This window comes from Ruditapes philippinarum, unplaced genomic scaffold, assembly GCF_026571515.1.
Source record: "Ruditapes philippinarum isolate M1 unplaced genomic scaffold, ASM2657151v2 ctg6226_1_1_1_1, whole genome shotgun sequence".
NCBI classification, from domain to species: domain Eukaryota; kingdom Metazoa; phylum Mollusca; class Bivalvia; order Venerida; family Veneridae; genus Ruditapes; species Ruditapes philippinarum.
Genome location: NW_026866934.1, coordinates 5,980 through 78,068, shown reverse-complemented (window position 1 = coordinate 78,068; position 72,089 = coordinate 5,980). Strand labels below are relative to the sequence as shown.

At 31.7% G+C, this 72,089-nt stretch overlaps 6 protein-coding genes across 7 annotated transcripts; 2 read left to right on the top strand and 4 right to left on the bottom strand.

The window, feature by feature from the left end:
* Window positions 1–1,259: 1,259 nt before the first annotated feature.
* LOC132734270 (matrilin-4-like) lies at window positions 1,260–8,760 on the bottom strand. Of its 2 annotated transcripts, none has more exons than XM_060720975.1 (4): window positions 8,573–8,760; window positions 3,668–3,737; window positions 2,656–3,297; window positions 1,260–1,980 (listed from the first exon to the last, which is right to left on the bottom strand). In XM_060720975.1, exons 2-4 carry the CDS (start codon window positions 3,717–3,719, stop codon window positions 1,613–1,615), a joined length of 1,062 nt encoding a protein of 353 aa, XP_060576958.1. In that variant the 5' UTR covers window positions 3,720–3,737; window positions 8,573–8,760; the 3' UTR covers window positions 1,260–1,612. The 2 variants fall into 2 exon arrangements, with proteins under 2 accessions (XP_060576958.1, XP_060576957.1); XM_060720974.1 differs by lacking the exon at window positions 8,573–8,760 and adding an exon at window positions 6,545–6,845.
* An 11,588-nt stretch (window positions 8,761–20,348) lies between these two features.
* Window positions 20,349–34,631, top strand: LOC132734275 (uncharacterized). The gene is made up of 6 exons (XM_060720981.1): window positions 20,349–20,567; window positions 25,701–25,960; window positions 28,384–28,549; window positions 31,277–31,453; window positions 32,046–32,090; window positions 32,621–34,631. The coding sequence occupies exons 1-6, from the start codon at window positions 20,513–20,515 to the stop codon at window positions 33,490–33,492; spliced, it is 1,575 nt and encodes a 524-aa protein (XP_060576964.1). The 5' UTR covers window positions 20,349–20,512; the 3' UTR covers window positions 33,493–34,631.
* A 1,390-nt stretch (window positions 34,632–36,021) lies between these two features.
* Window positions 36,022–38,386, bottom strand: LOC132734271 (uncharacterized). The gene is made up of 5 exons (XM_060720976.1): window positions 38,254–38,386; window positions 37,830–38,022; window positions 37,357–37,576; window positions 36,965–37,114; window positions 36,022–36,661 (listed from the first exon to the last, which is right to left on the bottom strand). The coding sequence occupies exons 2-5, from the start codon at window positions 38,007–38,009 to the stop codon at window positions 36,273–36,275; spliced, it is 939 nt and encodes a 312-aa protein (XP_060576959.1). The 5' UTR covers window positions 38,010–38,022; window positions 38,254–38,386; the 3' UTR covers window positions 36,022–36,272.
* Window positions 38,387–39,441: 1,055 nt separating this feature from the next.
* Window positions 39,442–42,186, bottom strand: LOC132734269 (uncharacterized). The gene is made up of 3 exons (XM_060720973.1): window positions 42,046–42,186; window positions 41,079–41,153; window positions 39,442–40,087 (listed from the first exon to the last, which is right to left on the bottom strand). Exons 1-3 carry the CDS (start codon window positions 42,155–42,157, stop codon window positions 39,531–39,533), a joined length of 744 nt encoding a protein of 247 aa, XP_060576956.1. The 5' UTR covers window positions 42,158–42,186; the 3' UTR covers window positions 39,442–39,530.
* A 193-nt stretch (window positions 42,187–42,379) lies between these two features.
* On the bottom strand, window positions 42,380–45,751 carry LOC132734273 (cartilage matrix protein-like). The gene is made up of 5 exons (XM_060720979.1): window positions 45,432–45,751; window positions 45,171–45,198; window positions 44,292–44,451; window positions 42,997–43,129; window positions 42,380–42,499 (listed from the first exon to the last, which is right to left on the bottom strand). The coding sequence occupies exons 1-5, from the start codon at window positions 45,474–45,476 to the stop codon at window positions 42,380–42,382; spliced, it is 486 nt and encodes a 161-aa protein (XP_060576962.1). The 5' UTR covers window positions 45,477–45,751.
* A 5,331-nt stretch (window positions 45,752–51,082) lies between these two features.
* LOC132734272 (uncharacterized) lies at window positions 51,083–54,421 on the top strand. Its single transcript, XM_060720978.1, has 5 exons — window positions 51,083–51,202; window positions 51,672–51,861; window positions 52,403–52,622; window positions 53,224–53,373; window positions 53,663–54,421. Exons 2-5 carry the CDS (start codon window positions 51,682–51,684, stop codon window positions 54,037–54,039), a joined length of 927 nt encoding a protein of 308 aa, XP_060576961.1. The 5' UTR covers window positions 51,083–51,202; window positions 51,672–51,681; the 3' UTR covers window positions 54,040–54,421.
* The last annotated feature ends 17,668 nt before the right edge of the window (window positions 54,422–72,089 follow it).

Sequence of the window (72,089 nt, the reverse complement as noted above, 5' to 3'; positions counted from 1 at the left end):
CATATTGCTTGGATTTGTTGCATGTAAATGATGTGCCGCTGAAGTCATTTGAAGAGCAAATACACTAATTCCAACTTATCAGAATTTAATTGATTAGACCTACCTAAATCAAAATGGCGAACGAAAGTGTCGGCGACTTTTTACAATCGCCACGTACCGATACAACTTTGTCACACTGTATCCGATTATATTCAATTTTGAGCGATAAATAACTATTACAAACTTAATTTTTAATTTAAATTTTATCAAGTTATCATTATTATATGCAAAAAGAAGATAATACTTAAATAAAAGTTTATTGACCATTCATTCGACAGTTCTGTGAATGTGAACGAGAAAGTGAATAAAAATGTGCGTAATTGGTGACATTCAATAACTTAACGGACCCTATTGAACATGTTTGGGAGCCGCCATTTTGGCATTTTCTTAAATGATGACGTCGCATTGGAAAACACCCTACCTCAAACAAACTTGTATTTAAAATAGGTATTATGAAAACAGTAGGAAAATGGCAAAAGCGGCTTCGTCTGTATAATTTTACGATATTACTCGGAATTTGCCGATGTTTACCGATCCACTGGGGTTCATAATCGGCAACCGTTATACAATACAGCAATAGTAACACACTACCGGTGTAAATTTTAAAAACAAAAAAAAATATAAAAAAACAACAAAAAGACAACCTAGTTTATTCATAAAACGTCATCTTCAGTGACACGTTTTATCTCGTAATTAATTATAAATAAGCACGACTAGATTTTTGAATGGCAGCCAAGCTAATCTGAAGCGACTTAAATGGTCGCGTTTAGCATCATCTGTCCATTAAAAACATCCCCAATCATGCTTTCCATACTTTAAGGCCAAGACAAGCTAATTTTGTGTTTATTGGACATGAGCATTTATCATCAACAATTAGTTTATTTTATTGACCGTAACAATTAAAGACCCTGAATTCAAACGTTTAGGCATGAGATATACTACATGTATTATGAATAAAAATGCAAAGGTATTCTCAATGTCATGTCAATTGATAGCTTCTGGTGAATTTATATAGTTCTCAAATTTATTTATTGTTAGTTTCGCTTAAACCCCGACAGAATGAAGGTGAACAACATTCATTAAATTGCATGTGAACTTAACAGATACATTTTTACTCATCTGAAAGTAGTGTTATTTATCAATGCGCATGGTGACACTGAAAAATTAAAAAAGTCATAAATAAGAATGAATAATTACAAACAAATAATCTCATTTATTTTTACATAATATATTATTTTGTACAAGTTCATGTCGCATTTTTGTTCCGTCATCATATCATGTTTGGCATTAACTCGTAGCCAATCTCTTCTAAGAAGCACCAACTGCCTTTGTTGCAGATGACTTTAGTATCCATCAACATTTGTTTCGGGCTTTTGTGTAGAAATATTTTAAAAAACATTAAGCACATTGTCGATAATGTCTTGTTTACAAATAGCCACCACCAACTGCCTTCAGAAAGGATCCCTCTCTGAATATAAAGATATATTTTAAGACAATTGGCAAAATCTGTCAAAAAGTGAGATCTAACGCAATCTCCATCGTCAAATGTTTATGCGCCACGTCAGTAAATACGTTAAAATTTTCTACAAGCAACTTTGTCTGCTGATTCGCAGCCTCCTGTTTTCTCGTCAAACCATAAACCGTATGGACAGGACTGAATATATGGGCGGAAGTCAAAACAGTTTACGTATTTGCTGCAGTCTGTCGGATGCGGAAAGAGACCGTCTTTTTTGGGACAGTTTATATCCGAGTAGCAAGAAACGAATTCTTTGTAGTTGCACGACTGAGCGATAGGGTCGAATAACATTCCAATTGGACATGGCTCCTGAACTGGTCTTCTGAACAGACAATGATAGAAATATGCGCAGTTTTCAGGGTCTTGGAACAAGATTGATTTTGAAGAGCATTGGATTGGCTCTGGCTCTTTCCTTTGGTACAGCTCTGGAAAATAGATTAAATGACATAGCGTTTTACGTTAGGAATTAAATGTATGAAATTGACTGAAAGTCGTAAGACCATTATTTAAGTACTATATTAATAAGTTTTATATATATGCATGTTTGAAGTAAAGCTTTAGGTCACTGGGAGGAAACAGGGTTCAAAACTGATCGAACATGACTGGTTGAAGGATGAGTATTTTACGGAAAATTTGACAATTTAGACAAAAGTATACAAAATTAGGCTGCTACTTCATCTACCGCATTATTAACAATAAGAAGAATTTTGTATAATATAAAATTATCATTTTTTAGTAACGAAGAATGTTTTTAATGTTAAAATGAAAACATATATTAACAATGTATTGTATGGAATAGAAGTGAGTATTATATGATTGTAAAGTTATATTATTAGTTTCAAAGTTTAAATACATTTGACAGGTTATATGGCCATATATAAACGGTTATTTTGCAAACAACTATTTATAGACGGTCATATAGCCTGTCAAAACATTTATAACGAATTTATAATACAGCAAGCATCTTCTTTTAAGAGACAAAAGAGAGATTTCTTGATAAATTGACAGTAGCCGTGTATATAAAACTACATAAACGTCACGATTATTCAATGAAAAGCGACATTACAAACGTGCAGTTTTACGATTATGTGATAACTCACGTGGAAAACAGTTCAGTGCTGATACGTTGACGTTAGGGTCCATCTCCGAGCAAATGCTGCTTCCTAAGAAAGCCAAGACGCTTGGCAGGCCGTCAATAAAGCGTCCCATTGAGAAAGATTTACAGTAATCGGAACCAATTGCGGCAAATTCTGGTCCAGCTCTTCCTTTGCCGACAGCATAGACGACAACGCCGTCAGATTTAAGTTCTTCTGCTGCCGTTATTACAGATGGGCGCTCATTTTCCTGAACTCTGTTGTATGTGAAAAATACCCCAATCTTTTTAACACCATCTCTAGGCTTTGTCTGAGGCTGACCGGTTGGATTTTGAAACATGTAACGCATCATCCCCAAAGCGGAAGATACGTCATTTCCGCCGTTCAACTGATCAACGAAATTCAAACGCTGAGACATCAGTGTGATTCGCGTGTTCGTCTGCTTCGCTGACTTGAAAGGTTGTGGCCAGCTTATTGGTATGGGTGTCTTTCCATAAAGGATAAGGCCAATATTGACATTGTCATTGTCGAGGCGGAAGTAACTGACTAGATTTATAAGAAATCTCTCGAAAGGGAAGAACTCTTGCCCTGGTATAAGCTCTGAGGCAGGCACGGCTAAAATTATATCAGCTTTGCCCGGGCATTGACCTGCAAAACAAAAAAAATCACATGTTTTTAATGTAAGCAAATTTGTAATGTATGTTAGTCTAATCGTCTACATTTAATAAAATTAGGGTATATTTTGTATATCATAGTTTTCTTTTTTTTTTCGCGAATCCACTGATTATAATTTCAAGCTTATTAACAGGACCAGCTATGCAGCTTGTATTTTATTTTCATTCTTCGAACTATTGCTGCAAATGAATTATTAAATCAAATCTTGTCATGTAAATCGGCAATATGTTCAAATAAAAGTGATAGCTTATATATATAATAAGAATGTATCTTACATAATGCCGATATACAATAAATTTGATAAACAATTTGTCTATACATTTTATCAAACAATTACACATACCTGATACAAACGACAACATCCCCAACAAGGTGCACATTACCGTAAACAACATTGTTTTGTGATAGTTCTCCTGTAATTTATAATTTTATAATAAAATCAATTTGATGATGACGATAATGATAATGTTGTTGTAAATTATAAATATCATTTTTAATGAAAGTGATAATAATGATGATGTGGTTATTCTCTTTTTTTATGATAAGAATGTAGCAGTTGCAAAAGAAGAAGAAGAAGAAGACGAAATAGAAGGAGATAAAGAAAAAAGAAGGAGCAGAAGAAGAAGAAGACAAAAGAATTAGAAGAAAAAAAGAATACAAAAGGAAGAAGAGAAAAAGAAGAATGAGAAGAATAGAAGAAAAAAATATGATGACGTTTATTGAGATTGTAGAAGAAGATTATTACAGTAATCGTGAATGTAATAAAAATGTTCCTGATGTTTTTGTGATTTTCATTGATAACACATATACTTATAATGATGATGATGATAATGATAATGTTGTTGTCATTATTTTTGAGGATGGTGCTGATGACAATGGGTGTTGGTGAAATCGGAGGAGGTGATAATGATAATATTTATAATGAATTTGTTGCTGCTGATGATAATTACGATAATGATGAATGTAAAATAATTATATTTTGCGAATTGAACTTATGAGAATTAGTGAAATGAAATTAAGACGAAATAAATTAACTCTCAATCGTAAAGAACATATTTTTTTACGATCTGCAAGACAACGTTCTTAAATAAAAAGTTGCTCTTATCTTTATTACGTTAAAGGTCCATTTAGTTACAAGTGATATTATCTTAAAGGCACAGTATGCCTCAAATCGAATACATCTATGCTTCTTTATAAAGGGCAAACACGAACGTAATGACCTCTAAATAATGGTCTAAGAGTATGTTCGATGCATTAACGTATATAAATTTTGCTTTTTGCTAAAATTTCAAAAGTGGGAAACACAGAATGTCTTTTAAAGTTCTTTGACAAAAGGTTTACCATTCAAGGTAATTAAATTTTGATCTTTTTAGAACTAAAATAAAATTTTCCAGTTTTGATATGTATAAATTTAGATAAAGAACATTCATAAGAGAAATACTAGCAGTGTAAATTCTGCATTGCCTGTATTGATAAAAATAATGTTACAAAAGTTATACGTATTTTTTTTGAAGATAATCTTAAAAATATCGTCTTTAAAATATCTCTGTTTATCATGAACACATTAAAGTTTATACTATCAAAAACGAAATGAAACATATCATTAAAAAAACATTTCAATTTTCACACCGTGCATTAAAAATGTATAATTTGGCATTTATTTTTAATAAAAGTTTAGATTTAAATTCGAAACTAAAGGTTAAGTAATAAAAGGATCATCTAGGTACAAAATAGATCTGATTTATAGCCGGAAAAACTTCATCAAAACGTGTATAACAAACTTCTAATAACCTTTTACTTCCGCGCCATGCAAAATCAACATGGTGCGTTTGCGACCAGCATGGATCCAGACCAGCCTGCACATCCGCGCAGTCTGATCAGGATCCATGATGTTTGCTATCAGATTTTCTACTTGTAATAGGGTTTGTAAGCGCACAGCTTGGATCCTGATCACACTGCGCGGATGCGCAGGCTGGTCTGGATTCATGCTGGTCGCAAACGCACTGTGTTGGTTTTGTCATGGCGCCGCTCATTAATATGTTTTATAGAAGAAGGGGTCGGTTGATCAGAAATTTTGTAATTGGGTAATCTAATAATGAAACCAAGGAGCCAATTACAACACACTAATTTCGGTCGATTTTAGGTCTTTCGAACTAGAGAAGTATCAGAAAAAAGCGTCAAGCATTGTTTTATAAAAAATGTCACAACTAGGCACTTTTGAAGCTTCTAATGTTTATGCAATTAATAACTAGATGCAGTTTATTTGAGCTTCTATTTTTCTCTGATGCTAAACCAATTTCAAAATAAAACACTGCAAAATATCAAATATTTACGTATTGAAATTGAAAAAAACAACAGTAAAAAATAAGCACAAGGAAACAATATACTCAAATGCGGATTAATACATTAATGTTATTATTCAAAATATAATTTTACTTATTGTGTTTTTAATGCAACATCTAAACTGCTAGTAAACTCGTTTTGATTTACGTTGTACGAACTGTTATATTTGGTGGTTTAAGAGCACATTAATATGATATTTTGCCGATCTAACATTTAAACAATACACATCAAAAATACGAAATATTATAATTGTATAAACTTTAATAAAGTTTTTATATAAGAGTAATATAAATATTTTGAACATATATCGTACAGCATTTTTTATTTGTTTTATTCGGTTATATCTTTGTAACATTTATATATTTCTGATCCTTTGGTTCAAATATTTTCAGTGTCGATGGTTCAATTCCACACAAGCCGGTGCTAGTGGGCACAGAAGAAAAAGTTGCCCTTTTCAATACCACTTTTAACAAACCTAATTTTACAAAGTTTTTTTCATTTAGTTGGTTTTGGTTTCCATTGCTTTCAAGGGATATCGAGGGATATCATTTTTGCCCAAAGCTTTATTTCACAGCTTACAATATTATGTACAGTGACTATGTTTGTCGACATTTCACTTTCCCAAATTAATATCGCTGCCTTGCCAAATCTTTTAACGTAAACATAGCAAACATATCCCTATGCTTTATATTTTCGTTTGCTCGGTTAGAAACCAGTTTTTAAAACTATTTCAATTAGAATTAGTTTTGGACCACTGCAATATATTGGTAACATCCTACAAATATATGCTGTAAAAAGTCAAAGTCCTTCTAATTTAAGCAAGATATGTATCTCTAAATCCTTTATACGTTTAGAGATATAAAGATATTAAACCTACCTCTAAAGTTTAGTGATCTAATTCACAGAATTTAAAATTCCTTTCACAACATTATTTTTTTCTCCCTAGCTTCCATAAAGTTATATTCTTCACATATGAATAGCAGTTTTCTAAAATGAATTGCACTATTTCTGAAAGACTTTTATCAGTCGACAAGAATGCATGCACCAGTTTTTTATTGCCAAAAGATAAAAATAAATCTTCAAAAACGAATCCGGACAAAAAAATGCCGGAACCTTTATCTGAGTAAATGGCGCGTGTTGGAACGACAAGTGACGGGTTTTATCAAATTTACTGCATAAGATGTGCCATACACGTTTGTCAACTACTTAAAATGGCTGTCTTATGTGACGTTTTGACAGGTCCTCTATTGAAGATTTTTAGCGCGCAATATAATTTATTCTTTAAGTATGTAACATATATAAAAACGGCTATATGGAGCACGCAGCTTTTGTTTGAAATGCCAAAACATCATAAAGGATAAAATGTGGCTGACGCCAACATTGTTATCAAAACAAAACTACTATATCTGAAAAAGAGTTCTCTTGAATTCTAATGTCAATAATTTTTACATATGGAAATGTAAACCTTATTAAACTAAAACGTGTTTAAATACTATATACGGTGGTACAGGGCTGACACTTCTTTATTAATCTATTGACCATGGCATAATATCGCGTCCCCATGACATACTCATATAACAAATTTCAAACGAGATTTTAACGCATTCATAAAAAATGATAATCTTGTTCAAACCAGATATTATCCCGTTTCAACGAGCTAGATAATGTAATGCTCATGGCATCTCGGTGCCATCTTTACTATTGCCCTTTTTTGACCTCGTTTTGGAAGGTAGCTGAATTCACTTTTATTTCAAAAGGTGAAATTAACACCTTTTACTGCATTCTAAAATATCAAGTTGTTAAATGCTTTGAGAAAAACGCGATAAATCATTATGTATAAATCTTTAAAGCAGCAACCCATCAAATTTATGCTAATATTTCATGAAGTGTTATAAAAATTCATTACTGTCAAATGTAAAAAAGTAGTTTTAACACACCGAAGACACTAACTCCTTAAATGTGTAAAATTTAAAATAATTATAAATGTTGTCATATTTGTTTTCAATTTCATGATAAACGCTACCTGAATAATTTATATCCACCGTGACCCACATGAATATCTTTGGAAGCTGGCGATTATGTTCAATTTATAAAAAAGAGTGGGATAGTCTTTTTATATGTTTTTATACTTTTATCCTAAACATTTGTCAATATCAAGTATTGTTCAATCGCCATTGTTATAGTCAACCTTATGGGATATACAACTAATGCATCTCAGCATAATAATGAAAATACGAGCATAATGTCACTTTAAACTGTCCGGTCATTATCTCAAAATTTTAACTTTTTAAATTAAAATTTGTTGCCACGAATTAGAAAATGAGTTGTATGAGTTACAATAGTTGTAAAAGAATAAATTCATCAAAATTTGTACTGTTTGGTTTCGATATACATGTATTTTTAAAAACATTAGCAAGCGTTAATCGGCTCTTTGAAACATTAGTTATGAAAATACATCAGTAAATCTTCATTAAAAGTTTAACTATCAAATTCATGTACACAAAACACATAAAAGTTTTAATTTGCTATATGTTACTGTAAAAATAATCAATAAGAAATTGAATAATTTCTAAAGCTTACAATAGTTTAAACTACATTTTATTGATAGTTTAAGAAATAATTGAAACTTTTCACTTGCTAAATATTTATATTCTTATTTTAAAAAAAAAACAACAAAACATTTTAATTTCTAACTTATATATCTGAATAAAACAATAGGTAAATGTTACCATTTAAGAAAATACAATCCAGCAATTAAAACACTATATAATGCTAGTCATTATGCTTTTAATGCGACGTGAATTTGTAATTAAAATTCCCCAGTTATTAATATACGTTCGTATTCTAGTATAAGCTTAACTGTTTAATCTATAAGTATGTACATAAGTATTATAATACCACATACCGTTTGTCGGCTTCCAAGAAAGAAAAAAACGTTAGTCCGCGACGACTGTTTCACACGAAATGAGAGACTTCTTTATGCTTCTCTTAGTCAGTTATATATTATGTCACCTTTGGTCAACTGTTAATGTCCGATGACAATTGCTTTATCACCTTTTCTGTCCAATTAAGACTAATAATTACATATCATAGGGCAATAAAATATCATAACAAGACTGCCCATGCGCGCCGACTTGTCACATGTGTCAGAATATTGTACGACAGATCCAAATTATTTTTTAGGATTATGTTTTATTTTACTTATATATGTTTTACACACACAAAAAATAAAAAAAACCCATCAAACACCTAAGTGATATCAAAATTGTGTGATACTAAGTAAAATATTGTGTAATATTATATCGACAGTATTCCAATAATTACCGAATGACAAATACACAAAATAGCTGTAACATTCGGTTAATGAATTGTAGAGTACAAACAGTTTTCCAACTATTCAGCTGCATATTTGCATATTGTCTTTCCTTTTCTTTTAATTTCTATAAAATTCAAATATTAATTGGTTTCACTGCATCTTAAAAGAATAAATTTATAAATTTTAACGCAAAATCCGCAAGAACAAATTTATTTACTGTAAAGTTTATGCATAAAGCACACACAGGAGCAAAGTACATTGTAAAATAAAAGGAGCACATACAATTCAAAGTTATGAAATAGTTAATTCAGGCCCAAACCTTAAATACTTACACAGTCGTGAGACACGCCGTTAATAAAGACAACAAATTATTACCTGGGAGAGGACATTTTTAAGCTTTATAGCTTTCTGCCCAATCCCAAAATGTACTTTGTAAATATTGTTCACTTGTTAAATGTTTTGTTGAATAAATATGTTTAAACCAAATTATTACATAATCATATAAGGATATTAGAAATTTAGAGGATAAAGAGCTTCGAATGAATTTAATGTAATTGTGATGTGATTTTGACCACTTTCCTGTGAACAACTGTATATTTATTCACAACAAACAAAGTTTATGAAGCGTTATTTATGCAAATACCATTAAACGCTGTCCAAAATCTAAACAATTAAATTTGCGCAAATATCAAATTTATATATGCTTAACACTCGGTCATTAAACCAAAATACATTTTTTTTTACAATTTATTGCATGCATCATCTGTAACTGAGTTCAGTGAACACTAAGGGGAGCGATAGATGATAACGATAATCTTTTATAACTCATACTACACTATGAAATACAAAATATGCACAATTTCAATGCACATCTGTAATAATAATATCAATGCAATCTATGTAATTATTGAGTGAGAAGATGTGGTATCCACTGGCGAAAATCTTTGTTGCTATAAAACGTCAGTATTTAAAACCCTAATTAATGCTTTATAAACAATTTAACTTCTCAACTAGCAATAATCTTCCTCTACAGCTGTATTTCCTGTAGCAACATCACTGTCGTGTGTTGCTGTTATTGGACGAGAATTCCGGGACTCATCTTTCATATCCGTTCCAACAATTTAAATAACCAGGCCATCATATAAAGATGAGGAGAAGTCAGGCGCAACAAAGTCAAGCAATGCACTAACTTTACAAAACACTTATAACACTTCTTGAAAATTATTTTTCTCGTATACCATTCCGAATCGCAATGTACATAACCGTCCTTATGGAGCTCTGTTCTCAGTTAGTATTAGTTTGTTTTTTGCTGTCAAGGGATCTCTTCTGTTCAGATTTTATCGTTATTAATTTATTTACTAAAAGTGTATCAAAATAATTTAGTACTACGACTTCATGTAGTACGTATGAATACAGTTCAGTTTATTTTGGCTAAATCGGCTTGAGAAAATGCCTTTGGATATGACTTGAGCCAGTAACATTTAAATGATTAGTTCTAATTGTAAAATATGTCATTATAAACGTTTGAGTCCTCGTTTATAAATAAGAGACGACTCTTTGAGTAAACGATATAAAATACTAACCTTAAACGTCCATAGTCGTTTATAATAGGCATTGGATGTGCACGGATAAAAAACCATTATGCCTTTTTAGAAAACATAAAAAATAAAATAAAAAATAAACCAAATAAACAGTTTGAGACAGAGCGATGTTTTGCTGCCGATAGACTCACGTTTTGCAGATAAAAATGTTAAAACTGAATATGTTTTCAGCCTTTTTTGTTTACGAAATTATAATGAATTTCAAGTTTTGGCATTTTTTTGTGTATGATTTAATTTGACTATTTTCCTATCATCATAATTATATGCTAACGAAGCACTATAGTATGTAAGTATTGTCGTTGTAAAATATAGGTAAAATTGTCAATTATGAGTTATCATTTCACATACTTCACTATGACATTTATTAGTACTTATCAGTATAATATGCAAATGAGATGACATAGTTTATAATATTATATTTATTAATAATTAAGCAACCTTACTTGACACGGTTATTCCCGAATTAGCTCAGCCTCTCTCGCATGTTTATAATATTAGCCAATTGCTTCAAAGAAGATGATGGCACAATCATGTAACTACCTATTGTCAAGGATAAAGATACATTAGTAATGTGCTAACAATAAATCGAAACACATTTCAAGGAAGTTAGTACAGCAAATGAAATGAAAAAATGACAGATTAGTTGTTGCCCGTCAGAATATATTACCATTATTTTTACTTGATATGTATTACACTTTCTCAAGACATGATTACTTCATTTTCAAATTACTGCATTCCTTTGCATTTATTCTTTTGATAAATGTATAGCTTTTGTCATCTCCTACAATGACGGTAAACTGTTTTTCATAATTAAACTGATGTTTTTCTAGGTCACTGATGGGGTTAGCTTTATATTTAATTAAAATGTATATATCCTCTTTTTAAACACATTCTGGTCATTTCAGTAAAGATGATTGATAAAATATCTTAAATTTAAGAAAATAGGCTTAAAATATTCAACTCATCCACTATTATCACCCTAATGGTATGTTGCCTGTTTTTAAAACATGTCTTATGAGGTCTGTATAAGTAGGTAGGATTCCTAACTTCTGATTACCTTTAAAAATCCATTTGATATGATTGCGCACATTGTTTTCTTGATTAGGTCATGCGTTCTTTCAATTTGGGACTATATGCTGCTTTTCATGAAATAGCATGAAAGAGTCATACTTAAGGTTCAATAATCAGCTCCTTATGACCACATCTTCGAAATACCAAATTACATAATTGTCATGTATACATATTGAATATTGCTTAAGCCGGTGCTATAGAGCATCGGCAGAAGCCTTCGGAATATCACGGATGTATGCACATTCTACAACTCATGACTGATGCAAAGTGTTGAAGAGATATTTGACATATCAAATATGACATGCTCAGCTTAAACTTATCGGTATGGATTGTAAATTTACATATCCTGTATGAAATACTTGAACATTTCAATTTTATGTTGTGTTTTTTTTCACTATTATACCAAGATGTACAGTGACAAAATGTCAATCAGAGTTCAAAGGTGCAATATAAATGTGTCAATCAGCTTATAATCATGAGTAAGCATGTTACAGTCGCATTGCCTTGATGTCCGACCAGATGTTCATCAAAGATAAAAGAAGATCAATACATTGATCACGCTTGTCTCAGTCCAGACCCAATTATATCATCCCTATGTACGGAATCATAGATCTGTACATCCCGGAAAACCACTAAATAGTACACGGTTCGTCTAATACAATTTCTTTAGCTGTATACATGTTCGGATACATTCAAGTATTGAAAATGATAAGTATCCTTCACATAATATCTTCTCTTCTTGTACTAATTATATAATGTTTTCAAATATCAAGTTCATATGAATATCCAGGGTATCAACTGTCTGTTTTTTACAATTTTTGTTTTATTTTCGAAAAAAAGAATGATATGAGAGAAATGTGTTTAATTTTTTTCTGAAGAGAAAACGGCAGATACTTGAAATCATAGCTTAATGGTACAAAATCTACTAAAGTAGCAGCATAATTTTCCCGGAATATTCCATTCTGTTATATATAACATTCATGTGTATTATAATGGACACTCTACACTTGTTTTGCTCGCAACTCCGGCTGTCTATCCGGCTTCCCTGGATCACTTTCAAATAATTACAAATTTGTTGCAAGTGAAGGACAACTGATCATACATTATCTCTGATTTCATGATTTAGCCGAGAGACGAATGCTCAATAGACTTAATGTCCGAGAACAATTTTAACCCGAGGACCATATCAGCGAGCTGCGGACTACTATTTCAAGGACTTTAAATTTTTAAAATTAAGAATCTCTTTAACACGTTCCCGAAGATTTAGAGACACAAAATACAGTCAGATCTACACAAACCATATTCATTTCCCCCATTTTCTCTGGCAACATCAATCTTCATCAACTCATTTAGCCACCATGTACTATAGTTAGTGATGTTGATTGAAACCAACGTCATTTTGCAAAATGATTTATTTTCACGTGACTATTTATAACGACAGTAATGCATGCCAGATATGCGTCAAGCATATGAACGTTTAACAGTTGTATAGAATATCGTTTCTGTCTGTTTCCTCGCATCGGTTATTACTAAACGGTACAGGTGTCCCTTGTATTTAATAAAATTTACTTAGTCGGAAATAAATACTTTGTAAAACTTAACATTTTGCAAAAAAAATAAAAATAAAAACATATTAATTTGTTGTAAAACTATTTTGTATAGATAATTTCAAATTATCACTACACTTTTTGCATGATTAACATTAGCTTATGATGACCAAATCACTTCTATATAAGGTATGAATGCTTAAAGTGTTATTGTGGTCCCCTTTTTAAACCTGCTAAATACAAGGGAGACAGTTAATTATTACCAATGAAAACTTTCCCTTACATCCTTATTTACAAGTTTGTAATTTTCTGAATAAAGGTCAATCAACAAGATAGTATGGAATCATTTATATACATGTGGAAGTGTAGAATACAAAACCTATCTATGTGCATATATCATCTGGAATAGCCTAGGCAATTGATTTATACTTAAAAGATCCTGTAACTCATTTTTTTGGTTTTATATCAAATGCTAAAATGAAGATTTATCAATATTGTAAGTTCAAAAAAGCATTATCTGTAAAGATATTACCGAATTTACAGTTCATGTTGATAAAGGCAAGTAATTAGAACTTTATTTTCTATAAAGTCCAAGTCAAAATTTTCAATAAGAAATGAATGCATATATATTTATGATTACATTTAATGTGGACAAATATTTGCAGTACATATCATTCGATATTTGAAAATTGTTTTAGAAGCATTTATATACATATATAAAATGTCTCTTAAATTTGGTAACAACCTTAATTACATCATACTGTCATACAGGATCTTTAAGATATTACAAATTTGAATGTCTACGCAGCAAAAGTATCAAATTCATTTCACTGATGTGCATGTATTAATGTATAAAACAATGAAAATAAATTTATGTAAAAACAGATGAAATATAACGTGCATTTGGTGAGATATCTTTGCAATAATAATTACTAAAAAAATAACTAAATAAAAAATCGATCTACACAGCAAATAGATATGTGACCACACTAGACATTGTAAGTTAAATGTACATATATATAGATAAAATAATGTCTTATAGCAACAACACCATCAAATATAATACATAAAGAACAAATACATAGAGAACAAATACATAAAGAACAAATACATAGAGAACAAATACATAGAGAACAAATACATAAAGAACAAATACATCAAGAACAAATACATGTACAAATGTAAACACGTCTTAAGCAGGCCATTGAAATGATAAAGATGAATCTTAGAATGGTCAATATATTTGTTGGAATAGTGGTCAAACAATTAGTGGCCAATGCCTCGTGGGTTCAAACCACGTCAGAGGCAAGCCGTTGTTTCCGTGAGCAAAACACTTTACACTCATTACTTACTTATAGTAATGGATGGTTCCAGGAACAGTTTGGAGAGTGTTTCAAGAAGCTTATAGCTTTCACACTTAAAAAATTAGTGTAAACTAAACTATTAAAGAAGGAAATACTGCATTTCGAAGTCTTATATAACAAAGGCAAACATATGGCTTCTATTTAACATTTTAAACGATGATGGATACTTCTGTCTTCCGTGCAAGCTGCTGGTGCACCTGATGCTAAATTATGTGTCAACATTTGCCTACATATCTTATATTATATAAGTATTTATGTGACACATGCCTTGTAACTAAGAAAATACGATTTATTTTCCTTTAAATATAAAAAAAAACGAAGTATGATATAAGCGTACCTGTCTTGATTCATGTTGGTCATGATGAGTTTGGTATTTGATTTATGAAATAACACATTATGTATCTCTTACAATGAGACTTTAAAAGAATTGTTCTCCAAGGTGTCCATTTTGAAAGTTGAACTACTTTATGATCACTGAACAAATGTTGTTTTATGCTTAGATATATATCAAATTGCAATAGGATGATTTTGTGACGATAGTCATCATTTGTAAACAATATTAACTTTTAAAACTTCTTATGGAAACAAATCCAAATTGACCTTATGGTCAATACTTATTCAGACACGTGCTTTCAAAATAAATTTTACATTCATTATCTTTTCATTGATTTTAAGATATATTACCAACTTTTTTGTCGCCGTTAAAACAAGATATAATTATGTAACTATGAGCGCAATTCAGGGAGATTGAGGAAAGATCATCATAAATTATTTTTAAACATTAAGACGACGCCATATTGGGATTTACTAAAAGAATGACGTCACAGTGAAAAACACCTAAGCACGTGACAAAATGTACTTAGAGAACATTCGAAAGGAGGGAGCGGCATCGGGTCCAATATCATCATTATCAACAACAACAGTAATTACAGACGGCCTTACACTTTTATGACTAAAATATGTTTTTTTTTATCATATTATATCTTAAAAATTATGTCTCAAAATCGTTTGTATGGGAGAATAATATTAAATAACAATATAATATTTATAAAACACAGACAATTACAACGATGGGTTAAGTGAAAAAATGTTAATGAAATAATTGTGTTAATATCTGCATAATTATCGTCATAACTAGTATATATTGACAGTTTATAGTAAAAATGTGACAGAAGCAGTGAATTAGGTGTGTGTACAACCCGGTGCATTTGTATTTTACGAGATTTTCAATCATCGTGTGACAGTCTTTACATATTTGTTTCAATGAACACGTGACAAACTTGCGTCCTTTATTATGAATCTTTGCAAGTGCATCTCGATCAAACGTGCGAAGGTCTTGAGATGTAGGTCAAATACTAAATGTCATTATTTGTTAATAATAGTGTATATGTAGGTAATTAGAGAAGTGATTGATCAATGTACACTATAGTACAATATAAAGTTACTTACCGAAATGTCTAATGACAATACCTGACATATTCATTTTTTATCCTTTATCTATAATTTATTTTTGTAATGAATTATTATGTTGATGGTAGTTAGTATCAAATGTTAGACATGATATCAAACCACGAAAGAATTATACATGGAAGTTATTGGCTAGTGTGAATAACATGATCCAATATTACATATATATCAGATAATAAAATGTTACATAACAAAACAGTATGATTCATCATATTGATATTTATTCTAAATCAATTAGAATTTTATCAACATTTCAAGCAACAATTTATAAAAATATAAAATTATAAGACGTTCCCATTATTTTTTATCATTATTTGAAATACTCATGGAAAATGTGCCTATTGTAGACCTATCTACTTTAATGCTGCTTTTATTTTATTGTATATATTTCTTTTTGGTGTGTGTGGGGGTGGGGGTGAAGGTAAAGTGGGTAAAATTTAATTTATAGCGGGGCACAGGCTAGGGTGAGATACTATTTAGGACGGGATTTAATTTCAGGTTTGATACACAGTTTAAGGTGGTAAACTAATAAGGGTGGGATACACTTTAGAGTCAATTACATGTATCTGCATTACATAATTGAAATAAAAACGTTTAATTATCTTCTTTTTTTTTCATTTCTTTCACAATTAAAATAGTTATTGTAGAAAACAACGGAGTGAACAAATGACCTGAAAATTTTGCAAGCAAGTTATCAGTTCAGACTTATATAAACAGTACAAATATACCGAACATAGGGTGAAAAACTGTGTACATGTAGAGTCCTTGTCATAACATATGTAAGCCAGAAAGCAAAGCTTTCTTCTTGTGCATGTTAACATTTGTCGGAAATATTGTACCAAGAGCTCGAGGCACGTTGGTACATCTATACCTTTCTTTAAAGCTGGTTATCTTATTGAACCATGTAGATAAACACAAAACAAATGTAAGAACAGCAAAGGGAGATGACTCCCATTGAATAACAATGTGAAAAGACCTATATATATAAGTTACTGACACTGTTGATCATAACGGATAAAGGATATCAATGTTCTTGAATAAGAAAAAAATGTTGCTCGACATTAAGCAACAAATAATAATTTTATAGCCATTTAAATAACACAGGAAAAGGCGTCGCGAAATATCTCCAAAATTAATAATAAATTTCTTAAAAGTTTATAAACAGAAAGTCGAGAGTGTTTGACGTGAAATAATTTATATTTATCATTGTGAAAATAAAAGCTCTCAGCTGTTTGTGTATGAATTATCCCACAAAATTATATGTCAAAATAGCTAAAATAACGAAATTTGACGAAAATATAAATGGAATACTAATTTTGAATCTAATTTGAATATAAATTACGGTTGCTAAGAATGAATCATAAAACATGACATTGTTGTTTTAATTATGATTTTGAAATTGTTTACACTTTCATTGCTGTACCGTATGACCTCTATGGGTGTTGGGTATGTTATTTTTAACTTATTGTGTAGTATTTTACTATGACCAGTATCAATACATTTTGTTATGTAATTTTTATGATCATGCACAGTATCAGTCTTAGTGGTTTGTAGCATGGCTTAGCAAAATATCATATATTAACTTTTTTAAAACGGCGCTTCCCTGGCAAATGTAAATCTTAAACAAGAACAGCACATTGTTCATGTATTTCTTCAAGACAATTTTAGACTTTGTTTCAATGACCCTTTTCGTGTAAATTTTACCGTTGGTGGTGAGAGAACTATATCACTTGATGTCAAAACCAAATAATACGTTCTTTGACAACAACAAATAACAACAACAAAAACAAACAAATAAAAACAAATCCCAAAATACAAACAATAACAAAACCAAACAAAAATAAACATTCAAAACCACAATTTGTCGTGCGTTTGAAATTAAATAAAATTAAATATGTTGAGGTCAAAACCACTTTATTTCATTACATGCATTTTTCTTGATATAGATAGTAGTTCAATGAACTTATTAGATAAAAAATATCAAACCTAATGGTATTTTGTAAGATAAAGCGTTGTACATGCACATATAGCATAAATTTCGATCACTGATTGTTTATTAATACTTTTATCTACTAGAATGAAAAAAATATATAATGAAAAAAATATCGGATAACCGCCAAAACCAAAGAATTTAGTTTAATTACTGATATCTATGCCCATTTCTGCTAAAACAGAGTTATTCTCCACCGTTAAAACACAATTATAGATTCTTTGAAACAGCTAATTTAAATATGTTTACTGCCTCTCCTGATTTATGTGATAATAAGTTGACGCAGTTCTTCCGTAACACAATTTTCGAGGGGGCGCTCAATCAGTTATTCTTTCTTATTCCCCGCTCATAGACAAAATCGCATCGCAAAATCAAAACTACTTTATTGAAAGTATCCCTTTCTAGAAAAAGGGCAATTTTAATGTAATTTATTTGTAATGATTATTGATTTATGTTTTATTTATTACGTCACACAATAAGACTTTTTGATGACGTCACATCCACATTATGAAGAACAAATAATTGCATTTTAAGTAAGAATTATAGTGTTGCATAAAATAAAAATCTCATTGTTAGACTTGATGCTATCATCACAGACATTTAATTATATGGTAAAACACATTTCAAGCAATCAGGAAGTATTGGTTATAGGAACATTATTCGTGTATCATTTTGGACATGAAACATCCTTGTTTGTCGACAAGTATTATATGCCAGTTATCATGGTAAACATTAGGATCAAGTTTAGCAACAAATTGTATATTAATAAATATTTTATTATCTATTTATTTAAGATAGGAATTATTATTTGAACCGCGTAATGACAAAACCAACATAGTGCGTGTACGACCAGTATGGATCCAGACCAGCCTGCGCATCCGCGCAGTCTGACCAGGATCCATGCTGTTTGCTATCAGTTTCTCTACTTGTAATATGGTTGGTAAGCGAACAGCATGGATCCTGATCAGACTGCGCGGATGCGCAGGCTGGTCTGGATACATGCTGGTCGCAAACGCACTATGTTGGTTTTGTCGTGACGCGGCTCATTTCTAGATCAAAATGGCTATATTAGCTCAATACCGACATGAAATTGTTGAACTGAGTTCAAGTCTGTTCTTTCCACCGATCGGGTTGCTTAGTTTCTATTCATAAATTCATAATGGACCAGAGTTCGTTTTTTATTGTAATGTTTCGGGAAAACAAATAATACTGTAATAAGATATTATGTTTAAGTAATGATAATTTATAAACGATATATTAATATGAAAACTCAATGAATCATTACAATATTTATATATTCATTGTTACACATTCAATTATAAAATTCATTTTGTAAAATGACCATTCATCATATCCAATCATATTTGATTAAATTACTACCTGCGTATATTAATATATAGCAATATTCATTTATCTTTTATTGATTATATTTAAAGATCCTGTAACTCAATTTTTTCCTGGTTTTATATCATAAATATTATGCTCAAATGAAGATTTATCAATATTGTAAATTCCAAAAAGCATTATTTTTAAAGACATTACCGATTTTACATTTCATGTTTATAAAGGGAGGTAATTAGAAATTTGTTTACCAATTTTTTCAATAAGAAATGAATGCATATATTTCAATGATTATTTATAATGCGTGTAAACATTTGAAGTACATATTTGACATATTCTCGGATTTTTGGAAATTGTTTTCGAAGAATAATTAATACAATGTACATATATAAAATTTCCCATGAGTGTTGTTATATCCTTAATTATAACATACATGATCTTTAACAATTGTGACATGATATTCTGTTTCCTTCTGTTAACACCCAATATGTTTTAAATAAATATTTCTTTACAGATAAGTGACATAACACTAGTCCAAAATAGTCTCGAAGTAAACAGTGTAACAAGACCCATAAAATCACAAATAAGAACTTTTTGTACATCCCTTAAAGTAATTTCAACTTGAAGGAAGTAATTTCGAAACATTTCAGATTATTCCAAATATAGCTAATTGCATTTTTAGAAGCAATATAATTATGCCAAAGAATGCATTGTTATGTTTAATATTGCATTTTTAGGCCACTGTAATTATTGCACATATCACATCATAACTTAATTACGAATACACTTAAACAGTATCTTATTTGTACCCTTTTCCTTCATTATATAAAACACCTATTGTAAAAAACCATGCAATCCATTTTAATGTTAATAGAACAAACGAACTAGTATGACAATTTGGCCACAAAATTAGCATTTAAATGTTTGAAACGTCTATTATTTCCGAACATATATTTCGTCAAACGAATCCGAACACATTAATGACAAAAGTTTGACGAATTTTGCATAGTGGATAAACAGAATTACAATTCATTTAAAAGGTCGCTCTTGTCAAACCGTGTCTTTCACTTTCTTACTCGGGAAATACGTGTATGTTATAAGGGCAAAAGACAATTTGTATTTTTTTGTTATGTGACTTTTAAATCACAATGGATTTTTTAATTGGATTTCTATCGCTGATTTCGTTACTAGTTTCAGTACATGGTACGTACATCTCAGTACATTTCGGTACTTTTTATTTCCACCATAAACACTTTGGTAAAGGAAATCACAAAGAATGAATACAATTACTGCGTTTTAAACTATGCTTTTCCCTATAACAGTTATACGAAAATAAATAGGTGGTGCCACCAAATACAAAATAATATGTCAAAAATTACACTTCATTGTCTTTAATAAACTGTTAGTTACTAAATATATATATAAAAAGTCTCCAGGAGGATAATATTTTATATCAAGAAATACGTTAGCAACTTTTCTATCCACCTATAAGAATGTTGTCAGTATTGTGGACTGAAGACCGATTACGTCGGTGCTAGGGGGCTTCATAAAATGGTTGCACTTTTTATTACCTCTTGTAAACAGGCTCGATAAAAACAAGTCTACGATTTTTAACTATTTATTTTTGTTTACATTGTTCTCGAAGCAGAAAAGATCTACCATTTCTAGAGTATTTATTTCTTAAAGCAAGTAATAGTTTATTAATATATTGCATAATTGAATAAGCGTAAGAAATTATGATACACTAGTCATTGTATGTGGCAACTGGTGCCTGCAAATGTCTACAAACGGTTCTTCTTAGACGAAAAGCATATAGTGTAAGAATTTCATATTTTGACAACATGTAAAATAATCTCTTTTCATGTCAGTTCTTAACACTTAGTTAGATGCAAAAAAAGACTTATGTGTAAAGCGATTGTTTACTTTCCGAGCATAACTATCTTGGCTTATGTCATATTATCATATGTTTGATTGTAAGGGAGGAGACAGTTTGCTGCCATTAATTCTTAATATCAATTAAACAATGTTTCATTTTACATTTATTCTAGATTATGAGTTAAGTACTGGTAATAACTGTCTCTTGTCCCGTTTCTTCTCTGGTTTATAACGTGCTTTAAATGGGACATTGACATTTGAACATTCATCTTAAATCAAGTTCATTAAATATATGTACCAGTTACATGAGCATCTGTGATATATTGATGCATCTGGTGTTATAAGTTTTGCTCGGATAGTCTATATTGTTCTCCATTTTCCTTGCCCCAACCTTGTATATGAAGTTAGCATCAATAGTTGATTGTTTAGCCGTTTCCAATCTAAGGCGGTGCCACACTGCTAATATGCGTGGTCCTACAGCTTTAACGAATGGTTATGATTTGATTCTTTGATTCAGCAATAGCTTTATTTTTATGAACGTTTGTTGTTGATGTTGGACCTCGTTTTATTTCATTGTTTATGTACAATAAGTCGCATTATGTGTATCTAATAAAATGTTAACTTATGACTATTAAATTACTTACTTTATTTACAGCCTAGCCTGTGAAACAAATTGAACAATTGTCTCTTAAATCAACCAGATGTTTATTGTTACATTGCGAAAAATTAAAACAGAATTACACTTAAATTCTAAAGATCAACGTAAATGGGAAATATTTCTTTTACGAAAATTTCTTTTTAGACTGCTTAAGAATTATATTTTAATACTTAAATCGCTTTAACTACAAGGGGACTGGTCCAAAATCAAAAGCAAGCAGGGTCAGGGTAAATAATGACCATCAAATAAAACAAAACAAAGAAAAATAAAAAACAAAGACCCCCACACCACAAATGAAAAACCTGTAAAAACAAGAAAACAATATAGTCTTTGTTCTATGCCAGCCGATATTTTATGTACCTTACAAAACTGAAATGGTACACCTGTTGTTATTTTCCCTTTACACCAAAAAGTACTTTTGTTGAGAAATTGAAATTTATTCGTATTGAAGAGCCATAGATTAATGAAATTGGATCCATCAGAGAAAATGATTATATCAAATATCTCGTTAAAATGGAAATAATAAAACAAAACAATACTAGTACAAAATAAAACTAAATCACTCGTAAAACAATGACCCCACACTACAAAACCTGTAAAAATATTTCGTCATGTTACTTACATTTTGACAAATAATTTATTATCATACAAACCTTTGCTGAACCACAAAACACAAGAAAAATAACACAACATGATGATTAATGATAAAATTAACTTTTCATCAGATAATCACAATATGAATGATAGTATAACAAATGTATTTTGTCATTTTGAAATTTATACTAGTGTTAAAAATCTCATATGGTGGCATTTTAGACTGTACTGACATACAGTTTTTGTGTTGTTGGTTTTGACATGTACTTTAAAAGTTGATGTTAAAGACCACAAGGAGGACATTTTATGATATCTTGCATACCATGCCCAAGATAAGTCTAGAATAACTTATCACATGACCTAGTTTTATCGCAATTCATATTTGTTTCGATCCTAAATAAGTCAAAAGGAAGCACATAACCATTTAATTTGAATTTGATAGATAAGAAATATAATTATTTATAAAAATACAATGTATCAATAACAGTTATTAAATATTTATATGACTTTTAGTAAGATTTTCTAGCACCTTAATTTTATTTCAATATAACATTGAAACACTTAAGGAGGTTATGCACCATATACAACTATTGATAGCTCGTACAAAATGTTATAATAGAAAAGAATGGACAACGTAAAACAATAATCATTGGGAGTGAAGTATCTAAAATCATAACAATAGCACAATAATATTACGAATCATATTTTGTGCAAATAAGAAAATGTTATTATAACATAGTGGTGGTGTTTATTTCCACATTTATACACTGTATATATAATCGCCAAAATATAACTTAGTGTAAAACATGTATATGTTTTTTGCCAAACAAATATTTGAATTTACTTTGAATAATCAGTCTACTAGTAGTGTTTGATCTGATAAGTAACTATATAATATTGACATATAATTAGCATTTTACTTATATGATGAATTACAAAAATATCATGACTGTCGAAATACATTAAATTAAACAATGTCATAAAATAAAAATTGATATTTTTTTCCGCACTGAGGTGGTTTTTACTAGCTGTTTTACAAAAACAAATTAATCATTTGTCATTTTGTAAAAAACACTTTTTGGCATATTAAATATGACATATGGTTTTGTGAATTTGCATAAAAATCCTTTAAAAAAAAGGTGGTAGAAAATTGATTTATAAGTAAACTAGAGCAGGGATACAATTTAATCTACAACTTAATCTGACGTCATCATTTTCTGCGTGCAAGCGTAAATATACGGAGATTCTTCGGAAAGACTCGTAATATTGACGAAGGTATATTTGGGTTAAATTTTGTAAACAATGTGGAATTTACGAATAATAATACATGTATAATAATTCGTGGCGTTGCACAGCTGCTAATCTCCATGACTCTGAATCACAAATTTTACTCTTTTAACGATGAATAAAATGGTTTTGCTGAGAGCTAATGTGGATTTAAGAAGGTAGTAGAGTAAGAAAGGATTAGGGTAATTTTATTCAATAACTTATCAAGTCGCCATTCTCGGTGGCTATATCTATATTGCACATGTATTTGTTATAATATAGCATGATTATTCTATGTATTTCATATAGTAATTGTTGTTAGAAAAGATAGGTTATACAAATAAAAGATTATGCGAAATACTAAGATATCTGCCAACAGAAAAAAAGTTATGTAAATATGTAAAATAAATAATTGTTTTCCTTAGTTACTTTTATTATTAACATATCAATGTAATATTGAAATGTATTAATGACATAAATTGCATATTTTCATTTTCCGTATTTTCACTGCACAACTTTATTTAAAGGGAGTGGTATCCTAGTGGTTGAGGTGTCTGCCTCAGTGCCTCTCAACCCGGGGATCATTGGTTCGAGTCCATGGGTCACGACCATGTTTCTTCATATGACACAAGTACTGGTTGGTTCCAGGAAGCGGACTTGAAAGTGATTAATATAAATTGCAAGAACTTGTATCGCAATCGAGCTTAAATAAATAAAAAAAAATTATGTTTAAACCAACTTTATCTAAAATTTTACTGCAGTGAAAAATGTTTTTCCGTATGTTCACTGGTGAAAATAGTGTCAGACTACTTTCTTCTAAATTCAGCTAATACACAAAATTAAAGGAGAAGTCTCTCGAATCGTATGGTTAAAAGATTACACAATAAAAAGGATTTTTTATATATACATGTTAATACAGGATTTATTTTCATCTTGTGGTTTGAAAATAATCATATAATTACTCATGGCTACTGCCTGTAGTGAACTATTTATTTTCACACCACTCAATGAAAATAAATCCCATTTTTATAGAAAAAACTTGAATATCCTTAATAAAGTCGTCATATGAAAGGAAAATATAAAGATTGGTTTACCGCTACAAAATTACCAAACCATGAGAATAAATTTAATCATACTACTTTTAAAGATGTTTTTTAAGAAGTCTTAAAGTGAACCGATCCATATAATGGATGGTCTGTCCTACTATAAATAATTATGTTGATAGTATTTAGTTTCAAACGTGACAATAAAAAAAGAAATACATGTAATTGTATATAAATGTATATGGATGTTGTTAATGTGATTGAGATACATGATCCGATATTACATATCTATATATAGCAAATAATAAATTGTTCTAGAACAAAGTATTATTACTCACCATATAAATGATCACATTAAATCACTAACAACTATTTCAACATTTTTTTCAAGACATATTTTTAAGAATATATAATACCGGTAATATATACAGATTTTATTTTAGTTTGATTGTGCTGGAAGCTAAAATCTTATAAACACACTTACTTATGTAAAATATGCCATTTGTACAGACCAATCCACTTTAAAACATAACAAGGAAGCATATAATTAATTTTCTTTGTAACAAGACGACATTATGTACATTAAAGATATACAATTCTCAATTTTGATATTAAATAATTGCTACATAGTCCCTTTTTAAATATGAAATAAACATGCTATTACTTCACACGAAGAAGATATGTTATGTTCAAAATTCTACACACTATAGGTGGTCATAGTGAAATTAAAATACTTGGCAGTTTTTTTTAAAGAATTTACCAACTTGACTTGACCTGTAATACGGAATGCATTTTCCCGCACGTAGTTTATTCATTCTTTTATTCAAATCAGATATATTCAGTAAGAATGTCATAGATTTCAATACATTTCTGTAATAAAAATATTTTACTTTTTTGCAGGAGAATGTTTTGGTGAAGCTGATCTTGTTATAGCTATACCAGGAAGTTATGCTGTACCTTATGCCGACTTCACACCATTCGAGGAACACATTGTCGAGCTACTCAGATACTTCTCGATAGAACCAGATCAGTTTAACATTGGTCTCGTGCTGTATGGAGAACATACTGTTACCATAGCTACACCACAACCGTTTAAAACCCGGGTGCAAATGAATACAAGAGTGTCATTAATGGCCAATAGAGATATACACGTCATCAAGGTATAGTGAATATAACATTTCTTTAACGTCAAATTTTATGAAACGTATGAGAAAGAACTGCGTTGCTATTATTAAAATGTTTAAACGTGTATTTTGCGACACTTAAATGACATGAAAGTCTGTTAAGGATATGTTTCTCTAGTGAAGAGCGTTGATTCAAAGCACGTGCATGGCTGTGCATTGCCATCAATAAAATGTCACATTCTGCTGTCACATCGACTTGTTTTATTCGCCATAAATAGACCCCGTTGACTGTAATTAAATTGTCCTTTTTTGATTTCCTTCTTTTAAAAGTTCAAAACAATTTTATGTAACCATCATATGTATAGAACCCAACCTAAGTATTCTTATTAGCAAAGTCATCTAAATTTCTATTTGAAAACGACCGTTAATACAACCGTGTGTTTATATGGTGTTGTGTTATATAAAGGCTTACGGAGCCTCAGGGATAAATTAACTTTGGTTCTATTTAAAAAAGGGTAATAATGCATTTTCTGTACGAAATTTGGTTCTATTTAAAAAAGGGTAATAATGCATTTTCTGTACGAAATCTGCTGTGGTCATAGTATTATTTTTACAATAGGTTTATCTCTTAGATTTGGTTTGCTACTGTATTGCTAATCGTGGTCATGCAACTACATAGTTAGGTGAAGAAGCAGGCGCTTGTTTTGGTTGATTCTATTATCTTTTGTTTCGGGGGTGAGTTGTCATACACAAATTTACAATATATATGCATATATTTTTTTCCAATGATTGTTATTATCTTAAATGCTTCTAGGAATATTGTTTTATCAGTTCATTTGTAAATAAGATTGTTATATGTCTATTAACGGAATAATTTTAATGAACACGAAATTAGTTCACACCTTTATGTGTATTGATAACGTGATGGTATAAGCCAATGAAAACACATTCAGGCAGAGAAAAAGTGTGCAAAAAGTAAATCGATAATCTTTATGTAGCAAACAAACTTTGAATTGCAAGTATTTTTTCATATCTTTTTGGCAGGATAAACTGTCCGAGGAGGGCCAGGCATTTTCGTATCGTAATTAGGCATTACAGTATCAAGTGATTATCCCAAGCACCACCGCGACTTTGCGCGAGAATTTTAATTATAGCTAACTCGGCGCGTCGCATAGGATGGAAAATACCTTTTTCATATTTTATTGTAACAACAACAGCACTGTGTCTTTCGTTTTTTTATCAATATATAACCAATAATGATGTTAATATGAATAAACAATAATATCTCAAATCTGTGACTATGATTTACAATGAAATTCTACCTTAAGTGTATTAAAAGGTTTTTTTTTTTTTAATTTCCTGTAATTTTATTTTGTGATTATGCTTCAAAGCAGTCAATTGACCGTGAATTTTATTTTCATATTTTGATTTTCTTGAAATCATTTTTCTCATCTGAAGGCATGCAACTTTAATATGATAAACATATGTATATAGAGAGAAATCGTCGTCTTACATTCTTATTATTCTGTACTCACTGACTCAGTGTTGAGAGTTTGAAATGTTGCACGTGCAATTTTCTTTAACGAACATACTCCATTAAAAGAGCTCTGGATAACTTCACTCAACCATTTCTTCTCTATTGTTCTCATGGACTATAGATAGTATCATAAATAAATATTGTTTGGGTGATATATTTGTCGGCATTTATTAAGGGAAGAAACATGCCTTAAATGTCACATTTTAAGCATTGTAGAAGATAAACATCATGTCTTTGAAACACTCTGTTTTATAAAAGCGTTTTGTTTTATATTTTTAACATAATTATAACAGTTTAATTGTGCTTATGTCATAACATTTCGATGAAATTACGTGTCATAATGACGTGTAAAATGGCATTTTAGGCATGCTTGTGACATTTTGTGCAACTATTTATTATGAAAATGAACTATGAATTCACCACCGCACCTGCATTACAATAAATAAAAGTACGTTTTCCTATAAATTTCTAAATATGGAGATCAACGACAACAAAACAATAACTATAAAGTCCAAATTCGGCTTGATAGGGCTTTTTAAATAGAGGAACAATGAGTTTATCATGAAACATCGTTTGCAATCACTTGACAAGTGGTCCTACCTTTGGTTTTAATGTCGCAACACGCCAACAAGTGAACATTTCAACCAAACCGTCATGCATATGTTGACTTTAAACACTATTTACTAGGAATATTATTTTGTTAGAATATATTTGTCAATATATATGATATATTTATCAATATATATGAAGTTAATTTTAATCCGACTTTGTTCAAGGCATCAGTTGAATTTAGAGGTTTACTTATAAAATGTATTAAAATAAACTTAATTTTTGGCTGCATCGTGCTCTTGATAACTAATCGAATACATCTGAATGTGTCAAACTTCGGTATCTATTCACCGTGTAAAACTTATTTTTTCAGATGGGCAGGAAGCAGAATCTTGCAAAGGCTATTCGAGAAATACGACACATTTTGACCAAGCCACCAGATGGCTACGACTTAAACATACTTCGACCTTATGCCCGAAAAATAGGCGTAGTATTTGCTTACGGACCAACACCACCCGATGAAATTCAAAATGTTATAAGTAAGTTATAAAGTTATAACTTAATTATATTAAAAGTCAACATAATAAATAAAAAAATATAAAAGCATTCGTTTAAAATGTTACAAAAAGGAAAATATATAAGGAAAACAAGGTGCCCGAATCACTTCCTTTATATTTTGTTATTTGTTTACGTGAATTTAATGCTAGTAATCACGCCCGGCAAACTGTCGCTCCACTTCAAAATTGTGGTGTACGATAAAACGAGCGAACGGCATTTCCGAGATAGAGCGGAAGGCCGATTTAAACGCCTAATTGTAAGTATTGTTTATGTTTTTGTCTTGTTATTTATTTAAGTTGTATTTTTTCGAAAAACGGAAAATGTGGTTCCGTGTAGAATTGATTTAGGCTTCCAATGATCTAAGCTGTTACAAAAAGAAAATTATATTAAGCCCGGGAGAACTTTTCTCCCTGACGAAGCGAACGATGATTTGTAGAATATTGAACTTCCCAACCATAGAAATGCCATAACTTTCGGATTTCATGAAAAAGTGTATTAGTAAATTATCAACCCGTAATAAGAGCTTGCCCTTCGTGCAAAATAAATTACTCCTGAAGGATTACTTAAATTTGTAAATCGATATTTTTCGAAAGTAGTGGAGCGAAAGGGCAAGAGATGGAGCAAAAGGTTCGATGTTGAGCGCAAGGCGATATTAATTTGACAAAATCGAATATTTTTAGTTCTACCGCGAACAAATGTTTCCGAGCAGGTACGTGTAACTCGATTGTTCACGCCAAAATGTAATGTTTTTCGAAAAGTTAGATATTCAAGGTGCAAAACACACATAAGCCACGTTTTCATGAATTTGTAAGGTGGGAAATCGCTATGAAAATGGTTGACAAGGTGTCAGTCTTTATAAGGATATAACGCATGTTCCAGTTATGTTTCAAGATACTAGTACTTCCTCCCTTATTTAGCATTGTTGTTTAGTTTATTATTTTCGTCTGTAAGTGCAAATAGAAATTTCTACTATAACTAGGTCTATTATATTATTGATAATTTTAGTCCGTACACCGACTGAGTTCTGCCTCACTTTGAGAGGAAAATAATAAACTAAACAACAATGCTAAATAAGGGAGGAAGTATCTTGAAACATAACTGGAACACGCGTTATATCCTTATAACAACTGACACCTTGTCAACCATTTCCATAGCGATTCCCCACCTTTCAAATTCATGAAAACGTGACTGATTTGTGTTTTGCTCAGAACAGGTACGTTAGAGCTATTAATTACAGAAAGTCATTGTGAACTGAACTTGGTAGTAGTGATCCATTTAATTTAATGCGTTCCATGCATTGCATAATTTTGTTTCTGTTCTGCACCTTGAATTTCTAACTTTTCGAAAAACATAACATTTTGGCGTAAACGATCGAGTTACACGTACCTGCTCGGAAACATTTGTTCGCGGTAGAACTAAAAATATTCGACTTTGTCGCATTTAGTTTAAACATATTTTATTTCAAACATTTTCACACAAACATATATTACAGACAATCAATAGTTACATAATATACAATGTTGAAAAAAGGATTAGATCCGAAGGCATACAATGCTTATAGAGGTATTTTTCCTAACATATAATTCATTACTGTAAATTTTGTTTGTCCCATTTGCACGAACACACGTTTTTTAAATGTACATAACCATGTCAAAAATCATGATTGACCTCGAATTTATAAGTGGCATCCTGTGTGTATGATTCAATGGTCGGGCCTCATCCAAATTTCGAACATAAATAATGGAATCTTCACGGCAGCCATAGGTGACACCTTCGCGATTTCAGTTATTACGCTATAGTCGTTGAAAGGATATCACAATTTATTAGTTCTCTTTAAAAAGGTATATATATCTCGGTCTTAATACTTGATCATGTCTATTTTAACTTCTATAGCTTTTATTTATAAAAATCATTGACTACGCTCCTCCTAATACGTCAAATTAATATCGCCTTGCGCTCAACATCGAACCTTTTGCTCCATCTCTCGCCCTTTCGCTCCACTACTTTCGAAAAATATCGATTTACAAATTTAAGAAATCCTTATGGAGTAATTTATTTTGCACGAAGGACAAGTTCTTATTACGGGTTGATAATTTACTAATACACTTTTTCAAGAAATCCGAAAGGTATGGCATTTCTATGGTTGGGAAGTTCAATATTCTACAAATCATCGTTCGCTTCGTCAGGGAGAAAAGTTCTCCCGGGCTTAATATAATTTTCTTTTTGTAACAGCTTAGATCATACGAAGCCTAAATCAATCCTACACGGAACTACATTTTCCGTTTTTTTTTTGAAAAAATACAACTTAAATAAATAACAAGACAAAACATAAACAATACTTACAATTAGGCGTTTAAATCGGCCTTCCGCTCTATCTCGGAAATGCCGTTCGCTCGTTTTACCGTACACCACAATTTTGAAGTGGAGCGACAGTTTGCCAGGCGTGGTAATGTATTTCTAGATTTCGTGTCAGAAGAAAACTATTTGCCGTAAAATAAGAAATTTACAAACATGTACGCAAAGATTCATTGGCTGCAAATGTCTGTGTTTCTTATCGAAAAATTACGATTAAATCTGATACATGTGTAGAACTCATTTTTCTTAAACAAAGACAAGCAGGTTAAATGTAAAAAACAGAAATAATTTTCAGTGTTTTTAAGTATCAATTAAAGTTTTAACAGTTATTGTATAGTCCTGTCTTTTTCAAGCTGCTGCTACCAAAGCCAAAAACGAGGATGGTATACTTATGTACGCACTTATCGCCAATGGTTCGGCGGAGGACTTCCCGTTGATCGGAACAGATTATTGTAGACTTTTCTCAATGCTGGATTTCAAGTCCAAGCTAGTTGATGCAATACAAGATTTGGCTTACGGCATTTGTTCCTGTAAGTATATAAGCTGCTGCAATGTTTATGCCACTTAAGATAATATATAATGAACGCTCTCGAAGCGTACTGAATGCTGTAAATTACGCAAAAATGTCACCATTTATTATTTGTTCATTATTTTTTAACGACTTTGAAAATATATTGTGACATATCATCATAAATGGTCTATAAATGATCTGGCTGAACTGTAATTTTCTAACTTAAAATGTTAACGTCAATGGCGGGAGCTGAACTAAAAACAGTAATAGACAGCAGACTCAAACTATCGCATACGGAAACCATTAAATGGAAATCAAAATTTAAATGAAAAATTGTTAAAAATCTTATTTAAAATGATCGTAATTTTTAGAGCAAAGTTCATATGTACTACGGACACATGCGTAAATATTATGTTCATAGGTTTTCGGAACTCATTTGGTCTTTTAACATTCAAAGATGTATTGTGTTAATGTTCAATTAATGTCCTTTTTAAAAAATGAATTTAATTGATATACACTTGAACAAACATGACAGCCTAGAGAATTACGGAAATGATGGACTTATATCATGCAACTCAACAATAATTATAAACTCTGTTTTTCTATTTTAGCACTTTCACCTGTACCAATGATCAACTCAACAAATTGTTTCCCTGGTAAATACACTTTACATTTCATGATATAACAGAGCAAATAATCATGATATTGTCTGAAATTCTAATAAACATAATCGATAATCTTTGTATCAAAATTAATTATTTGATAATTTTATCACATTTTAGTCCGTTTGTTTTGATTAATGTTAGTTCATTACAGTTAAAACACTTAATACATTAACAGAAGGTGGCTGATTTATGCCATGCCGTATTTCTGTTCCGCGGGGAGATAAGTTAAAACACGATAAAGTGACGATTTTGTCATACTTCTCCTCGGCGGAGCGAAAAGGCGAAAACACGAAAATACGACGTGACACAAATAAGCCACCATATTAACAAGATACCATCGCACAGGAATGCTTAGCTAGTTAAATATATCATTGCTAAAATCAGTTTGAAATATTGAAGCAATTCCTTATCCATTTATAGCAACAACATATTATTTCTTTGACATCTCGACATATTTTTCTTTTGCATTTGAATGCTAATAATATATAATTTAAAATGAAATTCTTAATAATATTTTTCAGGAACGTACAGAAAGTCTCGCAAAATTGCTGTCACGTGCCAGGTAGAGGATAACATGGTCCAACCTGACCCCAATAATTGCCACTACTACTATAGGTGTGCCTACTTTGACACATCTCCGATCAAATTTGCATGCCCTGGGGATACACTTTACGATCCTATCTCGGGAATATGTAACATGAAAACAAATGTAGCTTGCTACAACGACCTTGTATGTCCAACAGACAGGCCCATGTTACATCCCCATCCTTTAGATTGTAGCAAATTCGTTAACTGTTACAATGATTTTATTCCCCACGTGCAAACATGCCCACGTGGACAAGTGTTTGACCTCTTGCATCAGTCATGCAACATGACAACGTTTGGAGCCTGCATAACTCCCCTGAATCACATAGAACCTGTAACACCTGCCCCTGCCATTGCTCCTCCCGTTATACCAAACAACAATTTGTTTGGATTAAATGACTTTGCAATAAATCCAAATAACAATTTGTTAGGACTAAACAATGCTATACAACCAAATGATAATTTGTTAGGACCAGGTAACAATGCGGTAAAACCAAATGAAAATGTGTTAGGTATAGGTAACAATGTTATACAACCAAATAATAATTTGTTAGGACTAAATAACATTGACTCTTTGGTAGGACAAAATAACAATATGTTTGGCATAGATAATAACAGGCAAGGACAAGGACCAGTGAATAACAATAGAGTAAGACCAAATAAAGAAAGAGAAAGATTTAATTTCAATAGAGACAGACAACATAACAGCAGAGACAGATTTAATAACAATCGAGTAAGACCAAATAACAATAGAATGAGACCAAATAACAATAGAGCAAGACCAAATAATAATTTCAGATTGAAGTAGTTGAAGAAATATCTTTCTATAGACCATAAGAATCAGGTGTTTAGAAAGGGTTAAAAGTAAATAAACGTAAATGTATTAGAAATTTACTATTTTGTAAGGCACTTGCTTATAATTTGTAAAGGTATGACAAATGTTCAGATAAAATGATTTATTTCTTATGTATTATGAAATCAAAGGTTGTGTAAAAGAAATAGTACAAATGTATAATGAAAAACGTAACAAACCGTTTGGTCTTACAGATAGAGCACAAAAACACTACAAATGTTGGTATAATGAAACATGACATCATTACAATAGTTTGTTTGATGCTAACATGAACTCCATATTGTGGTTGTGAAATACTGAGCTGGATTTATACTAAATTTATCTTATCTAATCATTAAGTGTATGTATTAAAATAACAGTTTCAAATAAAGGGGCCTGAATATTAACAGCACATTTCAAACGGAAAATCTTCAAATGACATAGGTTAAAATAGGTTGTTACTATATTGTTTTTGTAAAGGTCATTGTTTCAAAGCATCTCGTTTTCTGTGCGCATTTGTTCAGAATGTATACCTGAATGATTGTTGTGACCATCGCCGTATGAACACATTTATTTATGTATCTTAATTCTACATTAAACGCTATTTCCATAGTAAAATGCTGAGTATTGATTAAGCAGGTGGCAGGGTCGTGGGGGGGGGGGGTGCACAGGGAGCTGCATGGTCGTTACTTTTTATTTTCCAATTTGCGCGAGAATGAGCTCTTTTAAACAGAGTCTGCAGCAACTCCTTTTACTTGAATGTGTTATATTTGCCAACCTTGAATGTGTCTATCTTAAAAATTATAAATAAAAAGATAGAAAAGAAATAAATATATTGTTAAAGTAAAAAATATGTGTTTGTTAGCAAGTAAGTCACATGTATATATTTTGTATTATACTTTAAGACATGTGTGTGTGTGTGTGTGTTTTATATATATATAATCTATTTTTGTCTATACACTTTAATAAATGTTAGTTTATGAGCTATATATCTGACGTAAAAATAATCATAATAGCTTTTATGATATGGCTTGTGGTTTACACGAAATTAAAATAATGTTCTAAAACGATAAGCCAGAGTCTGTTTGTTATGAAAATAAAATTCATTGACTTCATTTCAGATTTGTTTTATTTTTATCTTCTTTAAGAACCATTTCTTAAACATTCTTGTAAAAAGTCAATTACGATTGACAACTTGTAATAACTATGAAGGGATAACAATCATGATAAATTTCGTGCGATAAATCAAATATTTCGTGAATCTGATTAGTTTTCTCAACAAATGAAAGATTATGTTTAAACTCGGTGTTCCTATATGCCCCAATATTCTCTTCAAACTGTATTATATTAGAAAAAATATATAATAAATGGTTAATTTCTAATACAAATCGGAGAAAATATTTAATGCCAGTGCTCTAAATTTATAAATTACGGCACTTAAGATAAATATATTTAAAAGAAAACAGAAATCATACACAAACGAATATTTTTCTAAATATCAATGATATTTTTACTCCTCCAACAAACACTTAATGTCACACTAAATCGCTTTTTCATACAGAAGATCCATGTCAATAAACAGAAATTTTATCAGCAATAAGGACAGATCGACACTAAAGAAGGGGTATGAAACAAATTGATTAATTATCACAAAATATCCGACACTGTAACATGTCTAAGGCTAAATAATTATCATAATGATAAAGCCAATACATTCACAAATCGAAATGATGAAACATGACATGTGTGCATGAAAAATGATAAAGATGCCCAGATACTAAGCAAAGGGTGACATCTTATAACTTATAAATGAAGTTACTCGGAAAACATGCTATACATTTTAAGCCATTTTGGCAATTGCAAAAAATTATCAAAATTTGAAATTGCATAAAAATAAGACCATTCAATTAAAAAAGAGCTTTGGCGCTGACGTTTGAATTAAGTGATTGAAATTGACAGTGGTCAACACTCATTTTTTCATAATATTAATGTCAAATATTATCTCGAAAGTTAAGTAAAGACAGTGTTCTTTTTAAGGCTTTTATCATCCGTGTACTTTATGCTGATAGCAGTCAATATGTTGAATTGTTCTTCTTAGCTATCTCTGTACAAAGCTGAATTATTCTACATTTAAAAGAAGCTTTGGCTGCTACAGCAGGCTTGCTAAGAAATAAAATGTGTGTCCGTGTGTCAACGTCTCAATTTGACGTCATAGTTTTTCGTATCGAGGAAGATTGAAAGAACAATTTCACCAAACGGCAGTTATAAAAATAAGAACGTTTTGTCGAAAAATGACGTAGTAATTACGTAAAATTACCTGTCTTTTGAAATGTTTTTATTTCTATAGTAGAGCAAGTTTGAGGAGCGTAGCTTGTTATAAAATGGAGAGCGAGTGATATTATGATTAAAAAATAAACCTGTATACACTCTTTGGCAACTGATACATGCTTCTATATTGAAATCATTAAGTTTACAACGATAACAAGATAACATAATATGCAAAAGCCATTTTTGAACATTTATTATAAAAGTCACAAAAAGATGAAAAATAAATAAATATATACATTAGTTAATATTACAAACATTACAAAAATATGTGAAACATAAAATAAATGAGTGGAGATGTTGTACATAAATACAATATTTCGTTTTTTAAAAAGGAATAGTTTGAAATATTCGTATGCTTGTGTGCTTAAAAGTCATAAATATCTAATTAACAACACTTCATGCATTTCACAAATGCTTTTCAGAAATGATTATTTTTGTTGCTTTTTGGACCTACATGAGTCTTTACAATATTGCACTGGACAGTTGCCTGCCGCACACTGAGATCTACACCATTGGTCAGCAAATATATAGCGTGCTTTCCAGGAAGCCGTAGCTTGACAAATCTTGCTGGCGCCTAAGTTCACACCATTGCTACCTATCGGTATGAATCCATTACCAGTCACTTCCGGAGTTTTGGCGCCAATTTGCACGGCGCCAATTTGAACGGCGCCAAACCCTGATTGAACGTTATTATAATTGTTTGAGCCAAACGAATTCCCAGACGAAGAAATGGAAACATCAGCACATCCTAGAAACTGTTCTTGTGGACCACATCCCTTACAACAGTTGTTGTTGCTGTCACAATCCCAGTTGCTTGCTTTAAAACAAAAATTGAAAGGTAATATTGCTGGGAGTTTGGTGAAATTCCTTTCTATAAGTTGTTATGCTTCATAATTCATAAGATGATAAACGAGTATTGTTTGATTTGTAACTTAATCATACGAAAACACATATTTAGCTACTGTTTGTAATTAATCATTTAATACAAGGAACGAGTATATATGATTCATAGTATCAGAGTTTTAAAATAATGATCTAGTTGTACTTAGTGTATGAATGTGTGGTGAAGAGGAACTGTCATGTTAAAGAATTTTCATTAAAGTAATTTTTCGATTTTTACCTGTATTCCATTTCCACTGAATCACACACTGGGAGCATGTGAGACCACGTGGTAAAACAAGATTCAATGAAAACTTCCGTGTTCCAGAAGGCAGTCGCCATTTTGTTTGACCATTTGGCTGTCGCAAAAGGTTCATATTCAAACAAGATTCTGTGAATAGATATACATATGCCTGTATCATTTAATAAATAACTTTTTAATACGAAACATGTACAAAATATATATGTTTGAAAAGGTTTGACACATCTTATTTTATTGAGATTATTCACTCTATAATAAACGGAATGAACTAGTCATGAAACGATTTAAAACAAAATCATAAAGCAATTTGTTCATAAAATATACATGAATATAACGAGTAATTTTGATAGGATATACTAGTATTACTATACCTGTAACTGGCTTTGACGGATTATTGTTCGGACAAATACGGAATTCGAAGAAGCCCCCGTGATTTGTTGTGACGTCAATGGTTATTGGTATCGTCTGGCCTTCTGTGTAGTGGCGGGAAATGGTTCCCGTAGCGTATTTGCCCCCGGCTTCGTTATATCTTCGGCCATTATAAGGATCTCCACAAACTCCGCATCGTCCACCATTTTGATTCCACTGAACCTAAAGTTAAAATTTAAAGTTTAGCTGAATTCTTTGAAATTATTTATCTATCATGTATTTTGACATTTATGTTTAATTCATAATGATAGAAACAAACTAGTGACTACTGGTTTATAAATGGAATAATTCTTAGAAATATTATATTGATGTGATATAAATATAATATAATTTAACAAAATATATTATTTACTTGATTCTTTATGATTTGTTGATCAGAAAGAATTTAAAATCTATTAAATGATTGATTACTTACATCAAAACCGCCACAGAAGAGCTGATTATCATCATAATTTACCGGTGTTTGGAAACCATATCTCCACATACTTGATCTAGATGGTGGTTCCACCAAGCGGCCATGACCTTCAGTTTGGATCACGTGATAAACGAGTATTAAACAGGTTGGGAGAATTGACTTTATTATTGCACAGTTCATTTCTGTTTGTAATCTGGAAGCCAGAAACGTGTTCTTAAAGTCCAAAACACAATTTGAAAGTATAACAACAAAACAAATACTTGTCGCAGTCTTGCTCGATTAAAGTAAATGATTAACCATACAAGTAAATTCAATTAATTGCGGTATAACTTGCAACCATGAAGTTAGTATCAAAATGGTACTGTGCATTCAATTAGATATTGACAGAGTTAATGGAAAGAAAAAACGCCTCTAAATAACTTACCTCTTCTGGTTATGAGTATCTATGGCAGCAAAATTTGTATAAATCTCTCTTGAACGCTTAAAATATTCAGCTTTTAAAGTCTGAATAAGTTTTCAGGTTTTGCAAATCAGTGTCTAATAAGTCATAGAAATTGCATTGCTTTTATAGTAAAAATTTACTACTATTTGTTTACAAACTGTGATATGAGTCAACGATATCCGTTTGCAGTTATAACCTCAGATAAGTTAAACAAACATTTCTTCTTCACACCCGTTCCCTATTTAGGTATGCCTTCTGCCACACTATCAGGGTCAGTTAGTAAAAATATGAATGGTAGTTGCCTTAAACTAGCACCATGACGCGTAACTTAACGGTGTTAGACGTAAGAGTGGAAACTCAATTTGATAAAGAATTGATATATTAACCGAATTGAATCAAGTATTACTTTTGCGGACGTAACTTAATCCTTTATTAAATAGTATTTTATAAAACAGCAAAGTAAAAATAAATTGATAAATGAAATTGACGTCTTCAACGAAAAGTTGAAAAAGTTCATTTTTTTACGTCAAACGTTTTATATTTATATGAGTACAAAGTAAACTGAATGACACACAAACTTTAAGATATTGCTATACAACATTTATTTATAAAATGATCAGGTATTGCATACATTGAACAAATTACATTTTAACAACATAAGCATAACAGGATAGACGCTTGAAGAAAAGATAAGCAACTGTCGGTGTAAATGTAAATGTTTGTTAAAAATATCTTAACTAGCAAATAGTACGTATTTCTATTTTCAATGTAACCACACATGAAATTGTAAAGTATACTTTAGTATTTCATTGCACATTACCAATGAAACAGTAAAACAAAATGACGTCTGACCAAATGTTGTTTAAAGGATGCTTCAATGTCACTTTATTTTGAATCCGTTGACTAAATATTGCGTCATCCGTTCCTCTTGCCCGGACTAAAGTATCTTGAATTTAATTAAGTGAAATCGAACGCACACAATATTGTTTAGTGGTTTTCCTCAGCTAATATCATTACAATGCGTTTTTTAATTTGTCGTCGTTTTTGCAGCAAGGGTAAATTATTGCTTAGTTCTGGGAAGAGACTATAGTTTTTATAAAGACATTGATTCACGTTCGTCTGATGAGCTTCTTAGTGAAAGTTCCCAAGTACACGCAGATGATGTATTTTATTAACTTTGTTGTCGGTGAAAACACTGATATCGTATTGCACGAAGCTTTATATTTAAACTAAACAACAAAAGCTTAACAGTGAAGTAATTATTTGTCTGCTCCAAATATGCAAAGATCGTATAGAAGTGCATTCCCGACTTGTGCAAGATCCTCAAAGCTCGGTACCGACAGGTAATGACCGCCGTTGATTGTGAGAGCCCTGTATTCTTCTTCATCTACTCTGTGTCCGATGCCAAGAACAAATATTGATATCCGTTGGAAATTGGCTCGCCACATTTGACGCTCTGTCTGAGAGTATTCATAAGGTGAAAGACGATCTGTAGCGAACATGATTCCGATATGATGCGTTTTAAATCGACCACCTGCCGCTTTTAACCGCATGTTTTTCATCAATTCGTCGTACTTCGGTGTTTCATACATAGACAACCCTTCTTTAACCTTTTTCGGATCAGACGATGGTCTTTCGTCCAGTTCTGATCCACTACAGCCATTTCCCACGGTCATGATCGTCGAGTCACCAAGGACCATGTTCAAGCGGTCGCTAATGTTACCAATAAACTGGAGGACAAACTTAGTGTTCGATCCACCAATTGCAGCTGTGTCGACAGCAAACACAATATCAAGAGGGTTGCGCGGGGTACATCCTGTAAGAAAAAGTAAAAAGAAAACGTCTTTCTTCCTTTCTAACAGGAAAATACGTAATATTTTCATTACATTTCACTAAAGCAGAGATGTGTCAGTCAGACGCATATGAAAGATGTCGCTAAGGGGTCAGAATGTTAGTGCAAAATAAAACATTTTTATGGTAATAGATAAACAATTCAAATGCTAGTACGTAGAATATTACGTTATACGCGTTTTTTTAATGTTTATGACTACGCATGGTGCGTTTCATATGTACACGATTATTTATGCTGCTGGTTACATGTAAAATATTATGTAATACGCGTTTAATATGTTAAAGAATTTTTATGGCGCGTTTCATATGTAGGATACAATTTATGCTGCCTGTTATATGTAGAATATTACAGAATACGCGTTTCATATGTTTTAGACTACGTATGGTGCGTTTAAACAGCGCATACTAAAAATTTGGGACTATTATGATACTGAATTAAGAATTGAAATGGTACCAATCGGGGATCCAGGATTTTTACCAGACGTGGTTGCATTATTTCGGCATGAGGAAATGCATTTGCTAAAGGAGTTACATTGTACTTGTAAGGCACAATCCATCGTTTTTGCTGATATTTACTAACTTGCGTGGGACTTTGGATAGAAAAAAAAACGTAATTTGATATCTAAATCTGACAGGTATTACAAATACTACCCAAATATCAGGCGTCGGGGAAGATGTCATATATCCCTAGTCCCCAATACGAACAAGCAAGTTACTTTTCGGCTGATTGAACTATCATCACTAAGACCAGTTCAATATATTATGGGCAATTTATTAAGAACAAAATATTAACTTGCGTTGTTATGTAGATTAAATTTCGTACGGTTAGTTCAGATGCGGTCAATAGAATTAGTCACCCTGAAAGACGGTCTTCCTAATGATCTTACTGTGCATCGAAACTCAGAGTAGAGCCGCCAAAATCACTCAAATTTAATGTTTATTTAAGTTAAACTTACTTCCAAAGGATACGAGCTCCTCTTCTACTTCTGCTTGTGTATTCTGAATATTTGGAGAGGGGGTAGCTGGTTTTTCTACAATGAGAACGATACTATAACATGATCAATTTGACCTACTATGACTTTTGAGCTGTTACTGTGGTCTGAATCAATCTTTTATTTGGATAGTAATATAAAGGTTAAATATTTATATTGGTGTTAAAGTTTTATATAATTATCTTTCTTAATGAACATTCTCTATTTTTAACAGATGATTTACTTTCCAGTACCGTCCATAAACACACATACTAAGACCGGGCCTTCAACATTTTCAATTTTGCCGTGTAGAACTTTCTTTAGGAATTCTATGTCTCTCTTTTCTATATTTTTGGTGTTGATGTTTCTATAACACACTCGAAGATTAAAAAGGACGAATGCATTTAAGTTGAAGTGTTAGATTAAGCAAGCTATTTCCAAATGGTAGTCTAATTAAATTGCCGAAAAGTGTTCTTTATGTGTACGCATTATCTTATATAGCCTGAGAAAGGACTAAGAGAAAACGTATGTCATACACTTAATAAAGTATGATGATCTTTTGATTAATCGCCTTTTTTAGTTTCTCTTTTAATTTCCTGTTATTGTCTTATGAAGATTAACACTTGAATTATTCATGAACACTTATTAGGACGTATATCCTTGCACAGTCCCCTTTTTTCAGTGCCGCGTTTGGTCCGATCTATGTAACGTTGGGGGCTTCGGTCGGTAAACATCACTCTTCCTTGTCTCTCTTTATTTTTTAGTTTGAATGAAGAAAACAAACTTGAACAAGATTTCCTTTAACAATCGTTCCAGTAAAATGACCATATTGTTTTTTCTTCTTCCGCATTATAAAGATACTCATCTATACCAGTATATCGGGCCGAGAACTTTTTGACATCGTAGAAACAGTACCCTAGTAAAAATTGAAAAAAGGATAAAAAACACCTACCTTCACAAGCTTTGCCTGCAAGATTTCCAATAATAGTTGTCAGAGCGTTGAAATTTTCTATCATGAACACATATCTGCCAGAGGGTTTACTTGCAATTGTTTCAAGTTCCATTTTATCAATTTGCTTCCCAATTCCTGGAAAAAACATAAGCCAAAAATAAAGCTCTTTACTTTCATATAAGTCTCTTTTTTCGTTATTAGAACAGCAGGTGACGACCTAAAAGTTGAACCGCGCTAACACTTTTTAAATTTACTCATGTCAAGCAAGTGTGTAATGGAATATTCGAAAAGACTGTACGCTTATGACTAAAGACGACGTGTTATGCCCGTGTGTTCATGCATCATGTAAAGCAGTGTTTCTATTGTGATTATGATACATCTGTCGACGATTACCATCTGTTAGGATGATAGCAATATGAGGAATACCTGGTCTTGTGTTCTTCTCAGCAAAACCCTTAAATACACGAAGCATGATTAAGATACTTTTCAAATGAAAAAAAAAACAAAAAAAACCAAAAAACAACAAAACATTTGGGATCATAAGTTGAAACGCATCGAAATCACCAGGTGGTTATGAAATATTCGCATCATTTGGAATTCTTGTCTCGTATTCATTATAATTGTATCCTATAAAGTGTAAATTTCAAATTTGTTTAACTTGCTCTTTCACACACCTTACAGCGAATGTGAAAAAAATGCTATTGTAAAAATATTAATACATTTGGTAGAGACAAGAGTCGTTAAACAATGAGAATAAAGATTTCATTGATTTCAATAGTTGATCCTTTGTATTTTCTTCATCAATACTTGTTTTCACAATGCGTCTAGTTGTTAATAATATAAGCCTATAACGTTTGATGAAATAATACAGCAACACCGTCGTCATCGTCAAAAGTTTTCGACTAAATTTAGTATTTTGAACAAACAATTCGCAATAAAAGTTAAACATACCTTTGTGTGAAGGTAGTTTAGGGCTTCTCCTGTATTCGTACCGTAACCCTCCCATGTTATGTCTGATATCTTTCGGAAAAGATCCCCTCGGTTTTTATAGTCACCGAGACCAAAATGAGGTGTCACTGTTTTACTGAAATAGAACACATGTAAATGAACGTATATTAAGTCTTATTTTATAATTGTTTTATAGAACTTTAAAATTGTCACTTTTTAAGATTAAGATAAAGCACATGCATTCACCTATTATACTTTTTTAACAAAATGAATCTTTGAAAACACCGTGGTACAACTTAACAAAACAATAACTGCAAATTATGAACAAAGTGCTTCCCTGCAGTATGACCCTACTCTATACGTTTTACTGACTAACTTTAATATTTCGACTTAATATCTCAAATACTTATTACGGGCTATTACAAATGGGAACTGGACGATCCACTGAAGGGTACTTTTACCAATATTCTTGTTGATTCTTAAAATAATAAACGAAAATTGCCGTACATTCAGATGATATATCAATAATAAACTAAATTTAAATTAAACTGAAAAAAGCAATCCCCAAGAACGCCTAAAACATCAAGATTTGCCATGTTGCAGCCTGTTCAGGAACGGTATTAATAAGTGTAGGTTAACATATCACGCACTCTAACACCGCCTGGAGCAGATTTGAATATTGAAACGTAAAAACGTTAAATTTTTGAACTTAGAAACATCCGTATATGGGGCGTCCGTGCCCGAGTGTTTAAGGTCGTTGACTTCAAATCACTTGCCCCTCACCGCTGTGGGTTCGAATCCCGACAGGGACTTTGGATTCTTTCATGTGAGGAAGCTATCCAGCTAGCTTACGGAACGTCGGTGGTTCTACTCCGGTGCCCGTTCGTACCTGAAATATGCACGGAAGGGCACCTGAGGTCTTCCTCCACCAGTAAAGCTGGAACGTCGCGATATGACCTAAAATGTGTCGATGTGACGTAAAACCCAAAACAAACAAACAAACATCCGTATATATATGTATACATAGAAAGTAGCAAAGAATCCCTTAAGAACGCACAAAAACGACAAAACGGAAAATGTTACAGGCTCGCCTGTTTATGGACGGTAATGGAAAGTGCAAACTACCGTACACACCCACTTGCACCGGCTTAAGCAGAATTCAACATTTACAATCGAAATGGCGAAAATTTGAATTTAGAAACATTCGCAGATGTGTTCACACGGCGGTTATCATGGAACCTTCAATGCATGTTATATTTTAGTACAGTTATTTACTTTTATTGATACTGGTTGCATACCTGAACGTTATAAGGCCAACTCTAACTTTGTCATCATCCAAGTCAAATACCGACGCCACATTTTGTGTAAATCTTAGTTCTTTTTCAAAATCTTCACTCGAGAGACTTCCGGAAGAATCGAGTGCAAAAAAGACGTCAGCAGGCTTCCCTCCACAATCGGCTGAAAACATAAGAGATGTGTCCTGCGTTCACGCTTTATATCGGTCATGGCGTATTTATGAAAAAGTGTTGAGAAATAAATATAGTTCATGAAAAACCTTGAATGAATTAAAAATGTCATCTTGGACATTAAGGTAGTTTGCCTGCCAAGGTTATATTTCAAAAGTCAAAAGTTAACAAACAGACTTGACAGGATTCAATTTATTAATTGAAGCGGCAATTTAAAATAAATTGGTTTGAAGAAATAGTCTATGGTTTCACTGAAGAAATATCGGAAAAATCACTTGCTTGTATGCAAACTATCACTGTTATCATGTGATAAACGTTTTTATCATTCTTCCAATTGTGCCAAATTAAAATATACATAATTTCATATATAAGGATAATTGCATTTTGGCTTGTTATTTTCTTCGAATTTTAAATTCAAGGCAAAGTCTTAATATAAAAGATTAAAAATAGCAAAATGCGAGAACCTTGAAAATCTTACAACATAGACGTAATATTACCTATCTGCTATTTAAATTTATTTTGAAATGTTTATTCTCTACAAAACCGTAAGATCATGGTAATATAGTATTCATTTTATCCATTGTTAATACTATATTTAGTTATATATTCAAGAATCATTTTTCTTTGTAAAATTTTCACAATTTATTTCGGAATTTACATTTCAATTTATTAACAATAATTAATAATGAAAAAAGAAAAAAATGTACTTACGTTCCGAGTCAGAGGCTGCTACCAGCACCTACACAAAATCATAACACAATCATCATAACATTTGAAATAAAATTAAATGTTTAATAGATTATCATTAATCAGAATACAGTAAAAGAATAAACAATATTATTGCTTGAAATAGTCTGAAGCGAAAACAAGAGTTTTAACATTTCATAGTTTTCTTTACTTATAAAGCGAAAATATCTTATACGTTTGTGTAAATCTATTCAAATTGGAAATTTAAATAAAAGAAATTATTACCACAAGTAGACTCGCTAAAACGCAGGTAATCCCAGCATGCATCATTTTAGACAACAGAATGAAATCCGGCTTTGAAAAAAAGGCACAATCATACACAATGAACGGCGTGCAGCTTCTGACCGACGGATGACAGCAGTGAATAAATGTCCTATATTCTAGCTGATTATATATGCATGATTGTTACCATATTTCCTGGCTATCTCTTCATGTTTCAATGCCAGTCCGTTCCCTACGGATAATGATATTGAAAGCAAAACATCCGAAATTAATTAATTAACTTTGCTTCAACAAACTCCAACGATTAAATTTAATCCAAAAATATAGTATTTTATATTATATGAGGAACGGGTAACAGGACCCAATATGAATTTTGGTCATGTGATATGTTTCCGGCCAGTGCTCTAGAAATGGTTTGTTTTCCTTTATTTTGATGGATTAAACTAATTACGTCAATCTATCACGATGTAACAGTATGAGCTTTTCTGAAAAACAAACTGTCCCAATGGCTATTTAATTGTTGTTACAAAATGCTATAATGCTAATTTACCAATTGATGGGATTATTGATATAATATTTGTCCTGAATCCCGCGTGCATAATACTTAATTAGACATTTCCCCCTGTTTTTATCATTGACATTTTTATCTTTACAACGCAGTTTGGTAATATGGCTTATTTTGACATTTATTCATATGATTCTGTTTCCAGTCACATATATTCATGTACCAAACTGAGGTCGGCACTCTTTCGATATAAGTTTACTTTAATTTATCCATCCTTGCAATTTTTAAGGAATAACCTTCCTTATATATAAATACATCTAGCAATGAGGGAAATTATATTTCAATTTAAGAGAGTGAGGATATTGCCTCACATAAAATGGAGTTCTCTTACTTAACAAACTCAGTAGGTTTATTAATGATATATAAGTACTATATTTGCTATACTTTTCAAGTTTTGTTACTGGATAAGAATTGTGTGTAATTTTAGATACATTACATAACACTAAGTGCTCTAGAAAGATACCTTTCTGCGGAAACTGTGGACACGAACTGGGAAAACAACAACTAAATCTAATAATTGAGATTGGATGATTGCCTGTAGCAAGGTAAACGCTGGATTGTGGCATTCACAGTTTTAGAAATTGAATCAAAGCATCCCACTCACATTCTGATTTACACGCATGTTTCTTAACAGCTATCATCTACTTTTTATCACGAACTAACGTTTTCTTTTTCGTTATTCCTCAAGGTGAATATAAGGCCTACGTCTTGGTCTATTTTCAGTTCATTGATGATATATTTGAAGACTTCTTTTTAAAGAAATGTCACGTTCTCACGCGTGTTATTATTTTCGCGTCTAACATTAATTGGTACGAATAGCTCCCGTATATAACATTTTCACTACTAGTACAAATCTTTAGAGAATCATCGAGTTATATTTTTTTCAGAAACACGTACCTATACGCACGAACAAATTACTTTTTAAGTGCAAAAATTCGAAAAGTAAAATATATTTTGTCTAAGAAAATACACCCATATCAAATGTATCCATTCGTGCGATCAGTTTGATACTGGGGGTAAACAGACTACGTCACTCACAGAAGAATCTGAATCTTTGCAATGAGAAATCGTTTCCATTTAAACATTCATAAAGAATCTTTAGTACCAATATATCATCATGAGATTCAGTTAACGCATCATGGCAACAAACATTTTTTTTTGTATAATTAACATAAAAATCTAATAATGATACAAATATACAAACAAAACTAATCGTATTATGTCAGTCGATTTTTGTGTGTGTATTTATCAACAATTTCAGGGAAGAGCAACTAAACAATGTCGAGTGAATCAGCTTGCAGGAAAAAAAGAAAGGTATATTGTCAAAGTTTATACATATTACATAAAAAGAAAACGATTTGTGTGACAGTGAATCAGTTATCACCGCATCTGAAATAGCAGGCTTAACTAATCAAAATTCGTTGATAACACTTCTTTCGAAAACAATATAAATATCCAAAATATAAAGCTACATCATATTTTCTTCCACTCAGACATTCTGTGTATTAAATATGCAAATTGGGTACTTCACTGATGATGTATTACTACTCGGTAATATTTGTTACTGATGTTATATTGATTTTTGAATTAGTTAACAAATGGAACTGTTAGACATGCAAATATTTATGATGATTAAAACGGAATCATTTTTCATGCTCCTGAAAATAAAAGTATAGTAGCAAAGTGAAACCTCTCTGAATTGTCAGTGTATGTGTTAAAAAAGACAATTGCATTTGTGCAGACGTTTTTAATCGAACATGTGAATAATAATAATAATAATAATAATAATAATAATAATAATAATAATAATAATAATAACAATAATAATAATAACAATTATAATTAAATAAATAAATAAATTAATTAATAAATTACTACTGAAGTCCGCTAAGGGTTCGCTGAGCTTGTTACTATTTTATTCAACTTGTTTGATAAATTAATACGTCATATATAATTAAAACGAACACGGGAACGTCTTTTGATATGTATTGCTTGATATTTGTAAGATATCAAAATGAATGTTTAAATCCAAAAGCCAGCAGCGAGGGACATACATGCACAGGTTAAGATTGTTAAAGAACCCAACACGGTAGGTTTGCTATTATCATAGTTTCATTTTAGATTAAGAAGGGCGAACAAGTTTGTTCCTAATAACCGGATATTCACTATAGCCATGTTCGTTATTTGTGAAGTTTACTGTTATATGTTAATATAACCGATGTTACCCATGGCACGCTAACATGGCAGTTTTTCATTTCATAAGGTCATTACGATTTACTAGATAATATTTACTACAAAATAGGAAATGAAACTTAATTAATATCTTGAGAGCTACATAAAAAAATAATAAAAATAGTAATAATTACATGAATGTAAATTTTACACTCCATTTGTATCAGTTTGATGAGAATTTACTAAACTATTCATTACACTCAATTAATTTTTAAAGAAGCATTTAATATTCAGAACTAAAAGTACTATGTGACTATTAGAAGTATAACAAATACCAGATGTTTTAACAAAATGTCTTTTTCAACTTCGATTATTTTGTTTACATCAAATGGTTTAGTAGAAATGTCTAAATAAATATTCAAGGCATCATTGATTTGATGCAGATACACCTGCAAACCATTTAAATCATCATAAAGGCCACAAGCGATGAAAGTTTCTCCCGATGATATAATAATCAGACATTTAACGTAATAATTCTCCACTCAATAACCATTACATGACATAACATAATATACCATTTTATCTTTAGAATACGGTAAGCTGAGAAGTTGCCCAACCCACCAAATCTGAAATACTGCGGGGTCATTTTGACTGACTCTCTTCATGACCAAAAGTAGTAAATGCACGTCCACGTCCATTAACAGACAGGCGCATTACAGTTATAATACCGTAATGCCGATATTGATGACAATATCAAATTCAGTTTTCGTAACACATTAGTGTTGCATGTATGCTTCCAATGGACCTTGTATTATTCGCATGTTTTAAATAATGTATTTGTTATAACAAACTTTCTAGTGCCTTTTTGTAAAAACTTTCTTTATTAACAATTATAAATAAGGAATTAGTATTTATGGAAGGCATAAGTTATAGCTAATAATAGCAAATAGTTCAAAATGTATCATAAATTAGAAAACAAGTTTTAAGTAGTCCTGTAAAGCAACCAGCTGTAATTTTCCTTTAAGATTTGAATGCAATAAACACGTTCAGGAAAAAAAATAAAGGAATTCCTGCAAAAACTCAACAAGTGATACTAATGATACTTAAGTGCTTAACAGTTGTGGGATATATCGACGGTTAAATGATAAACGCGAAACACATTGCATGCGTGGGTGTTATCATTTTTAAGAGAGAAAGTAGGAAAATAGTGCGCTTGAAACTATAATCACAGCTGATAAAACGAATTATGATGGAACAGCGAGAACGTTATCGCAGGACCTAATATTGTTAGATCTTGCCCGTTTTGCATGTTACAGGATTTATACATCGTATATTTTTTAACAGAACAATTCTAATTTTTCTAATGATGCATTTATTGTAAGAGGTCCATCGTGGCACGCAAAGTAAAATATAACAATTTAATAGAAATGAACAAAATACTGTGTTTATTTGGAACCAAACGATAATTTCAACACATCATGTTGTTTCTGGAGACAAAATAACACGCCATGTAAGATAGCAATAGGTGTACAAACACAACTGAAATCAGGGTTTATGTTTTAGTTTATACTGTTTCCTGACGGTCATGTTCACCACATGTCTGCGCACGCGCAGTAGATATAGTCTTACAAATATCACGCCACACCGGTACTTCAAAATATATATAATACATATTCTTTCCTTGATATATTGAGGAATAATAATAAGAGCGAATGATTTGACTTTGGTAGATAAAAGCCTGCTTCCGTCCCTTTTTCTGTTATCCAAGACCATCCTTACTATGGTGTGACTATATGTCAACAATATCACTGAAGTCACACTTACCTAAATGGTTATTGTATTTGTAAGCATAATGACTTATAAACTAAACTAGTTTATTAAATAGGGTTGTAGGGTACAAATACCCAGTATGGATGTCAAATATTTTCGTAACTGAATTGAAAATGTTGTTAAACAGCAACATGATGTGTCATTCGCAAATGTGGGTTTGGTTATAATCATTAATAAATTAAATGGAAATATAGTATAACATTGTTATTTGTCAATAACCTCTCCTATATATGTATCATTATTGTTGATGGAAATAGTGTTAATCTAGACATTTTGGTATGTTACCTCATTACGCTATTGCTAGCACGTGGCAGCTTTTAATTTTTTTTACACCATAGAAAAAATAAAATGTAGGTTTCCTCGGTTTAATTAATTACTTTTTTTTATTTTCTAATCTGGCGATTCAAAGCACTTTTGGTACTTAGACAATTATAATATTGTTATCTCGCACTGGTAGACTTTTTATTATAAATGAACTTAAGACTTAATGAATTTACTCAAAAGTAATTCGCAGTCAAAAAAATCTACACTTTACATTTTGATAATTACATGTGACGTTCACCAATCCAACAGTCTACTCAAGTATTTTTGCAACTTAAACGTAGTCCACCCAAAGTCTGCAATCTTTCTTCTGTGCCAATCTTTATAATGCTTAATTAATGTTTTGACATATAAATCCACGTCAACGTACCTTATAAACTTTTTAAGGTACGTCATACTTCGATCTTATACGTATAATATCGGATTAATTAACGCTTTCAAATCCATTTTCTGTTATGCACCTTATCAAATCACAACTTGAATGCTTTCGTCACAGCATTAAGAGGATTAACGCCATGTTTTGAAAAAGATCCGATACATTCATTCATAAATCAACTCACTGACCCTGAAAGAGAGTGATAAATGATGATAAAATCATGAATGAAAATACCAAAAGTAATGCCCCAATGTTAGGGAGCATTATTTGTATAACTTATCTGCGATGTTAACCGAAACGGATATGATTGACTCATAAAAACAAAGTTTGTAATTATTACGTTCTTAAAATTTTACTATAAAAGGACACCACGTTAAGTTAACTATAAGAAACATTTTAAGAAGCTTGACACTAAAGACGGGTTAATTAAATATTTAACTAATTTTAAGAAGTTCACGCTGTTACAATTTGCAGATATTACTTATTTTGTAATACCCAGGACCATAAGAGGTACTATATTTTTAGACATGGGTATCTCTTTTACCCTTTAGTTTAGTTGCTTTTGAAAATTGTCGTTTGCTAAAAACGTCGTCTGATTCGACTGCATCGTCAAATTCTAAGTAACTTATAATTAAGCAGAAGCTACGTTTAAAATTATACGCAATAGGTTAGCATATGTCGTTCAAATACAAGCTACAAATATCTTTTGAAATTAAATCAATTTAAATAGGATATCCGTAGTAGCATATTTTAATGACAATATGCTCAATGATTTCATATAAGAGAAAACATTAATGACGTTTCAATATTTGTGCATTTTTCTTGTGATATAGTTCATAAAATATTTAAATATGACTATTCATTAAACATTAACATTATGTCAATGCGATAAATATGTTAAAATAATAGAATCTAAGACTTAAGGAACTAACCTAAAACTTAACTGAAAATTGAAATTTAACGCTTTATTATATTTCAGATTATAAGAAATGAACTGTGCAATCATGAAGTCAATTCTCCCTACCTGTTTAATACTCATATACCACGTGATACAGACCGAAGGTCATGGCCGTTTGGTTGAACCGCCTTCAAGATCAAGTATGTGGAGATATGGCTTTCAAACACCGGTCAACTATGATGATAATCAACTTTTCTGTGGTGGTTTTGATGTAAGTAGACCATTCCCAGATTCATTATAATATTTAATCCGCAAGATCTTTAAAAGCATTATTGCAAGGACCTAAATAGTCGTTTTGAATTCATGTCTTTTATGACAATTCAAACTAGTTACTGAAGTACAGTAAGGTTCCGCTAATTGGACCAAACAAAATGGCAATCTTTATAGCAAAACAGTCTCGAAAACTGATGAATTTTACTCAGTATTCTAAGGCATTTTCTATATGTATGATTTTGAAATAATTAAAAGATTCAGTGAAAAGTTGACATGCTTCCTCATGATACATAAAGCATTCAAATTTGCTTTTCAAATATAACATTATATCATTGGAGAACCTAAATTTGTTGCATTCGTTACCGCATAAATACTAACAAGTTGGTGGTTTGATAGTTTGGAACACAAATAATATATCCAAATTATTCTTTTATTACAGCAATATGTAATGATACAAAGTTTGAAACCGCTTTAAATACAACAATATAGCTGGGTTTGTTTGAAACAATGTTCAGTAAATATTTAAATGCTCTCTTCAGGTTCAGTGGAATCAAAATGGTGGACGTTGTGGAGTTTGTGGAGATCCTTATAATGGACAAAGAGATAACGAAGCCGGGGGCAAATACGCTACGGGAACCATTTCCCGCCATTATACGGAGGGGCAAACGATACCTATAACTATTGATGTCACCACAAATCACGGGGGCTTCTTCGAATTCCGTATATGTCCGAACAACAATCCAGCTAGACCAGTAACAGGTATATTATATAAGCAAGTAAAAGTTTGAAAAGAATTGTTTAAGGTTTCATCTTATTCATCTATTTTATTTTAATTTATATTTCTGAATGGAAAGTGGAAAGCAACTTATATTGTGTCTTTTTTAAAACTTTAAAAAAAAATCTGAAAAGGTTATCTTCCCGAAGAGGAGTAGAACACCGAACTCCTTAAAAGAGGGCCGCAAGTTCGAATCCTGCTACAGACGGCTTCCTGAATCCATACTAGTGCGATTACTGGTTTAGAAACCTAGGAAGCTGTCATTTTATGTAACTTAAACGCAACTTTAATGTTTTCGCGTCTCCCCATACCGGGGTTTACATTTATGGGAAACAAACACAAAATACATCAAATATGAAAAAAAAAAAAAAAAAAAAAAAAAAAAAAAAGCTACAGTTCATCACTTGGTTAGGAAAGACAATGACAAAGGCAGTCAACAATCATCTATCATCAGCTTAAGTTAAGCTCTTATCCATTGTCAATGTTTGAAGTATTGAGTTAAATATTTACCATTATTTCTTATTGTTTTATGTTATATGACTTTTGTTTCTATCAATAAACATAAATTTAAACAATTATTTGTAGAATCGTGCCTAAACATGAACATTTTAAGACAACCGAATGGGGAAACAAAATGGCGACTGCCTGCAGGAACAAAACAATTCACATTGAATCTCGTACTACCTCGTGGTCTCACGTGTTCTCAGTGCGTTTTGCAGTGGAAATGGAATACAGGTACAAAATTATCTTAGTATATTTATTACGCTTGTAGAAAAACTGTTTTTATTAATACAATGATAAAGAATTGATTTATATATATTGCTCTCTATTTCAATACATCAACTTTCATTTTGTATCTCGAAAAGAATGTAAATAAAATTTGGACATTTGTTTCTTTTAAGAATGATGCTCGTTCAAGTACAACTAGTTAATTTGAATTAGTTTATACGGGAGCTTCAATATAAGATCATGATTATTTGATAGATATCTTTTTTTACATATAAAAGTGAATGTCTATTTTTAGCAAGCAACTGGGGTTGTGACAACAACAACAACAACTGTTGTAAGGGATGCGGTCCACAGGAACAGTTTCTAGGATGTGCTGATGTTTCCATTGCTTCGTCTGGGAATTCGTTTGGCTCAAACAACAATAACAACGTTCAATCAGGGTTTGGCGGTATACAGATTGGAGCCGTTCAAATTGGCGTCAAAACACCGGAAGTGACTGGTGATGGATTTATACCGATAGGTACTAATGGTGCAAGCTTAAGCGGCAGCAAGATATGTGAAGCTACGGCTACCTGGAAAGCACGCTATATATTTGCTGACCAATGGTGTAGATCTCAGTGTGCGGCAGGCAACTGTCCAGTGCAATATTGTAAAAACACATGCAGGTTTTAATATAAAATAACTTTGTCCAGTAACAGCGTACATTCTTAAACACACTTAAGACTACACATTGTTAAAAACATTCATAACCATGTTTAAGTTTCATTTACATGTTAGTTCCGGTCATGTTGAAGTACCCGCCATGTCCTTATTCGCACAAAAAGAAATTGACAAATTTCACTTTTAGAATTCTTCTTCACTTAAAATGCTTATTATAGGTTATATAAACATTTGTTTCAAACAATATGTACAACAACCCAACTAGATTTACTCATTTTATTCTATCATTTATTTATTATATTAGCGGTATTTGTAGAGATGTTTTATGTTTATTGATATTTTCTATTTTTTTATGTCTTTTACAATAAAAGATTTTCGATGAGAATTGTTTTGCCACTTGATAATTCAACCGATTTAAGAAGAAACTAATTTATATATCTATTCTTTGCTTATTTACATTGCTAAGAATAACATGCTGTATTACAACGAGTAGAATATTCCTTTTCTAATGAATTTCTAAACAGCTATAAGCAAGAAAAAGATCATCCTACGTACATGCATCAATACCGGCAAAATGATGATATTCAATACTTGGCGTGAAATATTTGTCAAATCGTTTAGTGCGTTGTATCAACGTTTCTTGTGTTAACTGTAAAACACATTAGATTCTCTAAAAAAGGACTTATCACTTGTGAACCATCATATCAATAATCAGTATTTGGTTCGTACACGATTATGGACACATCCTGTCGTTCCTCTGAATGAAGAATCAAATGTCAGAGTCGGGTATTGTTATATTGTGTATTGTCAGAGTTGAGTATTATCAGAGTTGAGTATTATCAGAGTTGAGTATTGTCATAGTTGAGTATTATCAGAGTTGAGTATTATCAGAGTTGAGTATTATCAGAGTTGAGTATTGTCATAGTTGAGTATTGTTAGTGTTGAGTATTATCAGAGTTGAGTATTGTCATAGTTGAGTATTGTAAGTGTTGAGCATTGTCAGTGTTGAGTATTGTCAGAGTTGAGTATTGTCAGTGTTGAGCATGTTCGTGTTGAGTATTGTATGTGTTGAGTATTGTCAGAGTTGAGTATTGTCGGAGTTGAGTATTGTTAGTGTTGAGTATTGTCAGAGTTGAGTATTGTTAGTGTTGAGTATTGTCAGAGTTAAGTATTGTTAGTGTTGAGTATTGTAAGTGTTGAGTATTGTCAGAGTTGAGTATTGTCGGAGTTGAGTATTGTTAGTGTTGAGTATTGTCAGAGTTGAGTATTTTTAGTGTTGAGTATTGTCAGAGTTGCGTATTGTAAGTGTTGAGTATTGTCATAGTTGAGTATTGTTAGTGTTGAGTATTGTCAGAGTTGAGTATTGTTCATGTTGAGTATTGTAAGTGTTGAGTATTGTCAGAGTTGAGTATTGTCGGAGTTGAGTATTGTTAGTGTTGAGTATTGTCAGTGTTGAGTATTGTTAGTGTTGAGTATTGTAAGTGTTGAGTATTGTCAGAGTTGAGTATTGTCGGAGTTGAGTATTGTTAGTGTTGAATATTGTTAGTGTTGAGTATTGTCAGAGTTGAGTATTGTTAGTGTTGAGTATTGTAAGTGTTGAGTATTGTCAGAGTTGAGTATTGTCGGAGTTGAGTATTGTTAGTGTTGAGTATTGTCAGTGTTGAGTATTGTTAGTGTTGAGTATTGTCAGAATTGAGTATTGTCATAGTTGAGTATTGTAAGTGTTGAGTATTGTCGGAGTTGAGTATTGTCGGAGTTGAGTATTGTATGTGTTGAGTATTGTCAGAGTTGAGTATTGTTAGTTTTGAGTATTTTCGGAGTTGAGTATTGTTAGTGTTGAGTATTGTCAGAGTTGAGTATTATCATAGTTGAGTATTGTTAGTGTTGAGTATTGTCAGTGTTGATTATTGTCATAGTTGAGTATTGTCAGAGTTGAGTATTGTTAGTGTTGAGTATTGTCGGAGTTGAGTATTGTTAGTGTTGAGTATTGTCAGAGTTGAGTATTGTCAGAGTTGAGTATTGTAAGTGTTGTGTATTTTCGGAGTTGAGTATTGTCATAGTTGAGTATTGTCAGAGTTGAGTATTGTCGGAGTTGAGTATTGTTAGTGTTGAGTATTGTCGGAGTTGAGTATTGTCAGAGTTGTGTATTGTTAGTGTTGAGTATTGTCAGTGTTGACTATTGTAAGTGTTGACTATTGTCGGAGTTGTGTAATGTAAGTGTTGAGTATTGTCGGAGTTGTGTATTGTAAGTGTTGAGTATTGTCGGAGTTGTGTATTGTAAGTGTTGAGTTTTGTTAGTGTTGAGTTTTGTCAGAGTTGAGTATTGTAAGTATTGAGTATTGTCGGATTTGTGTATTGTAAGTGTTGAGTATTGTCAGTGTTGAGTATTGTTAGTGTTGAGTATTGTCGGAGTTGTGTATTGTAAGTGTTGAGTATTGTCAGAGTTGTGTATTGTTAGTGTTGAGTATTTTCAGAGTTGTGTATTGTTAGTGTTGAGTATTGTCAGTGTTGACTATTGTTAGTGTTGAGTATTGTCGGAGTTGAGTATTGTAAGTGTTGAGTATTGTCAGAGTTGTGTATTGTAAGTGTTGAGAATTGTCAGAGTTGTGTATTGTTAGTGTTGAGTATTGTCAGTGTTGACTATTGTTAGTGTTGAGTATTGTCGGAGTTGTGTATTGTAAGTGTTGAGTATTGTCAGAGTTGTGTATTGTTAGTGTTGAGTATTGTCGGAGTTTTGTATTGTAAGTGTTGAGTATTGTTAGTGTTGAGTATTGTCAGTGTTGACTATTGTAAGTGTTGAGTATTGTCGGAGTTGTGTATTGTACGTGTTGAGTATTGTCAGAGTTGTGTATTGTTAGTGTTGAGTATTGTCAGTGTTGACTATTGTTAGCGTTGAATATTGCCAGATTTTGTTTCTTTTTTGGCGCCTGCAAACAGTTTGTCATTCACACAAGGAAATACTTTGTATCTGTCAAAATATTCTGTAGGAACACACCTAGGATTTAGAAAAAATAAACACACATATATTTATATATTTAAATATGCCTACTGTATATGTAACACGCCTTTTCAAATATCGCAATCAGACTAAAATGCCTCTATTTCGTGGAGTATATGTGTGTTAATATTCTTTATCAATAGCATAAATAGGTTATATAATATTAATATATAATAAATAAATTCAAAGTATTTTCAAAGAATAAGTTTCCGCATTATTACACGTCGAGTAAAATTATCAATTGTGAGATTACAAACAAAAATAAAAGAAAACAAACCAAATTTAAGAAAAAAGTACAAGGCGCTTTCTATGATATCAAAAGATAAAAAAGAGCTAACATTAGTTGAATCTGAATGAAAACAACTTTGAAAATACTAGTCATCGTGTGTTGATGATTTCTGCCAGTCTTTCTTGCCTTACCTTGCGCCCTGTCCTATTTTTGTTTGGGGACCTACATGGCTCCTTGTCGCTGGTTCTTGTTGCTGGGTCGTTTGGGGGTTGCGTTCATTAATGGCGTTTATTCCTTGTTGATCTTGTTTATCATATTTTTGTCTTAAAGATGTTCATCTCATAGAGAAAAACCCTAAGTCATTCATCACTGTTAAACCTCCACTTACTGACATAAGAAGAGTTTAAGTACAAACAAACAACTCGCACTAAATTGTGTGAGAAACTGTCTGTTTTTATTCTTGTAATGTAAAAGCAAGATATAAATGGCTAATATACCCTAAAGCATCCTAACGCCTTTTTTTATAACTCTCATATAATATATTTGTAGAGAAGTCACGTACTCACGAGTGTCATTATACCATACATTTTGTATCATTTTATACAATTAACTTAATTATGGATAAATATACTATCTGTACAGGAATAGTCAAATATACCCACGCATTACAACCTTCCAGCAAGATATTTCTGAACAAATTAATCCGATCATTCAACTGTCATTTGAGCCGTGCCACGACAAAACCAACGTAATGGGTTTGCGACCAGCATGGATCCAGACCAGTCTGCGCATCCGCGCAGTCTAATCAGGATCCATGCTGTTCGCTTACAAACCATATAACAAGTAGAGAAACTGATAGCAAACAGCATAAGAATGCGCGGATGCGCTGGCTGGTCTGGATCCATGCTGGTCGCAAACCCATTATGTTGGTTTTGTCATGGCGCAGCTCATATTTATGTAAAAGACAAAATACATACCAGCCTTTTTTCCAAAACTGACGGCATACACATAAACTATAGACCTTGCTGTCTTCTATTCCATCGACAAAATTAACTGTTAATTGTGTATTTGTAAAAAGGGATACATCCTTTAAAATTTTATTATCATTTCAAGGCATGTCAGATAATATCAAAATTAGCACAGACGCTTTTATTAGCAAATGAGAAGTAACCGAATAGAAAACTAATATTAATATTTGATAACCATTTTTCACCCTTTCATTAACCCCGTTACTATATACAGGAACAAGTTAACACATTTGAACAACAAAAAAGAATCTGATGCGAAATATAAAAAACATGAAATAAAATGATTAAAATGTTACTCGTGTACGTCACCTTTGTCTTAATATTGTAAAATCTATTAGGATTATAACATGCGTATATGTAAAAGTAATACGAATATTAAACTGTAAAATATTTTGTATTACAGAATATGTTTACAAATAGATTTGTAGAAGTTGTACAAAATATTTATCTACGATAAAGCAGTGTGGTACTGTCAATAATGAAATATGTTTATTACTTAGAAGTGTCAAGTTTACTCCTTAATATTTCAATTTGGATCAATTATTAAAAGGTAATTTAAAAGGTTAAAGATGTAAAAATTCTCAGAATAATATGCAAAATCAGAGACAGATCCTCATTCGAAGAAATGTGGACAGTCCCTCTTGAGTGCTGGATGACTAAACAGACGATTTTTTAAGTAAAGGATAGATATAATTTGGGAATAACTGAATCAGTTTGAATATGTTCATTCAGGTAACACAATACAAAATTCTGTACTCACAAAAAAACCAATACACAAAACGACACACAAAAATTAAAAAAAACAACAGAAAAAAACAGCAACAATAACAACACGAAAAAAAGAAAAACAAAAGAACAAAAACCCATCAATCACAACAGCCAACGTCGGTCTACACGAATACAGTCTCGAAATGTCAACATCTTCACGATCAGTTGAATTATATATAGGGTTATATATCTGAAGGGAAAATCTCATTTAAGATATTTTAAAAGTTTCTTCATGTACCCTTGAAGCCCTTGGGATGCTGATATCAAATTTTGAAAAGTCAGACAAATTAAAAGTTGTTTGTATTTTCACGCTTTCATTGCAATCGGGACGAAACATATTTGAAAAGAATGCAAAATCTCTTTTACATAATCGGCCATAACATCTTTCGAAAGATTCTTTGGGAAAGTATGATGCTGGAAAAGTGGATACGTTTCCCCCGAGGACGAGAGTGCGCTATTTATTTTAAGTACATTTCTTTCAACACATCAAATGTTTTGACAGTTTACAGCTTTCAGCTATGAAATGTATCATATGCATACGTCTGAAGAATCGTGATATCAAACTATCTACCATGCTGAATATTCCTTAACTCGCTACAAGAACCAATAAGTGATGTTATTTCTTTAATTTACACCCTAAATTAATTAGATCAGTTCAAAGTTAAATACTATTAAAACTTGAAAAAATGATAATACATTTTATACCGTTTTTGAATGGTTCCGCAATTAATACAAAGCATATAAAACGAAATGCCACTTTAGAGGAATTTCATTTGGTTTTGATTATGTTTTCCAGTAAAATATGTCTGTGAGTGCATATTCGCAAAATAGAAACATTTATTACTGGGGTGAACATTTTCTTTCCAATACTTGACGATTGTGTGTTTAATGTATTTATGTAGATTTACACGATAGGTTTTATTAGTTCTTTTATTCATTCTCGAGATATCAAGGTATTTGTCGAATTGCAAGTGTCAGGTGTATCAATCCCTCACTTATTTGTATCTCTTGTTATTAGCACAAACAACCAGACATGCCTGTTGAATGATAAAAGGAGAAAGTTAAACAAAACATTTAGCAGGAAAGGTTAAAAACTTTTAAGGCAAACAGAATATTGCTCATCTAGAAATGTTTATTTTGATATTTTAGGTCACCCGTCTAAGCTATGGATTAGTAAAATGAATCTTGACAACGCGTAAACCATTACATCAACGATTTTATAGAATAAAATATTTGGTTTAAAAGTTGCATTTGTACGTTAACATCAAAAAGCACATTTTGCGTATCTTTAATTTCATATTGAGCAATGAAAACATAAATTTCTAAAGATCTTCCATTCATTTTTTAGTCTGTTCATGACGAATAAGGTCGGGGCAACTCGATGCAATTAAAGGAGGACTCTATTAGTCCGTTTACAAATCATTGTTTACATGGCTGGCTACAAGAGAACAAAGGGAGCAAATCGTTCATTCCTTCTTAAGTGCACGAATCAAACCATAATGGATTATTTTTAAAGCAATAAACCATAACCATTAAGGCAAGAGTTTTTATTTCTTTACCGAAAACTTACTTGTGAAGTTGTAACTGAAGTTTTGCACGACAAGGCGACACGACGGTTAATCTATATGTATAAAAAAGAGAAATTGTATCGGTCAACCGAGGTGCCATCTACCTTGAAATTTAACTCTATATGTACCTCTATGCAAAGACATTTTGTCAAGCATTTCTTATTAAACACATGATAGAATGTATTAATTATGGCGTCTATACCTAGTCAAATGATATCTCATAGTAGTTTAATTGTAAACACAGCGACATTATTTATTTTTCTCTGGTCTTTCGAGAGCTTTTGTGAAAATATTTATTGAACATAGAACATGTTAAATAAACTTTCGGGTAACATACGACCGGTTTTATTATCTAATTTTTATTTTTACTGGAAACTTTTAAGTCTTAATGCGACACTTGTTTTAGACATTAAAATCATATAATGAAATACATGTTATAGTTGAATTATTGTAAAAGTAGATTTAAATATTTAACTTAATCGATAAGACACGTTTTTGAAACTTTTGATTATAAAAACTGAGTAAGGAACAATATTTTATCTGCAATTTCAGTTTATTTTAATATATTGAATATGAGACATGATAAGAGTTGCGTTGAAGTAGACAAATCAATAGAAACAAATCAAATGCTTTTACGGGAGATTTGTGCTTTTATGCGACGAACATGTGGTTTTGTCGTTCATGAAAAGCACTTACTCACAAAAAGTATCAGATATTCATCCTGAAGTTAACGTCTGGATCTATAAATAGCTTTTGTCGGAATCATCAAGCTTTCCTCTTTTAATACTTTATCCTAGATTTCCTGATTAAGTTGACATGTCAATTTCACGTGTGGATTGATCTAATGAACAACTGAATCTTTGACACGTTTTATGTAAATTAATTATCATGTTAATTTGCAAATCGTCGTTCATTGCAGATTTGCAGTCACCGAACGCACTCACTAAATTTACTATTTGCCACATAATGGCATTTGAACAAGAGCGGAACAAGATACCGGCACATCAAGATGCAACATGTCAGGGTCAGCACTGTCCGCTGTACAGTAATAGATTATCCCAAAATATGATCATGAATTGTTTTGTCAAGAATAAAAAATGGACAGGTTCAAACAAGATAACATGGTAGGGGAAACATTTTCATTGTTCTTCAGATCTTAAAACAGCTTGAAATTTTTTGACAAACCTTGTGACGAGACCGGTAAAAATATTTTAAAAAATTGGTTTGACCCTTACTGGTTCACAAATTACTTTTCTTATTTACCGTTAACCGAAGACGACATGTATAGGCTTCAAGTAATGCATTAACATTAAATTTTTTTTAAAAAAAAACTCCAAAGGGTAACCTAGGATTAAGTACTCAACAAACTTAATCGTTCTATGCAATCAAATTTAAAATGGATTTATGTTGAACAAAATTTATACAAATAAAATGTGACATCTATCGTAATATGGATATTCTTCATTCATCCTACCATTAAACTTGTTCAAGAGTGTAGAAAACGATAAATAAATATATTTTAGTCCAATGGTGAATCAATCTGCAATAAATGATTATTTACTATAAATCAAGCAAAACCAAGGTTTTCTTTTGCCATATTAGCTTTCAAAGGTTAACACTAGTTTATTTTATTTTATCTTCTATAAAGATTACTAACTATGAAGTATTCTATTTCTGTTGATGAAGGAGATCACTACAATACCAGGGTGGAATATGTCGTATGTATAATTCTCAATAGAATTCGTAGTGTAAGAATTGAGTTATACACACGTTTATTTTTTCAGTCACAACTATTGTTTCTTATTCATTACACATCAGTGTACTTAGAACACTTTGTGTATTGTTTTGATGTTATCTGTATTCATGACAAAGTTTTACAAATGTACACTGCGAAACTTCACATTTATATTAAACAGTTAGTAATTTACGTATTCAAAACATCACAAAATAATAACCATTCCGCAATAGAATCATGATATTAGAATTCATTGAGCATAGCATCTTGTATAACAGGTTTCCCTCGAGAGAATTTGTATAATTTGTATACTAGCAAAAAATATAATAATATTCATAAAAAGTGTCTGAGAATTTCTTCGTGTGGAAAGGAAAATTAAATAGAAATGCAAAACGTCTGATGAAATATATACGTGCTTAAACGTCGGCTTTCAATTCCGAGTATAATTCAACTGTTCAAACTTGATAAAATACATAAATACTATTCAATCCATTGTCTTTAGTTAATTTTCTCTATGTATTTTCTGACTTAATTGTTGACAGCGGCGGTGCGAACAATATTTTATGCTCCTCCTTTGTGTCCTTCCGTGTTTCTTAATGTGCCCCACTGCCTGCAGGTCGATGCTCCATTTTGTATTGTACGTTGCTCTCTCATAATTATGTTCATATTTTAAACGTATTGCAAGCGACTATTTTATCAACGTAACCCTTAAGAAATGTAAATACTAAACAAAGATCAAACATATACATATTTTATTGAAAACATACGTACTTTCCAGTAAAATAAAACGGGGAGATGAAAGACAGTCAGCTAAAAAGTTTCTATAGGCCAATCCTTGTAATAGCCAACACGAAATGATTACTTGTTTCTTGTACTATTAAGCATTTGATTAATACTAACTGAATGTATGGTAGCACTACTCTATATATGTTTGTTTGCTTATTTCTAATTTAAAATGGATTAGTAGGTTTCTTGTTAATACAATTCTAGATACATTGAAATAATGTTGTTGTAAATGTTCAGCATACCTTAAAACCACAATAAATTGAACCTATTTTAAATCTATTTAAAGTTTTCACTTTGAAACATTACGATTAAGACAGAGAACAATATATCATTATTGTCAGTATTTTGACGTTTCGTAAAATGTATGGTGATGCTGCTTCCAAAGCATTCATATTTTGAATTCAATTTATAAATATATTCAACTAAGTAATTGATTTTTAATTGAAATATCTTAAATTCATTTACAAAACGTAGAATGAATAATGGAAGTATAAAATTCAACTTCGTAATCCCAGCAAATAACATGTGGTTATGATGCTCTCCAGCAAAAAAATCATTCACACTTGTAAATATACTTAGCTTTAATCAGAAGAATCAATAAGCTATATTTTCGACTAATAACGCTTCATTATTTAATTTTAGAAACTTCGTTCAATCCCATAGGATATATCTGGAAATATCAGACAAATTAATTTTGTTATTTTACACTTTTATAACCTTTCATAATGCAGCATTCAAGTCATCGCCCTCCTATGTAAAAATGTTAAATTCTAGACAGAATTCTATGCAAGATATGTAGCTTCAATATCTCCAAGGACATTTGTACTCATTATTTTCAGTACACTTCTTTATAAACATATTTGTCCTTATGTTAACTGTGTTGTCAGGTTACATTTATTCGTGATGAACAATATGCAGAAGCTAACAGTCTTAAAACTGTTGATATTATATACATGTATGTTTATATATTTTATATAGAGTTCGGGATAAGAACGCGCAGTGTGCTATTTCGGCATGGAATGATATGAAAAACAAAGCATTAAAATGCAATGTTGATGCGCATGCTCGCGCGCATTTATTTTCAAAGTTTGTTAATAAAGAATCACGCTACCGTGTACAAAATATAATGTTCAATTCGATTAACTTCATTTGGAAAGCGTTGCGACTGATTGCAGTTAAATAAACCCCACAAACGCACACAAAACTGATTTGAAAGCATCCGGAACCAAGTACAAAAATTGTAGTAAATCAAGTGACTAGTTTAGCATTAATGCCTCAAAAGAAATGAAATGAAGTTAATCTATGATTTTATGACCAAAACAGGTTCCAATAATAACATTGGTTTTTTTATTGAAAAGCAGTTGTTTCTGGTGATCGACTCATGGCCATTATGGCCCTCTTGATTTTATATAGCAGATAGAACAAAACATTATTTTTCATCATATAAATGTTCATACTACATAACATAGAACTTTACATTTTTCCTTAAGTATAATATTTTAGGAATGTCTTAATAATACAATTCTGTTGGGCTTTGTTATCGATATTTGAAATTCTTATTGAAAACGAATCCATCGAAGACCAATCCACTTTAATTTTAATTGAGGTACCAGGATTATATAACTTTTGCTTTCGGTTTAATAGGGTAGCATATGTGCTACAATTTAATTAAAGGGCGACATATTAGATCCGAAAATAGTTATGTAAAAATAGGAATTATAGTAAAACCGAACATGGACAAAGTTCATAAAATAACAGGTTATTAAGTTCTTCTTTTACTTCCTAAAGTGTGTTTGGGTTTTTGAGCCAAAAAATTCAACATAAACACTTCAATTAACGGACCATCGATATTAGGAATGCGAACTAAGAAAAAGTGCAACAAAAAGATAAGTTATGTTACGCGAGTGCGTCACATCGGTAAAATACCTTGAAAAAAGTAAAAACCGTAAAGGCAATTTCTTTCGTGGGTTTTAGTATTAAGTCTATCAAGAAATATAAATGAAAATCTGCCTCTTAAATAAGTTTAATATTTTGATTCAATTATTTACCCGTTTATAAAGATGGTGTTTACAATCATTATACGTCGAATTACTTTCCTACGGCAACATAATTTGATCATGATGGTAAGAAACCTAGTCTTTTTTGAATACCATCAACCATCATCTTGCTGAATAAGTTAACTGCCCAGAAAAAATTTCCTTTAAAACAGCTGGTAGCAAGTACATTGTAGGAGTCATATTATCTTCTGTTCTGTTTCAATTAAAGTGACATTATGTCAATATTATAAGGATATATAGTGAGTGAGAGAACAGGTAAAAATTAAAATAAGTTTACATTTAGCTATTATTCCTTTCAATTTTATAACTTTTTCGCATAAACGATAAATAACTCATGTGATCCAAGGAAATTTCTTAACATATTCACCTTAAGGTTTAACTTATGAAATAAGTGGGACAGTCGTTTTATATTTTAAGCAGATTTGTTATACTAAACATTTTCCAATATCAACTGTTGGTCAATCGCTATTATATTATAAACAGTCAACCTTTTAAATATATAGTCAATTTTGCTCAACTTGACATCGAAAATAATGAGCATAATGTCACTTTAATATCCCTTTTAATATACCCCAGTCAGGGGTGTAACTTATAGCAGTTATCATTTTATAACTGAATTAAGTTACATATTTAAGATCTACAGGTTGCTTCCCTTTGGCTTTCCCGATAATTGGTAATCCCTTTTAGATTATTCTAAAAATAGGTTACAAGGGCACTAGATCACGCTTCATTTTATTGATCTTATGTCCTGATAAGCTCCATGTAATTTTGAAAATAAGAGCGGCTTACATAAAAACTGAGGTTCAGAGAACAGGGCTACAGTTCTTAATACATGTAATAATATTTGATGTCACAGGCATATAAGGGGGTGGCAGGACATGCCCCCTCAAAACAATTTGAAATACTGCACTGCATTTCTTGAATTTTGAGCACTAGCTTTTGGTGTCTTTCACAGAGTGTTCAAGTAGTGATTTTACACATTTTTGTTATACAAATAAAAGAAAGAGTAAACTGTAAGTATTTTTGGATCATTTATTTCCAAAATAGTAACCAATAAATCCAAATTATCATAATTTTTCATCTAGCTTTGACTTACTGTTTAATATACATTTCACGTTTAATCATTAAATCTATTTTTTATTTAAAATAAAAGATCGTTGAATTGAAGCAAGTGTTCGCTCCATTTTGATTTTTTGACAATCTTTGTCTTAAATTCATATGAATTTAATGGTGATGCTGCACACCAAAAACGCCGAACAATCAACGGTTATGTACACAATCAGCCTTGACAATTGTTCTCTATTTCAGTTGAATATCTTAAGCATTAATCATTTTTTCTTTTATGTGCTAAATGATACTGGGGACTAGAAAAATAAATAGTGCAATTTCCCATTCCTAGATATGTTCTCTGTGTCTTTCATGATCCTGTCCGTATGGTACACATCCTGATAAAGGAGGACAACGTAAATCAGAAAATGATAAGTAACCAGAAGTGACTCGACCTGAATGAATTAGTTAATGGAATCACAACCATCACTTACTTCAGCATATGATTTTTGTAAGACCTGTACATGTTTCATAAGTCGTTCCTCGTTATTACTTTTGTGTCAACATCTTTGGAAGCAATTTAATTAAATATAACATTGAGCAAATGTATATCCGACGGCAAAATCTCATTCAGTTTGTTCTTTTTAGAAATTCCTTCCATGTAACCTTGAAACCCCAAAGGGTGCTTTTTGCAAATTTGGATGTCAGACAAATTAAAGATTGGATTGCTTGTATTTTCATGTCTGCCTGGAAGCAACATGCTTAGCCGTTAATTCTTTAAATTATTATTGGGAAAGTATACTGCGAAAAAAGTGACTCTATTTCACCTCGGGTATGATAGTACTATTTACTTATGGTACATTTATATTTATTTTGCACTCCACAATAAATTTCACGTTCATGTCGTCAATGCCCACAAGAAATATGTCTCATAATGCTGAACCCAAGCTACACAACCTGGAAAAATAAAATTTGTTTTGCTGAGAACGTATATGTCAAAACATTGCAAATCTATAATATGCATTCAACCCACGTGCTAAAGTCAGTCAGTAAAAATGCAATTCAAACTGTTAAAACCTAAAATCTACTGTGGTCCGAGACGTTTCGTCCCTCTGCAAATGAACGGGCTACAGAAACACTGTCTATGCTTTAGCAACTCCCTCTACATGCAAAATATCGCAATGAAACAGGTCCACAACCTTGTAGACCTTTTGCTACTGCTTAAAGTTTGTATCCCCTGTAAAATAACTTGTTTTACACACCAGCCTGTTTAAAAGTAATGTTTACAAAAATGGCGACCTTGACATCTATCATCAACAGCATGTTATTTTTGGCCATGTTTTCAGATTTGCAAGTGATCTTATTAGATGCCACAAAACCAAATTTCATGCTGAAAATGCACATTAAAGACAGTCATTTAAATCAAGAATAGTCACTATATCCAACAAATCTTCCCTGGGCATTCGAAGATGTGGCTTAAATTACTGTGGTGTGATACTTTTAAGAGCACTTTAATGATGTTCCAATGAACTTTTACTGCAAGTCTAATAGTAAACATATCTAAATAAAACTGTGAAAATTTATTGCTATATTGCTCGGGTTTAATTATATATCCCTTTTATAAACTACACTATTTTGCGCCATTTTAAGTCTCTATAACGCTATTTTCAGTATAGGAAAGCTTAAGAATGAAAAAATACCCAATTTGATTTGTCCTTCATTTGTTTTTTTTCACCATATATGCAATTTCATTGCAATATCATGTGCTCCTTGTGTATGAACTTTAAGAAATATTTAATATAAAATACGATATAAACGTAAAACACTATGATATTTTAGACCTTAACGACAACTGAAAAGACACAAAATAGAGCAAATTTTATTTCTGTCAGACATTCAAAGGTATTATTTTTACATTCATCACAATAAATCCCTTGTAAATTAAAATAAAGTTTCCTTTTAAAAGGAAAGGCTTGCACAGTTGTGCCTTCATCCCAACCCTTTAAAATTGTTTTTTTTTGGTTTCAATTTATTATCACATTTTTTTTGAATTACGGTATTTGTATATCATAAAGGATTTATTTAGTTGGTTTTTTTTTGGAAAACCGAATATTTTTTGTCAAAACGATTTGAAATCTATTCTCTATTGTATAAAACTAATAAAGAAAATGATCAATCGTAAAAATACTAACGTGATACTGAAGGAAAACAAGTGTGCACATTTCATTTCCCCTTTTTCGCAGCGAAATCATTCCTTTGCTTTATAGACAAGTAAATGCACTAAAATACTTCGTTACGTGGTACCAATTAATAAGCATGTATCAACTATGTTACACGATCACAAATAGACGATGCGCTATCTGTAGATCAGCACGTGGCAAGGTTAATGATATGCATGGGCTATTTTTAGATTACCTCACCAAGAAGTTGAATTGCGTTCAGTAGATCTAAATATAACTCGATCATGCGTGATTTGGTAAGCAGGACGGAATAATACTACAGTCACCATATAAAACTAATACAGACAAAAAACAATTATAAAAGAAACTAACTTTTGCGTCTTGAAAAACAATTGAAACGGAACAATTTCGTTTATAATTTATTACGGTTTAAACCGATAAATCAAGTAAAAATAGAAATCCTATTTATATAAACAAACTGGGATTACCGAAGTAACTAAAATAGCTTAGATTTCCGTAATATTACTTCGTCTGATTCCGCAGTATGACGGAATCGCCCGAATTGTCACGATTGCAATCGGAACTACATCGGCTATTATCATTAATCCGAAGAGTTACGGAAAAGGCCGAAAAGTTGCGATTGGCACGATTGCAACTGGTTTCCCGTTCAATCATGCACCAACAGATGTAAGCAGGAAACCACCTAACCGGAACAAGTTTTCCAAATGAAATGGCTTGCAGCCGTGGCTGCAAGCCAAAAACAATCATGTAAGTTTTAATAACTGACAATAACAATATTATGACACAGTACACCTAGAGGCTGTCAGACACTGAAGAGTCCTTTTTGGATTGTCTCCCTTGCCCTAGAGAAATACACCAAGTATACAATTATAATAAGGGTCCAGCTGCAAAAGGTTAATCAGCATGATTAATGACTAAGATCTCTCCAGCAATGACTCACATATGGTATCTAACACAAAGAGATTTCATACATATGTTTTATACAGACAATATGTGCAGGGCAATTGCTGAAATGCTGGAGTATAGTATTGGAATACTTTATGTTTCTACAATATACTTAGATCATAATTTTGAGACTCTTTTAATATATTGGAGTTTAAAATTATGCAATATGGATACACCTAACATAAGAAGAAACTGCAAAAAAATAAAGCAAAAAAATCTCTGTGTAAGCTTGTGAAAATCAATTTTAGTCATAATAATAGTAGTGACATACCTAATGAAACTGTTGAACAAGAAGTGAGACTTAGTCAGTGAGAAGCAGTTGATGAATGATCAAGCTATAGAAAATGATGAACGTATCAGTGCACATTAAGAATAGGAAAAACAAGCAATTATCATAGTATTGCAAGCAATCCATAAGTCCCCTACCGGTAAGAACCCCATCAACATTCTGAAGGGCTATTGGCCATTCACTAATGTTTCAATTTTTCTCTATTTTAAGTAAATTTTTTTGAAAAGTTCTTTAAAAGTGATCACAGGAAACAGTTTTTATGAACAGACAGACAGACAGACGGACTGAGGACACTCTAAAGTTAATATTTGAAACATACCTGTTACCAAAATATAACATTTTAAAGGCAAAATTCTTAAAGAGGAGATAACTCTTGAATTAAAGATGCAATTTCATAAAAATTTTCAGCTCTTTTTGACTAATCACAAATATTGTTATATTCGCCATGTTTTAAGCCTATTTGTTGCCAAGGCAACTGATATTTTATCAAAATAGGAAGAACAGATAAGACATGCATAATCTCAAGACTGCTATCTACCCATATGTCAAGTTTCATAAAAATATTTCCAGTACTTTTTGAGTTATCACTGGATTCAGTTTATGTGTAAAATTTGCCAAATTTTCAGTCTATGTGTTGCCATAGCAACCAGAATTTTCAACATAGGAAGAAAAGAAAAAGACGTGCATAATCTTAAGACTGCCATCTACCCATATGTCAAGCTTCATAAAAATATTTACAGTACTTTTTGCGTTATCACTGGATCCAGTTTATGTGTAAAATTTGCCATATTTTGAGCATATTTGTTGCCATAGCAACCAGAATTTTCAACATAGGAAGAAAAGAAAAAGACGTGCATTATCTCAAGACTACCATCTACCCATATGTCAAGTTTCATAAAAATATTTCCAGTACTTTTTGCGTTATCACTGGATCCAGTTTATGCGTAGTTTTTGCCATATTTTCAGCCTATTTGTTGCCATAGCAACCAGAATTTTCAACATAGGAAGAAAAGAAAAAGACGTGCATAATCTCCATACTGCCATCTATACATATACCAAGTTTCATAAAAATATTTTCAGTACTTTTCAAGTTATCGCGGGATCCAGTTTTGTGGACGGACGGACTGACGGACTGACAGACGGACAGACGGACGGACGGACAGACGGACGGACGGACAGACGGACGGAGGGTAAACCTAAAGTCCCCTCCGGTAAACCGGTAGGGGACTAAAAAAGAATCCCTAAAGAAAGCCCAACACGGCAAAATTGAAAATGTTGCAGGTAAAACTTAAGACAATTAATGTAATTGGGTCATCAGCAGTACTTCTAAAACCTGTCCATTTCCCTACCAATAGTGCAACGACAGTGACTTTATGTAAAAGTATCTGCTCATTGGCAGAGCAGTCACTTTCAAAGTGATACCACGGAAATGTCGAGGCGAATTCCGAGCAAAAGAGGGCCTGAAGCTGAATCTCCCGATGACGAAATATCGAACTGGAATGGATGACGCGTTACTGATTCTCACCTGTTTGAACATCAATGCACGATCTTCGGCACTCATTCAGAATTAAGTGAAGAAGACATGCGACAAGGGAGAAGAGGTTGCAGAGGTCCAACTGTTGAAACATTTAGGACTACCAAGGCTGTGTCCTTTTAATGTCCGGAAAAAGGGCGCTGATGTACAAACGGAAAGCGCTTACGATTGTCGACCAAAGGCTGTTGGCGAGAAAGCAAACAAAGCTTTAGTGAAATGATTGGGCATAATACATCGAGGAGTCTTGTACTCTCACAAGTTTTGCAAAAAGAGAGGCTGCAACCATTGAACATTTTGAAAAACATGCCCACATCACGGGTCTGTTGCAGCAAGTCAATTCGCAAAGGCAACTACTAAAAAAATGAGAAAAATAAACTAAAACATTATACTTGCTATTTCCATAAACTTTCAAATTTAGAAAAATATAAGACTGTTCTGTTTTTCTCTATTTTGTAAAATTAAGCTCTAAACTTTCATATGGTCAAAAAATGAAAGTTTTTGTAAAATCTCTGGCAAAGTCTGTGACAGCAAGCCCGTGTACGTCTTGAGCTAAAAAACGCAAGGTCATTGAAGAATGATGACAATGATCTTCGTAAGTTTTTTTAATGCTTCTGTTGTCAATGTTTTAACTCAGACTAAACAGGGGTCATATTCCGTTCACTGGTTGGTCTTGGTTGTAACTGATTTCAATTATTTATCTTCCTTAAGTCTTCTTCAGATTTTACGATTTCCTACATTGAATTATTTATAAAAACGTCCGTGCCATGCCTTTGTGCCCTGTCATGTTTTTAGTTTGGTGTCCTATGTTGCTCCCCGCTAGTGGTCCTTCGTTGTTGATTGGTACTGGTGGGAAATGTGTTGATTGCCCGCCACCCTT

Excerpts from the sequence above, each read along its gene's own strand:
- LOC132734270 (XM_060720975.1), bottom strand. The coding sequence starts at position 3,719 with ATGTTGTTTACGGTAATGTGCACCTTGTTGGGGATGTTGTCGTTTGTA. Across the intron at positions 3,298-3,667 it reads GATGTTGTCGTTTGTATCAG|GTCAATGCCCGGGCAAAGCT; the intron begins GTATGTGTAATT and ends TTTGTTTTGCAG. Across the intron at positions 1,981-2,655 it reads AGCACTGAACTGTTTTCCAC|AGCTGTACCAAAGGAAAGAG; the intron begins GTGAGTTATCAC and ends TCTATTTTCCAG.
- LOC132734275 (XM_060720981.1), top strand. The coding sequence starts at position 20,513 with ATGGATTTTTTAATTGGATTTCTATCGCTGATTTCGTTACTAGTTTCA. Across the intron at positions 20,568-25,700 it reads GTTACTAGTTTCAGTACATG|GAGAATGTTTTGGTGAAGCT; the intron begins GTACGTACATCT and ends ACTTTTTTGCAG. Across the intron at positions 31,454-32,045 it reads GGCTTACGGCATTTGTTCCT|CACTTTCACCTGTACCAATG; the intron begins GTAAGTATATAA and ends TTTCTATTTTAG.
- LOC132734271 (XM_060720976.1), bottom strand. The coding sequence starts at position 38,009 with ATGAACTGTGCAATAATAAAGTCAATTCTCCCAACCTGTTTAATACTC. Across the intron at positions 37,577-37,829 it reads TCTTCTGTGGCGGTTTTGAT|GTTCAGTGGAATCAAAATGG; the intron begins GTAAGTAATCAA and ends TTTTAACTTTAG. Across the intron at positions 37,115-37,356 it reads TCCGTCAAAGCCAGTTACAG|AATCTTGTTTGAATATGAAC; the intron begins GTATAGTAATAC and ends ATCTATTCACAG.
- LOC132734269 (XM_060720973.1), bottom strand. The coding sequence starts at position 42,157 with ATGGAACTTGAAACAATTGCAAGTAAACCCTCTGGCAGATATGTGTTC. Across the intron at positions 41,154-42,045 it reads TGCAGGCAAAGCTTGTGAAG|AAAAACCAGCTACCCCCTCT; the intron begins GTAGGTGTTTTT and ends TTCTCATTGTAG. Across the intron at positions 40,088-41,078 it reads GGAGCTCGTATCCTTTGGAA|GATGTACCCCGCGCAACCCT; the intron begins GTAAGTTTAACT and ends TTTTTCTTACAG.
- LOC132734273 (XM_060720979.1), bottom strand. The coding sequence starts at position 45,476 with ATGATGCATGCTGGGATTACCTGCGTTTTAGCGAGTCTACTTGTG. Across the intron at positions 45,199-45,431 it reads TTTTAGCGAGTCTACTTGTG|GTGCTGGTAGCAGCCTCTGA; the intron begins GTAATAATTTCT and ends GATTTTGTGTAG. Across the intron at positions 43,130-44,291 it reads GTTGGCCTTATAACGTTCAG|TAAAACAGTGACACCTCATT; the intron begins GTATGCAACCAG and ends GTTCTATTTCAG.
- LOC132734272 (XM_060720978.1), top strand. The coding sequence starts at position 51,682 with ATGAACTGTGCAATCATGAAGTCAATTCTCCCTACCTGTTTAATACTC. Across the intron at positions 52,623-53,223 it reads TCCAGCTAGACCAGTAACAG|AATCGTGCCTAAACATGAAC; the intron begins GTATATTATATA and ends AATTATTTGTAG. Across the intron at positions 53,374-53,662 it reads GCAGTGGAAATGGAATACAG|CAAGCAACTGGGGTTGTGAC; the intron begins GTACAAAATTAT and ends GTCTATTTTTAG.